The sequence below is a fragment of the Quercus lobata genome, chromosome 7 (genome assembly GCF_001633185.2).
Source record: "Quercus lobata isolate SW786 chromosome 7, ValleyOak3.0 Primary Assembly, whole genome shotgun sequence".
NCBI lineage: Eukaryota > Viridiplantae > Streptophyta > Magnoliopsida > Fagales > Fagaceae > Quercus > Quercus lobata.
Genome location: NC_044910.1, coordinates 8,809,545 through 8,860,657, shown reverse-complemented (window position 1 = coordinate 8,860,657; position 51,113 = coordinate 8,809,545). Strand labels below are relative to the sequence as shown.

The following is a 51,113-nucleotide window of genomic DNA, read 5'->3' as shown; positions in this document are numbered from 1 at the left end:
GAAAAATTGAAATGGTTTGGATAAATAGTTTCAGGAATAATTATTATTTTAATCAATAATCAATCAGTGTTAACTGGCCCACTTTTTGGTTTCTTTACAGGTTGAAATGATAGATTAATTGTCAATAGGCCTTTTTTTTTAATGTCAAAATTCCCATTCGCCCCAATTTGACATTTGATACTTATGTATTTATCTGATTACATTTATGCTTTGTTACTCATTGATTTGTGATGCAACCTAAGATAAAAAATAATAAATAGACCAATCACACAAAATAATGACTTTTATATCTATATATATATATATATATATAATTTGATAGTTACAATGGGAGAGGGGATTAGAACGCCAATGTTTCATTTAGAAATACCAATTGAGTTAAGAAAATTGCATCAATCAAGAATTATGATGAATGAAAAGTTTTGTCCTTTAAAAAAAATAAATAAATAGAAAGCTCTGAGCACACACTGCATGTGCTAAGAGACTAATATAATTGAAGCTAATTCCTCAAATATCGTTATGCATAGTAAGCATTATATATGTGGCATAAAGATAATTTTTTACAAAATATTTCTTCATGAGCCTGACCCTGAGCCTGAGACTGTAGTATGCACATCGGACATCGGCTAGTTGTAGTCTACTTCAAAGATTGCTATGACCAACATATAAAAATGACCATTTACAGCCTTTACAAACAAAAGGGCTGATTTGGCAAAAATGGATGTCTCTCTCAAATCCGTATACATTGAAAGCACCTCAGAATAATGCTGCACCCAAATCTAATACTACATAAATATTAAGCACGAATCATTTTATTTGTATCATTGTGTGTCAACAATTTGAAACAGATTCAGGTCATTATCCCAATCAAGTGCTTAAGGTTGGAAATCTAAAAGCACCTATAGAGGCCCAGTTCTAAGAGCATTGTCTAAATCAGCAATTAGATCATTCACATCCTCAATCCCCACTGATATACGAACAAGATCTTCAGTTAAACCTCTGGCCTCGCGCAATGCGGCTGGTATGCTTGCATGTGACATAAAGCAGGGCATGCTTATGAGGGACTTCACACTCCCTATGAATGATAAAAAGATAAAAACAATTACAAAAACTAAGAAATTTTCTGAAAATCTATACCAGACTTCATGACTTGTCAAACAACATTAGTCTTATCAAAAATACTAATTTAAAATTGATTTCCACCAAAGAGAATGTTGACACAAAAGATTCACTACCAGAGATCTTAGAAAGGATGTAAATCATAATTTGATCATATCAGAATTTACACAACATGACACAACACTACTACGCATCAAAATGTGCATAAATTGGCTTTTTAAGTCAGTTTTATAGGGAATCATCTCTACTCTTTTAGCTGTAAACTTCAAGATAAAAAGAAATTAGTGTTCAACTAGAAAGGCGAAGAAGCAAATGATTTTTTTTTTTTAACTCACAGTGAGGCATCGACAAACTCCTTGACTTTGAATTTATTAAGTTTTTTACTGCTACAGATAACAGTATGCAACAAAATTTCAAATTTAAAAGGAGATAGATGTTAATGAACTTTTGTAATATGACTGTCTCATGAAAGAGAACATACTAGACATAAGACAAGTGCAATGCAAAGCACATAGGACTCTACACCAACCAACAGTTGAGAGAGAGGTTACATGGATAGATTTCAAGCATAATATAATAATCAAGATGGATAGAACATTTTTATGTGTCAATTTTCTTAGCCATGTGATAACTTGGACAAAGTCATCACTGAGATTTTTTTAAAAATTGCATGAACTTTAGGTGGGAGAAAATTACCAAAACTAACAGTTATGCTGAAGTACTTAGTAGTCTCCACAACATGCTTTGCGAGTGCCATTGAGCCCGTCAAAAAGCTAAGCAAAGACCCCGCTCCTTTTGCCTGCAAGAGTTAAACCGATAAATATCTGTAGAAGTGGTGGGTATTGCCATTGCAGTATCAATCTCGGAAAACTATCCTATGACAGTACCTGAGAATAATGTAAGTCATGGCCAGGATGATCAGGAAGACCAGCATAGTTAACTTTCTTCACTCGTGGATGGGACACAAGAAACTCAGCAATCTTCCGGGCATTCTCCTGCCAAAGATTTGAAACATCCGTTTTCAATAGGAGATTCCCCAAGCATATTTAATCATTGTAATAGAACAAGAGGCAGAAGAATAACAAAACAGAATTGAAATATATTATATGCTTTTCGAGAATGATTCCAGATTAAACATCATATCATGGTCAAGAAGCAAAGGAGTCAGTTGGACCCCTGTCTACTCTTTATAATCAAGAAGTCTCAACAAAGCTATCTCTATTGCCATCTATAAGATAAAATTTACTACTTCTAGGCTCTGAAAGAAGGTTTGAAAAAACACCTGCTGCTTCTCAACTCGTAAGGCCATTGTCTTTATTCCTCGTAAACAGATCCAACAGTCAAATGGAGCTAAACCAGAGCCTTCTGCATTTTGTAGGAAATACAAATCTTTTGCCAAGCTGGATAATATGAGAACAGTGGTGAGGTTATATAAAGAAACGCAATAACATGAACCTAAGGTGAACAGCCTCTCTAGAACAAGGTAGTATCTTGTGTAATGGATAGATGCAACATTACTCTCATATGCATATGGGGTGCACACGTGTGAATCCCACATACATGTGAGAGAGTAGTGTTGTATACACCTGTTGCATGAGATAATTTTGCCTATAGGACGCAAGTTTGCTTACATACAAAACATGGTTCCTAACAACTTAAGTAGCAAGCACAATGATTGTTAATAATTCTAGGAGTGTAATACTATAATAAAAAATGCAATTGGGATCAAGCCCTGCTGGGAGAAAAGCGTATATTTTACCACTAAACCCCAATTTGCTTGTAAATTAAAAAGTCTAATCCCCACATATTACATGACAGTTTGTACATTGCCAATTATCTATATATAATATTTAAAAGTTGAAGTGTTAGTATTAATTATTGTTACACTTTTGTTAAGCCACATCAACTAGCATTTTGGTCAATTTTGGTTCACTTCAGTCCATTTGACCAAGTTTGATCCATTTCAGTCCACTTTGATCCATTCAGTCCATTCTGATCCACTTCGGTCCATCCCAGTCCATTTCAGTCCACTTCAGTCCATTTGTTTCAATAATTCGGTCCAATGTGGTCCATTCGATCCACTTAGGTCCACTTCAGTTCACTTCAATCCATTCAGTCCACTTCGATTCATTTCGATCCACTTCAGTTTATTTCAATCCATTTTGATGCACTTATGAATGAGAAAAGACATGTTTAAGTTGAGATTATATTCTAAATCAGAATTTATTAAAAAATATAGATCTCAAACTTGTTGCCATTTAAATCATCAATGCACACACATATGAACATGCATAAATAGGACCACATATAGGCAATTGATAACTTACACTAACAACCAAGGCAGGGTAAAATTTCAACCAGACAATTTTGAGGAAAACAATTACAAGAAAAAGAAATAAGTTATCAATCAATGTATAGCCACTATTTTAATTTTATCCCAAACTTAAGTCTCAAGGACTAATTAAACAAGAATTATGCAATAGCCATAGATTTAGACACAATAACTCCAACCAGAGGAACAAGAAAAAGCCATGATAGACAATATTATTCATATAAAACTCAAAATTAAAATTAAAAAAAAAAATAGCAAAGAATTCTTAAGTATTTTTTATCATGGAGTTGAGTACTTGCTGACCAGGTGGAACCTGCATCAAACCACCATTTTGAAGACCTTCTACTAGCTTGAACAACCAAACTATCTTTTCAAGGTTTTCAATCCTTTCAATACATGAAAACATGTCATTTTGGTCAGCAACAAGGTTATCAATAACTTCCAATTGGGTCCATAATTTTCCAAAGACTACATGGTTTTTTTTTTTGGAGAAGGCGAAATGAAATGAAAGTTAAAATAGTACAGTCGAAACAAATTACAAAGATGTATGCTATATGTGGAATCTGAAAGCAATGGGCACGAGGTATTTTCAGGGAAAAAAAGAAAGAGGTATTACCTTTCCCCTCTTACAGCAAGCACGCCCGCCAGGACATCACTATGTCCAGCAATAAATTTTGTAGCTGAGTGCATAACAATGTCTAAAAGAGAGAAGGAACGGTTAAAACACAAGATTTTAAGTCAGAATTTTAGAATTGGTAAAACCCAACTTTACATCTCAAGCAGAATGTTCATAACCTGCTCCAAGTGTCAACGGTTGTGACAATACAGGGGACATTATACTATTATCCACCAACAGAAGAGCACCATGTGCATGAGCCATCTCTGCTATTTTCTGAAATGGGATCAACACAAAAAGAATTTTTTCCATTAGAAAGTAGAGCCATCCAATATGATTTTTATCCACACACACACACACCCAAAAAAAAAAAAAAAAAACCCTAACAGATAATACGATACTGAAAGTTCTTACCACATAAACACGAGGAAATCCAATCATACCAATCAGGGACAAAGATTGACACTTTTTACGGTCACCCAAAAAAGAGGTGTTGTAACTTGTAACAGATTATCTCGCTATTTAATAATTACAGGCACATTTCTTCACATTATCAGCAACAATGTTCAATGTCAAATGCAATACCAGAGCCTAGTATAGTAAACATTAATAAAATCTAATGACCATTCAGCCAGTAACAACTGATAATAAATAGTGGGCTGTGTTAATGGGCACCATAAGGTGCCCATTAACAGCAGTTTTTTGTCATTTTTTTGCAGGTGGGGTTAGCTTTGTAGACCCAAAAAAAAGATATTAATATAGGTTGTGGGGTTAATTTTATGACTTTTTCTTTTATTTATTTAATTTTTTTATTAAGTGTGGTCCACATTAGTCTAACATTAACAAGCATTGCACGGTGCTTATTAACATTTGCCATAAATGATTTTGAGGGAAAACTTGGTCTCACAGTAAGGAATTAACTTTATATTTTAAACCTTTTTTGTATTAAAAAATGAACATAAGCTGATAAAAGGCAAATTTATAGAGAAAAAGAAAAAAGTATCACTGATGTTTTGTCCTTGGCCATTAAAATATTTCACACATTATATATATTTATTCTTGTAATTAAAATCATTTAGGAACCCATGCCTTGATTTCCCTCAGCCATTTCCACATCTGTCAAATGATGAAGACACAATCCAATCATCAAACTTTAAATTCCTAAAAGCATCCGCATCAAAGCTCTCAAAAATTAGAAATGCTATTTTTTAGCATCTCGTTCCAAATAAGCACACTATGACGAGTGTTAGTGTTAAAATTTTTAGCATTTGAGCTACAGTGGACTGTTATCTATGACAATCCACTATAGCTCAAATCTTATAAATATAATAATATTTTTATTAAAATATCTTTTCTATCTCTCACTATTCCTTTTTTCTTCTCACTGAACTCTGTCTCACTATATTTTCTTCTCTCTTTCACTATCTTTAATTAATTAAGTGGTAAAAAATATAAAACATTTGATGTTAAATGTATTGTAAAGTGAGTTATTAAAATAAATAAAATAAATTTTTGAGATGCTAAATATGAAATTTTTTGAGATCCTTGATGAGAATGCTCTAATAGGCATTAGTGATGTTATTGGCACTTCAAACAGTCAGGGTTAGTCAATTAGAAGATAGAGCAAAATCATGAAGTAGACTACTAAATTCACAACTGATATTCCAGTTTTATGAGCTTTTGAATGCAAAACATTTATCATTAAAATGAAATGATCATTAACAAACTAGCTTATGATAACTCCTTAGAATAAGAAAAGTCACCACATAATGACTACAAGTAGCTTTTGATCAACAGTATGAATGTGACTGCTAAGCTATGTTTATTTGCTAGGAAAATGGAGGACAGGAAAATAAAATAGCTCAGTGAATTTCTGTTAATTTTTTCTAATATTACTCAGAACAAAGAGTTCAACTCATTGAGTTTAAAAGGTTTTGTTGGCTCAGTTGGAGTGCAGTTTTTATATTTTGCTCTCAAAAATGCAAATAAGCGGAGAACTTAAGCCTCATATCATATGGGTCTAAAATTCAAAACACATACTTCTGAATCAAAATATGCTGGGGTTTGATAGGGGCTTCAAACAAGCTTGCTGCTTATATGACATATAAGTTTTTGTTTTTGAAGTTAATATTAAACTAGCCATGAACCCGCGCATTGCGCATGATGATTATTTTATAGTGGTTTTATTATTTTTTTTTTTACAATTTAAACTAATTTAATAAAGAGTAATGTATTTCGTAATTATATTTTTATTTATTATACGAACAATTATAAATGTAATATAAGAACAATCATAAATCATAAATATAAATTTTGTCGTACCAAAATAATAATAAAAAATACAATTTTTCTCAAAAATTCAAAAGGCAAGTTAATGAAAATATTCATTTATTAATAAAAGTTATTTATAACATTTTGTGAGTCATTAGAAAGAATATAAAATTTGGAAATTATTCTTTTAGTTTTAAAAAACTTTCTCAAACCTTTTTTTGCCTACAATCTAAAACACCGAAAAATGTAACTAAGAAAATTAATGAAACTTAACAATGATTAATTGGAACAATTAGGAAAACAATTTGTTGTAATTTCATCCACCCTAAACATATTATCAATTAAACAATTATTAGCAAAATCTAAGAATTAAATTTCTATACATGCATTGTTATAAAATAATGATAATAATAATAATTAAAATAAAATTGCAAAAGCTAAAATTCGTCACCCATTCGATTATTTTCGTTTGGTTAACATTTGTTTTTCTCTAAATAAATGGCATTATAGTGTACTTCTAATACAACTTTTAAAAGTACTTTGTCCATCACAAGGGATTAAAAAATAAACAAAAATTAATAAAGTCTCATAGTTTAACATCTAAATTGAGCACTATAAAAAATCATGCTATGTAATAGAAGAAATATCAATTTACCAAAAATACTAAATTATCCGAATCATGCTATGTAATAAAATAATACTATATTTTTATATGCTATATTTAATTCTTTATAACGCAGTAGGATAATATTTAACAATCAAAGAGAACCAAAAAAAAAAAAAAAATTGAAAAAACAAAACTAAATTGCATTAACCCAAAGTAGAGTTTTAAAAAATACAAAAAAATTATCAACCTAAAGCAGATATGCAAGAAAAATAAAAATCCACCAAAATTTTGAGAGAGAGAGAAACAACCTTTTTGTTGCAAGGGAAAACTATGTAAAGAATGGAAGAAATAGCAACAAATTTATAGTAAAAGGGTGTGAATAAAAAAAAACAAAATAAAAGAAGATGAAGGGAAAGAGGAAGAATGATATTAATTTAGAGGGTAATGGGAAGATGAAAAGATAAAGAAGGGAGAAAGGTTGGAGAAGTAGTGAGGAAAGATGAAAAGGTAAAGGAGAAAGAAAAGTTGGAGAAATGTAAATATTAAAAATAAATAAATGTTAAAAACAATTATAGGAAAATTAGAAAAAAAAAATAATAATAATGGCGTGGATGCTAATATGACTCAACTGAAGCATAGTAATAATATATAGATGAAAAAATTGATTTACAGGACCAACTTGGTAAACAATTAAAAGAAAAAAAAAATAGAATGGAGGAAACAGCATACTAGTGTTATCACAAGATTCACAACCAGTCAAGCGGCATCAAATTTGTAACAAAGGCCCCATCCAAAGACAATATCTACCCATGACAATGTCCCTCAGTGCCTTGACCTTCTCAAGCAGCATTACCAGAAAAGGACTTACTCCAACATGAGATATAAGCTATTATACATAGAATCTTGGCAGATTAATAGCCATATAATATAATTCTCTTCATTGCTTATGATATTGTCTCATAAATAAATTACCAAAAATAGTAGTAAATAACCTAATTTCTTAATTTTAGAACCAAGAGATCATACCCTAATATCAGATATTTTCTGTAGAGGGTTGGTTGGACTCTCCAGCCACACAAGCTTTGTCTGGGATCGGATGGCAGACGCAACTTCTTCCAAATCACTTGTATTCACTTTCCTGCACATTGTAAGCATTATAATGTTAAATACCAATTGGAGTTAATTAATATGAAGGAAAGAGAAGGTAATACTAACGTCACCACTATTCCTCTTTCTGGAAATACTTTTGTCAGCAACTGATAAGAACCTCCATACAGGTCATTTCCGGCAACAATTTCCAGACCTAAAATGGCACTTTTAGCAATTAATAAAGTGAACATTTTTAGATAACTTCAACAATTTGCAATCAGCAACCGACAGAAAATTCAAATCAAGAGTTTTTTTTTTCTTTTTTTATTGAGTTAATGCATAAAAGAGTCTCACAAACAAACAAAAAAAATTTCTGCATGCAATAAGGGTTTTACAACCCCAATGGACTCCAATCCAGCTTAAATGACTGCATATTCCTTTGAGAATCCAATAAATGCATATGATAACTACATGAAACTTAAATACTAGAAATTAAGGATATAGAGAAGCACCAGGTCCAACAAGATGAGAAACAGCAACCAAAGCAGCTGTTCCACTAGTGAAGCAAAATGCTCTATCTGCTTTATCAAGCTTGGCTAGGAGGCTGAGAAGGCAGAGTGAGTTTAAGGATTATCAAAAATAAAACAGAAAAAGAACAAAATAAATTGAGAAAAAACTGATTTAACTGCATCAGCACATGCAAAACAAGCAAAAGACTCACTGTTCTAGAGTATCCCGCGTAGGATTTTCCCTTCTTGTATAATCATAAGGGCCATTTCCCATTGCACAAGGCTGCATAACAGAGTGTTAAAGACACAGTTTAAGTCGGAACAATAAATTTAGAACATAGGGGGAACAAGTTATTTAATATAAAAAAATAAAATATATATATATATATATATTAAAAAAAAAAAAGCACACTTCTCATGTGACATATAGAGTACAGACATCCAGATTCCAATTAAATTCAAAATAAAAATTTATGCTTAATTCCCTTTTACAGTTACAATCCTTGTTTGCTTGTGTGTGTGTGTGTGTGTGCGTGAGTGTGTTGTGGTTGTGGTTACTGCCTGCCAACACTAGTGAACTTGGTGATTATCACACCAGTCTTTGTTCAGTCCATCTGACAAAAGTAAACAGATGTTTTAGTGATTTTAACTTCCAACTCTCTACTCTCTAGTATAAAGGGAGAGAAAAAGAGATCTATAAAATTTGAAAAAAGAAAAAGAAAAGTTAAACAACAATTGAATTATGTCCAATTAATAAAATCCTTAATTTTCTAAAATTAAAAGGTGATGACAAAGAAGCTTATGTCCAATTCCTACTTCTTAGAACCTTATATACATCAACCTTTCCTTCCCCCCTCTTAACAAAGAAGCTCTAACTAAAAGAAGAAAAGAAACTACATGAGAAGAAAAAAAGACCTCCTCCAAGAATCAAAATGGACAATAAATACACACATCACAGATTAGAGAGGTTGCAAATGCAAGGTAATTAGTTAATCCACTTAATGAAATCAACAGTTTCCTCTTTAACTAATTGAAATACATACCAGCTACCTTTTGATTCCTTCAAAGTTCCAACCCTTCAATAAAGCACTCATTTTCCCTAACAACTACCCAAAAAAAATAAAAATAAATGCAACGGCTTGAATAATGCCCATATTAGAAACATTCATTGTCCTTCATAATAACCCCAAGCCCATATTAATCCAGGTTAAATGTTCTCTATTCCCCAAGAAATATTAGGCTGACATACAAATTAGTTTATATCAATTCTTAATGTCTCAATTAAATCAACTAACCTTTAGAGCATTAGCATCCGGACTTCTAAAAAATTTTCATTTTACCATCTTAAAAACTATTTTATTTATTATACCATACTTAGAATTCACATCCACTTTCTTGGAACTATTCTATTTTACCATCTTAAAAGCTACTTTATCAATTATAACATACCATTTTATAACACACTTAACATCCCAACTTTTATTTATCTCATCTATTCATTAAAATATTAACTTCACCAACTCTTTCTCTCTCTCTTCTTCTTCATAAAAAATAATTAAAAATATCCACCTACCACCATAAAATACAATATAAACATTTTACAAATTGCTACAGTGCCATCATAAAAATAGGATGGCATTGTAGCACAATTGCAAATTTTTTTGCAATTGCAAGACTTTGCAAGACCGGATAATGGGGAGTTTTAGGGCTCTGATACTAGATATTACCAACAAATGGCATTTACAAGACCCAATATAAATGTTATACACTCAACATTCTAACTCTTATTTCAACATACAACACATTAAAATGATATAAATTATACAATAACATAATATAAAACATCTCTCTTCTCGAGCATTCACATCCACTTTCTTGGAACTATTCTATTTTACCATTTTAAATGCATTTTATCAATTATACCATACTATTTTATAATACACCCAACATCCCAACTTTTATTTATCTCATCTATTCATTAAAATATTAATTTCACCATCTCTCTCTCTCTCCATAAAAAATAATTAAAAATACCCACCCACCAGCATAAAATACAATATAAACCTTTTACAAGTTGTTACAATGTCATCATAAAAATAGGATGGCACTATAGCACAATTGCAATTTTTTTTGCAATTACAAGACTTTGCAAGGCTGGATAATGGGGGGTTTTGGAGCTTTGATGCTAAATATTACTAACATATAGCATTTACAAGAGTCAATGTGAATGCTCACACTCATATATGTCTAAGGGGAAAAAAAATTATTATACAATCTTGCTACCGTACCATCTTAGATATAGGATGGTAATGTAGCTTGATTGTAAAATTTTTTACAATTACAATTCCGGGTAATGCCCACTTTTAATGCTTTGATGCTAAATTTGGGGGTTTCACTACCCCCAATGCTAATGCTCTAAGATCAAATCCCACCTACACACACAAATAAAAATTAAAAGAAGAACAAAGTTTCTCTCCAAACTAGTTTGGAGAGAAATCCTACAAACTCCTTATATATCTTTATATTGAATGTGAACTTTAAAAATCTAACAGTTGGATTACATATTCTTATTATATCATTTATGTTTGCAAAATTTCAAGAAGATCAAAGATCAATTGCTATGTGATCAAACAAATGTTAAAATTTCAAGTTTTTGTGATTTAAAATTGTGTATAAAAAATAAGTTTATTAATCGAATAGTAAATAACATCTAATTTGAACGAAATTTGATGTGCATGTTAATAACATAAAGAACATGAAATTCAACGGTTAGATTTTCAAAATTCACACCCAAAAAAGAGATATATAAGAAGTTTGAAAATTTTCTCTCCAAATTTTTTTCTTAAAAGAAAGTCATTAGTATTTTAATTAGTAAAAGATAATCATCATGAAATGAAAGTCAGAAGATCAAATCTTTCAGGAGCAAATCCATTCATTTTAAAATAAATGCATAAGATTTTAAAACTCTAGAAGATCCTAATACCCTTTCTTAAGTTTTTTGGAGGATAAATTGATCTGGGTAAGCTTCATATTCAAAAAGCTCCCTTACCCAGATCCAGAATGATCTGAGTCAGCTTCAAACTCCAAAAATCCAACTGCTCAGGACCTGACATTTCACCCAAAATATTGTGTATGTGGCTGGACCCTTGAAATGGGTTTGCAAATTTTATTGTTCATAACCCAATGGGCAATGGCCTTCAAAAACATAGTTAAGCAGAGGAATTAGAAAGAGCAAGGGCGGCTTCACATTTTGAACACCTAACCCTAAGGGCTTGTTTGGTAAGGGACTCCAACCAAACATGCATTAGAACCTTGGCATATCATATTTTCTTAAAATTATAGAATATATAGTCCCATACACAAATACAATCTTAATACATGCCTATTAATAAGTAATAATACCACCGCGCGTGCATCTTTAATACGATGGTTACTTCATAAGTATAAGTGTTTTTTTTAAAAAAGTAATAATAACTACCATAATTTTTAATTTTTAATTTAGACAAAAAAATAATAGAGAGGAAAAATTTATATTATGTTAAACTTTCTCATACATGCATAAGTTACAGACTATTATAACATATAAGAAAAATCTTTAATTAAAATCTATGTCATTAACAAGCCAAAAAAGAAATTGAATCAATAACGTTTCTTATACTTTTCAAGCCAACACATTTCTACATATACATATAAGTGTGTGTAAAGGGGGCTTAGAATCATTTTCTATTTTGCGAAACTGCAGCTTAATATTTTACCACTCAATAACTTTTGATATGAGTAATAGTTTAAAAATTCCATAATTAAATTATATATTCTCTATACTCTTAACACAAACACCAAATTTCATTTCAATCAAATATAATTTATTTATTTTATTTATAAACTTATATTTTGTATATAATTTTGAAGTTCAAAAAACTTGAGATTTGCACATTTTATAGTTGAAATAATTATTGTTTTTTGATCTTCTTGCAATTGTGTGTGCATGTAGGGTACATATAAAGAGATATTATTAACTTTTTTAGAGAAACAAACACACGCACAAGGGAGAGAATGCAACCTAACAATGGATTTGTCTAAAAATGCATTCAATAAAAAGGTTATTAAATTATGTGACTTGATCCAATATTATAGTACAGTCCTACAGACAAAAACATCACTTCTGAACTGAGATGTCGTATTACCTGCTTAAAGGTAGCCGTTTGGTAAAGTGGTGTACTTGTTGCGTTGTAAGGATCAAACTCGTTCTCAAAATGTACTACCATAGTTGAAATACTTGGGTCCTTTACTTCCATTTCTGCAACCAAAACCCGACAGTTACCAACCACAAAATTGATGAAAAACCAAATATTCCTATAGAATCAACGAAACCAAAACCATATGTATATCTTGATATCATCAATGTGACAACCACACATACTATTTAAGCACTCTTCAACACCATTAACCAAATCGGAGTTGCTGCCCATTTCTCTGTCAAGCTAGCAATTCAACTTAATGAATCCAAAACTTATTCAGAAGCTCCTAGCCGTTAACCCCTAAACACAACAATCAAAACTCTGGTTAATGGCCCACAATATCAAGGAAAACAACTTGAAAAGAAAACAGCAACAACAACTTTTAAGACATTTTCTCTATTGTGTAGTTTTTTCAACAAAAACACACACACACACCCGCTTAAAATAAAAATACAAAGTATTCTCCACTTGCAGCCGCTCAAGCAAATTTCTTAAAAAATAAGACCAACCAAAACAAGGCTTCGATATTGTTAACTGTTCATTCATGAATCAATTATGAGAAATGGGTTCCATGCATGCAGCCATATAGTTTTGAGTCTATCATGCAGCCAAATGATAAAATACTGTAAGAATAGAGAATTGGTCACTTGCTTGCCTTTCAGATTGGCAGATGCTGGAAGAAGGAAATCGAGAGTTCTTTCTCAAGTCTTACGTTTGATGGTAAAGCACCACATATATATAATAAAATTTCAACAAGTGGATTTTATCAGCAGGTGCAGTTAGTGCATTAGATATATTCGACTAAGTGGACACATGCATATCTTACCATGCATGTGATTATTATGTATAATAGTTAGCTCTAAATAATGCATAATAATTGGCCTGGATAAGGTGTTGGATGGGACCATGAAAATTACTTTTTTTGAAAAAAATTACACTTTTAAACCCTATATATAGTTCATGAAGGTTTGAACTTAAACCCTATAAGTTTAGAAGTTCTAAATTAAAAACCTTATAACTTATTGGAGATTTCAAATTAAATCTTATAGTTTTGTAGAGTTACATATTGAACCCAGAACTTTTATAATTTATTTAATTTCTTGACATTATTCAAGTGGATCCTGCATATGATCATTGTAAAACAGTGCCTGTGACAATATTTGTGGGTGTGTATGTGCATAAAACAATTTACAGATGAGATTTGTAATTATTTCATTTATAGTGCTCTTAAAAACACTAACTTGGAAAGGATTCTTCTTTAAAAATCAAGACAATGAAAGTGCCAAATATTGTCATTTTCAATACAAAATGCATACTGTGCGGATCACATGGCTTGGGGCCTTTGGGCAGATCAACTCTCTTCTCAGCCTCATCCCTTGTACAATCTGAAATTCACCACATTAACAGCTCGTCCTTTTTGAGTGGGCTGTAATTATGGTAAATAGGTACAAGTAAATGAATGATGGTCACAGGACACCTACAAATTAAATGTTTTCTTTTTTTAGAACCACCTACAAATTAGATGTAAATGAAAACACTGTTCCGAGTAGTTGGACATTTGGACCTCCAAAATGAAGAATGAATACCCGCACGGTAGACTTTATTACTTTTTTTTTTAAACAAGATAGAATTTTTACTCTAATCTAATTTAAGTGTATATGTGTGTGAAACTTTCTCTTGAAGACTTGAATCCCGACTCTTACCCCCCACACCCTACAAGCATTTATACTTGTGTTTCACACCATGTGTGTGAAACTCCCTCCTTGATAACTTTATTATTACTTACTAGTAAAACATCACTGTTATATTTATTTTTTATTTTTTTTTTAAAAAGGGAAGATTAACTAATGCCCTAAGAACATTGGTTTAGGAGCTATTTTTAAAAACATTTTATATAGGAAAATGATAAAATAATAAATGTTGTTCATAGTTTTTTATATTTATCATAAAGGACAAAATTTAGGTACAGTATTTTAAGTTCTCTACTTAAAATTTTGATATTTGTCTAATTTAACCTCCCAAACAAACGGCGTTAAAACTAAAAATTCTTTTCTTTTCTTTTTTCCTTCTTCCTTCTTTTTCCTGTACTACAACTGCAAGAGAACCAAGGCTTCAAATCTCCAGTTGCCTCTGATTGATGAAGCTAAAATGAAGATAATAAAGGAAATTCCAAATTCCAATCCAAACCTCAAAAGCTAAAATGCAGAACCAAACAGGAAAGATCAAAAAATCAAAAAATAAAAGCCAAATCTACTGGGTTTCAAACCAAAAAAGGTACCCTTCTCCCCATTTTCTCAGTAACCAAACAGGAAAGTTCAAAAAATAAAAGCCAGATCTACTGGGTTTCAAACCAAAAAACAGAACCTTCTCAGCTATTCTTGAAACTTCCACATTCCTAACATCAACAAAGCCATCGTCACAGCCTCTTTCCTTCTTTTGTCCAGAGAGAGAGAGAGAGAGAGAGAGAAAGAATCATAGATCAGAAAAGAAGAAAGAAAACAGATACACACACACCGAGAGAGAAAGAAAGAATCATAGATCAGAAAAAGAAGAAAGGAAACAAATACACCCACACCGAGAGAGAGAAAGAATCATAGATCAGAAAAGAAGAAAGTAAACGAATACACCCACACCGAAAGTGAAAGAGAGGGAGATATGAGATTTTCTTTTCTTTTCTTTTTTTTTCTTTTTTTGGGTTTCGGGTTTCGAAGAGAAGCGTCATGGGTGGTTTGGAAGAGAAAGGTTTTGGGTTTGGAAGAGAAGCCATTCAGTACAGGAAAAAGAAGGAAGAAGGGAAAAAAATTGGTTTTAACGCCGTTTGCTTGAGAGGTTAAATTGGACAGATGTCAAAATTTTAAGTAGGGAACCTAAGGTATCGTACCTAAGTTTTGCCCTATCATAAAAGTAGTATCAAAACTTTCCTATTATGATTTATTAACAATTGCCCTAAGGATGTAGGTTCCAGTTAGCTCAACTGGTAAAATCTTTGATGGTTGTAAAATAAATTGTGCTACTAAAATTTTTCATAAATTTAATATGAATAAGAATGAAATGTAAATCTAGAAAATTTAAACCACTAATAAATTAGTGTTCTCTAGGTAACAAATAGAATACCATACATCACCGATTTTATTTTCTAAGTATGACTAACACATAAAACTCAAAAGACATGAAGAAAAATTTTGGGACATTAAAATTTAATGAGGCATTTTAGTTATTTCACAATGAAATATTCTAGAAATTATAAGATTTTGTTAGGATTTAACTAAGAAAGTAACAATATGAACTATATACTTGTCTTCAAAATATAAAAGAGGAAATTATTCAACTTTAAAATTGGAGGGGATGAAACTACCCCAAACATAAAGGGAGAAAGTAATTTTTTCCATAATTCTTTTTCATTAGTAAAACTATGTGTTTTTTACTTTAAACAATGTGTTAAAAAAAATGTCAGCCCAAGAAAACTGTTCGTAAAATTATGAATTTTGGCTTAACAAATTGGCTAAAAAAAAAGGCTGGAACACAATAAATGTCACGATATTTTCTCAATACCTTTATTTTAGCTATGGTGGGCCTTGATATGATATTTTATAATTTTATTTTAAAGTAATGCTACATCCACAACATTTTCACAACAAATTTTAGGTGATAAATTGTTATTGGTTTTTAATTGGGACAACCACTTTAAACTATATATTAAAAAAAATAATAAACAAAAAACCAACAAAAGAAAATTGTGCATGAAACAGTGAATTTTTGCTCACCAAATTTGACTAAACCAAAAAAGAAGTCTAAGAACATAACAAATTGTCACAATGTTCTCACAATACCTTTATTTTCAGTCGTGGTAAGTTTCATAACAAATTCTAGTTGGCAAGTTGTTACTGATTTGAAAATGGACCCACAATTGACGTCACTTTTTTATCCATCAATAATAGCTTACTTATGATTTGTTGTGAAATTAATGTGAAAATGTTATGGACTTAGTATTTTTTTTTTTTTTTTGGTCTATAAGAAACTGAGATCTCAACAATTGTGAAAATATTATGATAACAACAAGTTTAACAATATTTTCACAAAAAATTTATTTTCAGTTGTGATTGGTCATAATCTCATATTTTATTATTTTATTTTGACCTATAAGAAGTTGACACCTCAATAATTGTGAAAATATTATAAAATTTATTGTGTCAGTATAACATATATATGCCAACTGATATAAATATTAAAAAAAAAAAACACACACACACACAAAGAAAACGTATGACTGGGAAAAAAAATTACTGTAGCTACTGTGCCACTTGAACAGACCAAAGTGGCTAAAAAAAAACAGTGAGCTTTGCTCACCAATTGACTAAACGAAGTTTACTGTAGATAGAGGCATTGCCTCTTTTAATATAGTTAGTAGAAGTAGATAGTAGAAATATGATAAGCGCAATGATTATTAAAGTTGAAAGTGTATAAGATCATAGGAATTATTAAGAGGAAGACTGCTGATCAGCATAGAGATGTAAAACAATAAGTTAATGATGATAGTCATTCACTATACACACTCTAGCACATTACTCATGAAATCGTGTTTTTAAAACAGTACTTCACACAATTTTATAATTTTAACTGAAAATATTTATAGAAAAAAAAAAACACAATTTTAAAACGCAGTATGTACAGAATGTGCTATGCAATAAGAAGTGTATAATAAGAATTTTTTTGAAACAATAATTGGACTGGCCTAGCTCCCACACAACCCATATGCGCAGCTTTATGGAGTGGCTAATACACATGTTCTAACACTGAAACCTCCGTATCTTTTACTAACATTTTGCAGATGAACAGCAGATTAGCCACGCCTTTGTTATTGCGAATATCAGCATCGATCGATGCGCGGGACCCCATATTATGGTGTCATAATGAAGGGACTTAGGGACAAAAGGCAGACTGTTTTGTCAGTGTCGGCCAATAGGAGCTTTTTCCACTTATCCCTCATGCATGCGTCTTCGAATAATACAACACTATATTTGGCAAAACAGAGGGACCCTGAAGATAAAGAAAGGAAAGATAAAGGTAGTATTATATTCTCTATAAATATATGAACACAGCTTGATCCTCAGGTAAAATTCCTTGGGGGAAAATATGAAAATTTGTCTCTAATTTACAAACGATATAGCAAAATGTCTATGTCTGAAAACTATTTAACAAAATGCTCCTATTTTTTAAACTCGATTTTTTTTTAAAAATTGAATTTTGTGTAAAGTTCGATTTCTTAAAAAACGAATTATATGTATATTTTTAAGTAGAACTCGAAATTTATCAATATCAAGTTCCACTTAAATTTTCAAAAAAATCTAAGTAGCAAAATGTGCATAGAACTCGACATTGCTAATGTTGAGTTACAAATGTAACTTGATTTTATTAAAATTGAGTTTCAAAAATAGGGACATTTTCAAACCATAGATATTTTACTGTATAGTTTGTAAATTAGGGGAAAATGCCCATTATTTCAAATTCCTTTTATGTAATATATTAAAGGATAATTATTGGTTTATATTGTACTATAAACGTAAGATTGTAAACAAAATAAATATGTACAATATTGTACATTTTTTGCAAATATGTACACATTTTTTTAATCTGTAATGTAAATCTTATATTGATAATACAATGCAAACTAATAATTTTCCTACATTAAAATTTTCAATTGAATTCAAACACTTGATTAATTTGAATTTATTTTTTCTAGGAATATCTAACATTGTTTGTGTCTTATAGGACAATGCATCCAAGTTGTGATTGGTACACAATAAGTAAGTGTATAACTAGGGTGTAAAGAAGGAAATGGATTATGATGTGATCCCATGTGCAACTCTCTCTTCTCTTTTATTTCCTTTCAATTTTGGAGGAAAGAAAAATGGTAGGTCCAAGGATAAATTATTCTCTCCATTTTCTTTTTACTCCCTTAATTTCTATCAACCAAACAAATTATTTTCCTTATCCTCCCTCATATTTCTCTTCATTATTTTTCTATATTTTATCTTCCCTCCAAGTCTCCAACCATACATATGGTAAATGTAGTGGTAAGAAACAAGAAAGAAAAATCATTTTCACTAGTCATGGTGACTAAAATCCTATAAAGATTTAGGATAATTTTATATAGGAGTTCATAATTATATCCCTCCATTTTAAAATAAGTGAATTGAATTTTTTCCGTGTTATCAAATTTAAACACACCTTAACTATCACAATTTGCATGTGTATTTAAATTAATGATTATTATGTGATAAAATTCAGTTCATTTATTTTAAAATGAATAGATCAAATTTAACAAAATTACCCTAAGGACTTTAGAAGATTCTAATCTATACTCCGATGTGAAACTTAAATGGTCAATAGTTTAAAGTTTGCTTATTACAAAGTAATTTGACCATTGTAGAGCACACATAAATATGAACTAACCAATTAATTAAATCAACTAAACATATCTAAACAAAGTAAAAATTAATTTACTAGTGCCAAGAGCTTTGTAACTCAATTGCAACATCTAGGTATTTTTAATAGAGATGTTTAGAGTTCAAATATTCAATACCATATGAAATTTTCATGCTCCAAGTCTTCTGATTCCTTCCAACTACTTATCTTGACTGTGCAAATCTCATTGATAATTATATGTACAATGGAGTGTTTGGATAATTAATGATAGATAAATTATAGCCAAAGATGGAGATTGAAGCAAAAGTAGGGAAATTTTTAAACAATATTGAGTAACATTTATGCTTAGAGAGTAAATTGAATATTTTTGAAAAGTTTTCATATCACTTGACATTAACAAAAATCTCACAATTTTTTTTTTTTTTTTTTTTTTTAAGGAAGCAAATCTCACTAGTAGATTTTGTATTTTACCCTCTTTTTTTGGCAAAGGAGGAAATAAATTCATTAATTAACAAAAAGTGCTACCCTTCCCACCCTTTCCTCTCCTTATTCTCTCTCTTTTTTTTTTTTTTTAACTTTTCTTACTATATATTTGTTAATTATTTAATCTTACCATTAGTGTAGGTGTGAAGGATATAAAATATATAAGTTACAATACAATAAATTAGATATGCCAACAAAACCTATTAATACAAAAGGGAAAAAAATCCTTATTATTATTAAATGATGGTGTTTTTATTTATTTTATTTTTTTTACGGGATGGTGCTAATAACTTTTATATATTATAAACTTGATAAATAGTTAGATATATCTATTTTATAATACTGATATAAATATATATATATATATATATATTATGAATCAATGATAACCCAAAATGATACACCAGTATATTTAATACTTAAATTTTTTTTTTTTTTTTCTAATAGACAAACCGAATAGTCACCAGACCAAAATTGACATCTTTACCAGTAATGTGCCAATTAACACTTTCATGACAGAAGAGAGAATCAGGGCTTATAAAATGGCATATATATTACAAGAAACTGACCTCAAATGAAACAATGCAAACAATTTTAATCGCTCCTGGCATCAATATCATCTGAATTTCACTTGTCTGCCTAAGAGAACAGGCATGCACAACTACACAGGCCTTGCAGAAGAGGACGATGCGTCCTACTCCTAGGTCAACATTTAAGGATTCGATTAAATCCATGAACAGCTCATGAAATTAAAGAAAAACCATTTTTTAGGCCCACAGAGGAATTTGAGATTTTAAGACTAGAGGAAATAGCAGTCATGGATAAATCTCAAAATTCACTCTCAAAGATGGCTTTGACCAGCACATAAAATAGCATTTACAAGTTTACAACTTAGAACCGTATAAACTAAGGTGCTCTTGATTTGGTCCAGAATGCATTTTTCTCTTAACTATGAATACATATCAAAAGAACCTCAAAAGCAACCCCCTAGGCCAGTGGTGCAACGTCCCCAGGTGCGATGGACAGCCTCCACAGGATTTTTACAAAGCCAATTTTGGTGCAGCTCTCTTTGATAGCAGTAACATGGCAGGTATAGGAGTGGTGATTAGAGACTATAATGGAAATGTTATTGGTGCTGTGAGTCAGAAAATAGCTTTGCCACAATCCATAGAACATGCAGAGGCACTTGCAGCATCTCGGGCTGTGGCTTTTGCAAAGGAACTCAGCTTATTCGAAGTAATATTTGAGGGAGATTGTTTACGGATAATAAAAGCTATTAACACCAAGGAGCCTTGTCATACCCTGTTTGGCCATATCATTGAGGAAATATGGAGTTTGAGTTCCTCTTTAAGGACGTATAGCTTCCAACATGTAAGAAGAGAGGGCAACAATTTGGCACACGCCTTAGCTAGACAAGCAGTTGTATTTGCAGATACTGATGTATGGGTAGAAGGACTACCCTTGGATTTGGATGATGTATTCAATCTTGATTTAGTTTAATAAAATTCACTTGATTCTCAAAAAAAAAAATATATATATATATATATATATATTCTTAGGACCAATCCAGACTAAGAATAATAATGCACCCAAAACTATTATAAATTTTAAGCACGAATCATATGATTCGTATGTTAACAACTGGAAACAGATTCAGGTCGTCATCGCAGCCAAGTGCTTAAAGGTTGGATATCCAAAAGCAGCTATAGAGGCCCAGTTCTAAGAGCATTGTCTAAATCAGCAATTAGATCATTCACATCCTCAATCCCCACTGATATTCGAACAAGATCTTCGGTTAAACCTCTGGCCTCACGCACTTCAGCTGGTATGCTTGCATGCGACATAAAGCAGGGCATGCTTATGAGGGACTTCACACTTCCTATGAATGAAACATAGATACAATTACAGAGGTTAAGAAATTTTCGGAAAATCAAATCCAAACATCATAATTGGTCAGGCGAAATTAGTTTTATGGAAATAGTAAATCCCATGTTGATTTTTACCCTAGAATTATTTTTTTATATAAGTATATTTTTAACCCAGATAATGTCACAAGAGATTCACAACCAAAGATCATAGAAAAATCTAATTCAGAATCTGATTAGGACCAAAGTCCGTAGTACCTAATCATAGATATTGCATGAGAAACAATACATATCACACGTTAATCCATATCTTACCAGCTACAAGATACAAAACGACACAAGTACAATACCACTAGTACTGCACAAAAACATGCGTAAATTGGCTGTTAAAGTCGGTTTCATGGGAAATCACTACTGCTCATTTAGCTGTATACTTCAAGATAAAAAGAAATTATTGTTCCAACTACATAGTTAAAGAACCAAATGATTTTTTTTCCCAAAGTGAGATGTCCACGATCTCCTTAAATCTAAATTTATAAAGTTTTGTCAATGCTAAAGATTAATGTAATAAAATTTCAAATTTAAAAGGAAATAAATGTTAACCTTTTTTTATTTTTTGGAATAGCAAGTTTAACCAACTTTCAAATATAATTCTGTCTCATGCAAGATAACATACAAAACAAGTGCAATGCAAAGCACATAGTACTGACGCACCAAGTGACAGTTTAGGAGAGGGGGAGAGAGAGAGGATAAATGGGTAGATTTTTAATTGGTGCCTGAGTTAGTTATTTTCCAAAAATCAGTATGGAGAGAAAAATCTGGATTTTTGTTGCATAATATATACTCAAGATGGATGGATGGAACACTTCAATTTTTCCATCAATTTTCTTAACCATGTGATACCCTGGAGAAACCGATGTTAAACCAAAAATTTTCATTTTTATTATCTGTTAAGGCTTGCAGGAACTTCAGGTGGGAGAGTGATTACCAAAGCTAACAGTTATGCTGAAGTATTTGGTAGTCTCCACAATATGCTTTGAGAGTGCCAGTGAGCCCGTCAAAAAGCTAAGCACAGACCCTGCACCCTTTGCCTGGAAGAGGTAAACATATAAATAGTTTCAGGAGTGGGTATTGGTATTGCAGTATTAATCTCAGAGATCTATCAGTACCTGAGAATAATGTAAGTCATGTCCAGGATGATCAGGAAGACCAGCATAGTAAACTTCCTTCACTCGTGGATGGGATGCAAGGAACTCAGCAATTTTCTGTGCATTATCCTGCCAAAGAAGCAAAAACATCAAATTTCAATAGGAAAATCCGCTAGCATATTTCTATCGTTGCAACAGAAAAACACTGCAGAAGAATAAAGGCAGTATCAGTATGTAATACAAAAATGATAATGATGAAATTCCAGATTTGAAATCATATTATATTCTAGAAGCAGAGGAATTGATAAAGACCCCAACCAAATCTTTTCAACAAGAAGTCTCAAATCAATAATGCTAACTCTGTATCCATCAAAAATACAAAATTTTCTAATTATAGGTTCAATTCCAATGCTGCAACAAGAATGGATAGAAATAACAATTATATTTCCAGGAATACTGATTAGGATAGCAATTCCAATTCCTTCTGTATTTTTATTTTTTGTAGCATACATGCCCTAAGCATTTGAGTTAATAAAATTATGCTGAAATCCAATAAATACCACATGAGAAACAAAATTTCATATACCATTGGATAAAATATTTAGAAAGGAAAGTACAAAAGGTGCTTAAATAAGGTTTGAAATAGCACCTGTTGCTTCTCAACTCGTAAGGCCAATGTTTTTATCCCCCGTAAACAGATCCAACAGTCAAATGGAGCTAACCCAGAGCCTTCTGCATTTTGTATGAAATACAATTCTTTTGCCAAGCTGAAAAATATGAGAACAGTGGCGAAGTTGTAAAAGCAAATGTGATAAGAATGAATTCCAAATTACCTAAACTAGAACAAACATGCAAAAATCAGAAGAGAAAAATGACTGCAAAAAAATAACAAAATACCACACATAATACCCAGGTTTAAAACAAGGTTTATCTCACAGTAGAGCTTGTAGCAAGAGAAAGAGAGGAGTCAAAGCTTGAGTGGAAACTTTCAAGTTGAACCTAGGGTCCACAGCCTCTCAAGAATGCATTTTTTACGTCCACAATACATGCACAGTTCTTAACAAGTTAAATAGCACATAAGCCTAATGATTTAATAATTTTAGGTGTGTAACTGTAATAAGCTTTTGAGGTCGAAGCTCTGCAGTGGGCAATGCATATAGTTTACCACCAAAAGCCCAATTTGCTAGTATATTAAGATGTCAAAGGACCAGATTTGAATCTAATCCTCTTAATCCACATATTGCATTACAGTTTGTCCATTGCCAAACAGATTGCATATTGTCAATTAAATCATCATAAATATACATAGATGAGCCAAGAGTCTTATAGCTCATTTGGCACCTCTTGGTGTTTCCAACAGAGACATCCAGGGTTCAAATCCTCCCTCCCCTATTGTAACTGTTGAAGTATCAAAAAAAAAAAAAAAGAAGATGCAACTCACATGCATAGGACCACAAATAGGGAAGCCAGAACTCACTCTTAACAACCAAGTCAGCATAAAACATCAACCAGAAAATATTGAGGAAGAAATTATAAGAAAAGAGCAATAAGTCATTAAATGAATCAATGTAACCCACTATATTAATTCTATTCCAAAATCAATCTCACGATCTAAACAGCATTAGCACAATAAGCAAAGACATACAAAACAACTCCTACCAGCAAAAAGGTGTGCTCAATGTTAGACAATACTATTCATAGATAAACAATTAGCAATGTTTTCTTGAGCTATTTTTTATCATGGAGTTGAGTACTCACTGACTGAGTGGACCTTGCATCAGACTACCATCATGAAGAGCTTCAAAAAATTTTGAAGAACTATCTTTTTAAGGTGTTCAGTTCATTAAGTGCATGAAAGCGTGCTATTTTAATCAACATCAAGTTCATCACTCACTTCCAAATGGATTCATTACTTTCCAACAAACCAAATTATTTTTTCCTTTTTTGGGATAAGGCAACAAATTGAAATGAAAATTAAATAGTGCAGATAAAACAACTTACAAAGATGCATGCTATATGTTCAATCTGAAAGCACAGAGCAAGAGGTATTACCTTTCCCCATTCACGGCAAGCACACCTGCCATGAGATCACTATGTCCAGCAATAAATTTTGTAGCTGAATGCATAACAATATCTAAAAGGGAGAAGGGCCAGTTAAAAAATAGAAGATTAGAAGGAGAAATCTAACAATTGTAAAAATCCCAACTTTACATCTATAGTGGATGGCTAATAACCTGCTCCAAGTGTCAATGGTTGTGATAATACAGGGGACATTATACTATTATCCACCATCAGAAGAGCTCCATGTGCATGAGCCATCTCTGCTATTTTCTGAAATGGATCAGCACAAAAGAATTTTTCCATTAGAAAGTATTGACTTTCTATATAATTTTATCAGCCCAAAGAAAGAAGGATACTATTCTGAAAATTTTATCATATAAACATGAAGAAACCAATCATAACAACTAGGCACAAAGATTCACAGCTACAAAGAAATGTAAAAGTTTATCCAATTATTTTAAATAGCTACAGATACATCTCTTTACATTATCAGCAATGATGTTCTATGTCAAATGCAATACCACTGTCAAGTAAAGTCAACCTAAGATGTGTAATGACTAATTAGGCAATAAAAACTGATAATAATAAAAATTGAGGAACCACTCTGCAATATGTAAAGGCTTACTGAAAATATGTCCTTGGCCAATGAAATATCTCACACATAAGAGAATATTGTGAACACTCAGTCATTACTTGACATGGATCCTCAACAGACTAATTGGGGTCGACCACATGTACTTTTTTTTTTTTTTTGCCATTCTATCCTATCCAAAATCATGCTCTCTGTCAACAACATGGCTTTTTTTTACCATCTGCTAGTGTTATATTAGACTTCCTCTACCTCCTTTTGTTCAATTGACTTGAATCAAATCACTCTTCCTCACTAGTGCATTTATCGCTCTCCTCTGCACATCCAAGCCATCTCAAGTAACTCTCCATTGTCTTTTCCTCAATAGAAGCCACTCCTATCTTTAAACAAATTTCTTCATTTCGTATCTTATGGAAGGAAAAAATCATTTTTCTTTAATATATATATATATATATATATATATAAAAGTGAAAACCATTTATTCCTCTATGCCTATAACAGCAATTATCACTATTATCACCTTACATCAGCTCCAAGAACGCAAATGTCTAATTCCATAGGGCTTTTTTATGCACAAGAATATCAACCTCAAAATTAAAAAGAGTCAAAATAAGTTGTGAAGGATAGATGGTACCTTGACCAAAAGCTCCTCTAATATCCCCATTTTAAGTTTCAATTATAAACTCAAAACACCTATATCCAAGAAAGATGGAAATATAGAATGAGCTTTTTTATTAGAAAAGAAGGTTGAGTCTAGGATCAACTAATTAATCAAGAAACCAACCCCACTTCTAAAATAGGCAAGTATCTGTTATATCCTTGTAAGTGGCAAGTATCTGTTATATCCTTGTAAGTGTTAAAGCAGCCCTTCAAAGAAAATAATTTTGGTGGCTTCGCAAAGAGAGTTTTCTTTAGAAGGAAATTTGATGCAAATTGATAGATTGATGAAGTCCACAGATATATGAGATACGAGGACTACACCAAGCTGAAAGACTAGTCAGTAGGCCAAAGAGCATTTTTGGTGTAAAACAGGGAATCAAATAAATTTCTAGCCCAGTTACTGGTATACCAATAGACCCATTCAACTCTCTTCATTAAAATGGTTTCAATGGCCTCCAAGCCTTGGTGTCGCAGACTATTTACTCTTATTACCTGGTGATTTAGTTTATACCCAATTTTTTCCAAGAACCATCTGGATGGCTAGCATGAATCCATGGTTCTCTTTGATGTTACATGAAGTTCTAGCTAGGCAAGGCTTTACTGAATAAAAAGTCTAGTAATATTGAGCTTTAAAGGGCTTGTATGTTATTTCCCCGTCAAAAGCCTAGTAAATCTAATGAGTGCTGAGGATTCTCATTCACAATTATAAGCCTATCATATCATCCTTTGAAAGATCAAAAGCTACATTTCTTATCCAACAAAATAAAATGACACAGAGATGCAGCCAACAATGAGACAAAGAAGCATCCAATGTTCACAATCTGCAACATTCTTTACCTTTCAAGCCCTGAATCTGAATTCTTAGATTCTAGCCTCTCAAACTCAAAATATCTTATACATGAAATATAGAACAAAGCAAAAAACATGGAATAACCAACTATGAGATCAAATCTTAGATTCAATCATCCAAAAAATCAACTGAATAACTATTTATTAGAACAATGTGGTAAACATTTTTTTTTTTGATAAGTAGAACAATGTGGTAAACTTACCAGAGTCAATGTTTTTATCTTGTTTCTTCAGATCTTATAAAATCTAAATCCAGAAATACGGAATCCCTTAAGAGCTTAAAGAAACACAAACCAGGAAAAATGGAAGCACCATGCATCCTTAGTCTTATCACAACCAGTCAAGACTCAAGTGGTAGAAACTTTGTGGCAAAGACCCTATTTAAAGGAGGTGGTATTATGTGCAATGGTTACATGCAACATCCTCTCTCACATGGGAGTGGTTCCCACACTTGTGGGGTCCACTCCAATGTGAGAGGGATGCGGCATACAACCATTACAAAAATAATAAACCCATTTAAAGTCAATGTCCCTTGGTACCTTGACCACCTATTCAAGCACTGTTAGCAGGAACACACATAAGCTATTACACAGAATCTTGGCAGATTAATAGTCGTACAATTTTATTGTCTTCATTGGCTACAATCTTGTCCCAGTATTAAATAAACCAAAAATAGTAGTCAATAACCTACTTTCAGAATTTTAGATCCAAGAAATCATACTCTTATATCAGATATTTGCTGTCGAGGGTTGGTCGGAGTCTCCAGCCACACAAGCTTTGTCCAGGGCCCAATGGCAGATGCAACCTCATCCAAATCACTTGTATTCACTCGCCTGCACATTGTAAGCAGTGAGTTATAATGTTCAATATCAGTTGTAGCTGAACTAATATAAAGAAAAGAGGAAGGAATACTAACTTCACCACTATTCCTTTTTTAGGAATGACTTTTGACAGCAAACGATCAGTACCACCATACAGGTCATCTCCAGCAACAATTTCCTCACCTAAAAAAACACTGTTAGCAATAAATATAATAAATAAATAAATAGATTAAAAATAATAATAAAATCAGGCAGCCAACAATTTGACAATCAGCAAGTATTTTACAAACCCAATGGACATCAATCCAGCTAATTTGACAGCACTGAACGTAAATTTGAGAATCTAATACATGCATACCAAGAAAATTAAATACTAAATATTAATAACAGTGGGAAGCACCAGTTCCAACAAGATGAGATACAGCAGCCAAAGCAGCCATTCCACTAGTAAAGCAAAATGCTCGATCTGCTTTATCAAGCTTTGCTAGAAGGCTGAGAATACAGAGATGTGAAGCTTATCAGAAATAAAATAGAAAAGGCACAAATAAATTGAGAGAGCTGATTCAACTGCATTTGTACACCAAACAAAAAATCTCACCTTTCTAGAGCATCCCGTGTAGGATTTCCACTTCTGGTATAGTCATAGGGGCCATTTTCTGTTGCAGAAGGCTGCATAACAGAGTATTAAAGACTATTTGAGTCAGAAAAATAGTTGAGGCAATCCAGATATTATAAAAGGTAGATAAATGCATAGGTGTGATGACCAATAAGCACATTTTCTCATATGACATATAGACATCCAAAGTAAAGATGGGTTCAAAATCTCATGTTTTATAATTAATACAAATTTACAGGTAGAATCCTTGTGTGTGAGGGTGCATGTGTCAAGCACAATAATAGGTGCATGCCTGCCAAAAAGGTGGCACAAACTACAAGATGATTGTAATTTACAGCCAACAGTGAATTAGTAATTATCACAACAGTCTTTGTTCAGTCCATCTGAAAAAGTACACATATTTTTGTGATCTAAACATCCAACACTCTGATATAAAAGGGTGGAAAATGAGACCTTTAAAATGCGAAGGAAAAAAAAAGGTTTGGGCAACAATTGAATTATGTCCAATTAGAAAAATCCTTAAGCTTTAAAACACTGACAACTTTGATTGGGCATGAATTTGGAAAAGTAGAATCAAAAAAGAAAACGAAAAGGAATCAACAAAGAAGTAATGAAAAATGTAACATAGATTTAAAAGGGAGAGTTACAATACGTACTTAGAACATCATATAAATCAATTTACTTATAAAAAATAAAATAAAAATAAAAATCATATAAACCAACCTTCCTCACCCTCTAAAAAATTCAAGCATGCTAGGAGAAGAAAAGAAATTAGATGAGAAGGACGAGAAAAACTCCTTAAGATGAACAACAAATACAATTTCAAGGGTACAAGCTAGTTAGACTAGATGACACAAAATGGAGAGTGTGCAAGGTCGCCCATCACCTTACTTAAACCATTTGATGAAATCACCAGTTCCCCTTTCACTAATTAAGCAGATATCTCATATCTCCAACCTTTTGCTTCCGTAAGCACCCACTGTGCCTTAAAGCAAAAACATTGCTCAATAGCTTGAAATAAAGAAATGTTAATGACATCAATAGTCCTTCATACAACCCTGCCCACCCCCCTGCCCCAACCCAACTTTTCTCCCAAAAGGGTTCAAATCCAAAATATTTTTAATAAATATAATTAAAGATATCACATTATCAAAAAAGGTTAAGTAATCACAGTTTGGCCCCGCATTTAACTTCTTAAATGAGTCAAACTCATAACTGTCTCTCTTGAATAATATAAACAAACAAATTCACAAAAATTAGCAAGAATTTCTCAAGTATTACCTGCTTAAAGGTAGCTGTTTGGTATAGTGGGGTACTCATTGCTTCATAAGGATCAAACTTATTCTCAAAATTCAGTACCATTGTTGAAATACTTGGCTCCTTCACCTCCATTTCTGCAACCAACAAACCAAATTAACCATAAATACGATGAAAACCCATATCTTTATTGCCACAATATGACAACCACACATACCATTTAAGCACTCTGCAACACCATCAACCAAGGCAGATGTGCTGACATCCATTTCTCTGTCTACTGAGCAATTCAATTTAAATGAGTTCCCAACTAACAACTGGTTTCCCTTAAAATTGGTATTCTTTTTGAACCCAAAGCTTGGCAAGAAGTTCCTTGCAGTTAAATCCTGAGCAACCACCAATCAGAATTAGAATCAAAACAAAAAAGACCTTCCTGAAAATTAAAGAAAACAACATGAAGGGATGGAAAAAATTAATAATAATACCAACCTTTTCTTCTCTATTTTTTAATTTTTCAAAAAAAATAATTCTAAATAATTTTACAGTTAAAGTTTTCCCCATTTCCACAACCAAAATAATAAAACCTCCAAACATTTTTGCTGTTTTCTTTTCCAACATTTTCTCTACAACCAAAGGGAACAATCACCCAGAATAGTGATTACCAAGAACTCAACAAATTTATAGAACTTAAAGTTCAAGTTGCAATAATTTCTAATAAATAAAAAAAGCACCGTCAATGAGCAAAATAATTTTTTCGTCTCCAACTAAGCATGGATTTTATAGTGTAACAATCTCCCACCCACCCCCCACTCCCTCCGCCAAAAAAAAATTTAAGTGTTTATGGATCTGCTTTCCCACACATTCTCAACGACCAAAGAGAACATCCATTCTTCCATCAAAGACAAATAACAATCAACAATCAGAATTATAAAGCATGAAACCCTAACCCTCCATTCATCCACCTAAAAAGAAAAATACAAATAAAATCAAAGTCTGACTGGTATTTCTCAGACCTCTTTATTTCCACATATTAAATTTCCCAAACCAAGACAACCTCAGTATAAAAATGGAAAGAAAAAATAGCCTTTTTCTTTTCTACATTTTTTAGGGAACCAGACACAGAGTAATGCTGCACAAATAAATTTTTAGAGAACCAATTGAACATGAATGATGTTTTAGTGTATACCCCAACTCTCGAAAATGTCAAAAATTTCTCTGCTTTCCCACAATTTCTCAGCAACCAAACTGAACATTCACTCTTCTAATCAAAGACAAACAACAATCAATCATCATAATCAAAACGCATAAGAGTAAGACTTAGGTGTAGTATATTAGGATCCCAATTAAGTTCAAACGCTTAACTGCATTGGATTTAATTTTTCTTAGAAAAGATAACACTTTTTGTGCTTCAATGGTTAATGCAACCACGCATTTAAATTTAATTCGGAAAGTTAATGTACTGCACCCAAATAGCTGTATTTAAGTTTCAGCCAACGCATAAAACTCAAACAGAGAGTAACACACAAAACAATCCGCTTTTCCTCAACATTTCTCAATTTCCTCATATTAAATTTTCTCAACCACACCAATACCATGATAAAATGGAAAACTTTCTTGTGATTTTCTAGTCTTTTCCTGCATTTTCTAGGGAACCAATCAGAGAGTAACACACAAAAAAAAGTTCTAAAATAGTTCAGTCAAAAATCAAAACAATCTTAATAATTGAACAAAAACCCTAAATCTTTGCTTATCCATCTGAATAGCAAGAAAAAAAAAAAAAAAAAATTCAAAACAAGTTCTGACTACTATTCCTCAGGCCTCTTAGTTTCCTCATGTTAAATTTTCTCAAACACGACAATCTCAGCACAAAATTGAAACTTTTTTCCTGCATTTTCTGGGGAACCAAACAGAGAGAAACACACAAAACAAGTTTTAAAATAGTACAGTCAACAATCAAATCAATCATAATTATGGAACAAAAATCCTAAACCTCTGCTTATCCATCAAAACCGCCGGAAAAAAAAAAAAAATCAAATCAAATTCTGACTACCATTCCTCGGTCCTCTTAGTTTCCTCATGTTAAATTTTCTCAAAAACGACAATCTCAGCACAAAATGGAAACTTTTTTCCGGCATTTTCTCGGGAAGCAAACAGAGAATAAGACACAAAACAAGTTCTAATATAGTACAGTCAACAATCAAAACAATTATAATTATGGAACAAAAACTCTAACCCTCTGCTTATCCATCTAAATAGCAATAAAAATAAATCAATAAATGAATAAAAGAAGGAACAATGAAATCAAATTCTGGCCACTATTCCTCAGTCCTCTTAGTTTACTCATACTAAATTTTCGGGCATTTTCTCGCTAACCAAACATAGAGTAATGCAGAAAAAGAATGAGTGGGGAGGAGAAGTTTACGTGATCGTTGAAATCAGTGGAGCGGAAAAGGCATGGGGTGAGCGAGAATGAAGAGGTGGAAGCCATGAAAATTGAAGAGGAGTTATGGAGGGTTTTTATTTCTAATAAGTTATGGGGTTTGGGCTTTGGTGTTTGGGTTTTGCTAAAGTAAGAGAAATGCTAATTATGTGTTTGAACTTCGAAGTTGGTGGGGTACTGGTTGGTGATGAATGTACAGAGTCGCCATTTTAAGGTGAGTAATGCTCACACAGGAAAGTGCACAATTTTAGAGGATTCTGGCCTTTTGTCCCTTCTGGGAAAAATATTTGGCATAATGCCTGTTTCGAAACTATATAGGAGCGTGCTTCTGTTTAAATACTCGATCATTGTAAAGCCAAGTTACTTAAATAACTCGATTATTAGGAAGCCGAGTTGTGGGCAGGTTCCTACCACCCTAGTGAGCCATTCTGGCTTTTGGGCAATAAAAAATTTCCGCGTTACTGTTTGTAACTCGGGAACGAAGAAAACGAGTACTTAAAACCCGAATAACTGATAATCGAGTTATTAATTTTACTCAGTCTTGTTATAATCGAGTTTTTTACTATTCTGACGCCATTTCACATCAGTTGTTTGCACGTGAAGCTGAACCCGATTAAGTGGAAATCGAGTTATTAATCGTACTCGGCTCTTTTATAATCGAGTTCTTCTGCTATATCTACTTCTCAAGCAATTCTCCTCATCATTTTCAGATATTCTCCTCATTGTAAGAATTTTCGGCCAGAAGTTGGTGTTATCTCTCCATCATCTCAGGTAAGAAACTCATTCTCTTCTTTGAAATACATTGAGAATTTTATTGTGTTGGTAAACATAGTTGTAGATATTATAAAAGTTTATCAATCATAATGTATGTTTTTTGTTAGAGTATAATTTTCATTTAATAAGTTGTATTACTTATACTTTGGTATTTTCTTGAATGAGTGTTACGTGTATTTTCTTGAATGGTATTTTAGAGGTATATTAGTTGTTTGGTGTTGTTTGATGTTACAAGAAATGTACAATAAGCTATAGAAATGGTGATAAATGTTGTGTGTACATTGGGTTATATTGCGTGTTATGTGTGTAATGCTTATGGTCAAATTTGAGTGTTAGTATTTAATTTTTAGCATGTAATAGTACACAAATTTATGAATGTCTTTGTCATGTACTAGAGGCGGAGCAAGGGGGGGGGGAGCGAGAGGGGGCAAGTGCCCCCCCTGACTCGTCCAAAAATATTCCATATGTACTACTATTAGGAAATATTTAGAATGCTTTACCCTCCTTGATGTAGAAAATAAACACAAATCAGGAAAAAAAGCTTCCTAGCCCTGCAGAAATAGAGGGAAAATGACAAGCTTACCTAAGTCAATGACACCATGTAAGGAAAAAAAATAGGAAACAAGGAAAAAGTTTCATGACACAAGCAAAAATAATTGGAAGAATTTCCGTTAGGCACAATAACACACACCAAGAGCTTTAACTTGTTAGCTGTTAGCTTTTAATTATCCTGCACTTAAGCTTAGCATAATAATAATACATTGTAGTGTTTTTCTTATGACATTTCAATCGATAGTCTTATATTGTACACAATTTTTGTTTTTGTTTTTTGGTCCTCAATTTCTTGACATTTCAGTTTTAAATTGTGGGTTTATGCTATGAACTAAAATTTTAATTATTTTGAAAAATAAAAAGAAAGTCGAACTTTTCATATAGTTTCAAAAACAATCAAGAAAAGATAGTGAGATGTGGATTCAACTTTGCAAGTAAATTGCTATATTTTAAATATTTTTCAAATTAATTTATTTCCACAATTTATTTTATAGCATTAACTTAAATGTCTAAATATAGTTGGCGTATAATTAGTTTTTGTTTGACACTTATAGTTGTTTTTATAATTTTTTTTAATATATATATATATAAATATATATATATTTTTTTAATATTGACTTCTAAGCTTGCCCCCCTTGAATTGAAATCCTACCTCCGCCACTGTCATGTACCATCTTATGCAGCATTACATTATTTACCAACAGTTGATGCACACTGTTAACTTGATCATTTGATTGTTTTTCTATGATTGATGTTGCATGTTTATTTTCCGTTTCATAACAAGTTGTAAGGAAACTGACAATTTTAATGCTCCTGGTTTATACTTCCTAAGGTTTGATTACTTCTTCCTTTCATCTGCCTATACTTTCGTTCGTTGTTGTGAAAAAATTATATTGTTTAATTGTATAATTTTTTTGTTTTCCTAGCACTGACGTTGCATGTTTATTTTCTATTTCATAGGAAGTTGCAAGGAAACTTAGAATTTTACTGCTCCTGGTTTATGCTATGCAAAACGAATTCCAACCATTCCTAAGGTTTGATTACTCCTTTCGTTCATCTGACTATGCTTTCCTTCCTCTTGGTGAAGAATGTTTATTCTTTAATTATATAATTATTTTCTTTCCTATGATTTATTTTGCATGTTTATTTTATATTTCAGAACAAGTTGCGAGGAAACTAGGGAATTGTTTGAATTGAAATTAAGAGTTCTGATAATGCATTAATATTTCCATGATGTATTTCAAAAAACTTGTTTATATTGCACACACAGGACTGTCTCTCCATGCTTTAGAAATCAAATTTCAAAACAGATTTGGTTCTACATCTTTTTCTTCCCCTGATTGCGTAATAGTATATTTTGTTTTATGTGTGTACATTTTCGGTAACTTATATGATAAAGGGTCTTTAAACAGCTTATTGTCTTAACAAAGGTCGTCATCAATGTTTTTACACTTTATGTCCTTATTTGATGTGCTTTTTTCCCCCACAGGAGATTGTTATAAAATTGGAAAACTCTGTTGCCAATTAACTGAGGCTTTTTAACTACTTATTTCCTTACCAAAGGCCAGCTCTTTGTTATTGGTCAATTATTCCTATGCCTCATGTGACAAGTAGTTAGTTGTGATTTTCCATAGTACCTGCTTATTTTATTAACAAAGGTCAATTTTTTCCCTCTGTTTATGTTGTGATTGCAGTGTGGTTAGTATTTAACCCTGATAATGTATAACAAATTTCTTATTCTCTTGAAAAAGGTTAGCTACTTTTTTACTGATAGTATTGTTATTATTACTGGTAAATTATATGACTTCTTGTTAATATGATTTTCGTTAGAGCTTTTAACATATTTGTTTTTTATGGTATTCACAAACTACCAGAACTTTTTTATGGTATTCACAAACTACCAGAACTTTGTATTTTCCCAGTTAATAAATTTTCAAGTAACTAACAAATATGGTGAGTGGTTAGCGGTAATGTTGTGTTACTAGTTCGATAATTATGGAACAAGTATATTATTTGAGATAGTTATGGACGAAGCACGAGCTACAAGGTCAAAAAGGCGTTTGATTTTTTTTTTAAAAAAAAGAAAAAAGAAAAAGAAAAAGAGGTATCCGAACTCAAGTAGAGATGTGTTGTAGAAGTGAAGTGGACCCTGGCAACCTATTTGATGTTTGTATTTCGTATGGTCCTGGTACCTTTTCCCTTCCATGTAAAACCATTAATGGAAATCTATTTGAGGTACGTAGAGAAGTATGGTTCTAGTATCTATACCTTTGAATGGTGCTACTAAGAGATTGAAATCGGGAAAAACAGTGGGAATTATGAACAAACAGTTAGTGAAAGCTTCTATTATTATTTTGGTAATGTGGAAAATACGCTGGTTTTGTCTCAATTGAATGATGAAATCCTCCAAAGATGTGACAAAGAAGTTATAGTTGACAGCTTATTAGATGTTCCTGTGGATGTGATGGTAGAAGAGGTGGCAACTTATTTTATTCCAAATAGTGTGAATCTTATCTTTGGGAGCACTTCAGATGAATCCAATGCTATATCAGGTTAGGCTTTTGTTATACTAATAATGTACAATGGCTGTTTGGAATCTATCTTTGCACTACTAATAATGGTAAATTCAGCAGATGATCTTCGCAATGAGCACTTTATCTATTTAATTGTAGAGGTAAACAAGTTGGTTCCAATAGCTACCAATTATACAAAATACATTCTGACCAAAACATGATTTTGTTGTAGATTCTTTACATTTAAATAAAGCCTGCTAAAAAAGTTATTCATGCTCTTTTTCAAAATTACTTCCTCTCATTAGTTGGTAATGTGTATATATATATATATATATATATATAACCAAAGCTTTTGAAGCTTCCACAATTTTCCACGTAAGCACAATTTTTAAATATAATATAAAAACAAATTATAAAAAAATAAAAACTGATGCGCGGGAAATTCAGCCACTAAGTAGTAATATATAAATATCTTAAAACCTAAACCTAAAACTGAACGTAAGGACTAAATGGTTGAGAAACATTGTTAAAATTCACAGTTTTATGCGCCTTCTCTTGCTTTCCTGATGTATTTGGTTTATGGAACATTTGCAAAGCAGGATCCAGGTCACAAAATGCTAACAAAATTGATTGGGGAGAGAAGTTCAAAGGTATATATTTTATGAATTGGTAAGTTAAACAATGTTTGTCAACCACTTGTTGTAAACATATTTTTGTAACATAAAATATATTTATCATTTGTATAATTCTATGTGAAATTCAAGTTGCATTTCCTCTTTTATCTACTATTACTTTACTGCTCCATGAACAATGTTACAAATTCAAGTTGCATTTTCTCAGTTTTAAGGGTAATTGATATCTTTGAAATCTAATCTCTTTTTAAGTTTTGTTATGGGGGTGTAGTAAGTGGCTAACCATTATTGATTCCTTCACCGGTGAAATAAGTATATTTCGAATTTCAACTCTTTTTCACTTTTGTTATGGATGTGTAGTAAGTGGGATTTTTTAAAACGTGTAGTTTTTCTTATTTTGATAAACTTTTAAATAAGGATAGGGTCACAGAATTCCCCACCTTAATCTTTTAAATTTCCCTAAATATAAGGATATGGATGGAGAAGTGGAAACACAAAACAAATCAATGACCGGACATAGGAAATGTAGGTATTAATTATTAAAATAAATCTATATAACGTTCATCCAAAAGTATAAATGTGTATGAGTACGGCAAATTTAATCTATCAAATACAACTATAAACTAGGCTTTCAGCACGCGCGTGCTTAGAGTCTCTTCAATTTTTTGGGTAAGGGTTAATTTACAGCATTTATTGTAATTTTGGATTACTACATTTTCCAATCACAAAAAAAAAAAAAAATTAAAACAAATAAAAAAAACGTATGGGTGTGATGAGTATGATGTGCAGTGAATCACAACGCCGTACTTTTTTTTTTGTTTGGAAAATGTAGTAATCACAAATTATAATCAATGCTTTAAATTAATCCTTATACATAAAATTAGAACAACCTCTGTGCACGTGCGTGCTCAGAGGCTAGTATGTGTTTAATCTACTTTTATGATCTCTTTTTATTTTTTTGGTGTAGCCATTGCATAACTAATCGATAATGCATATAATGAGGTAGGTTCCTTTCTGTTATCATTTCAATGATTGTAGTTTTTCTTCAAATATGCATATGTTATCAGTGAGGTTACCTTATCAACATTCCAGTTGAAGGAAAAAAAGAAAGAAAAGGATCATTCAATATAAAAGTCATCACACATTGTGAATATGGTCATATTATCATAAAATTAAAACCATGTTTCTGGACCTTGAAGAGTACATATAATAATATACAAATACTTGAGAATCACATTAAAAAACTTTCATATAATCTATGGAAGCTACAAATTAACCCTAAAGCTCCTACGCTACAATCCCTACTTCCCCTGTCTGTTATGTATTGCCAAAGGCAATCATCAAGAGTCAGAGGGTGGCGGAGGTGGAAAAGCACTGTTGTACTCTGAAAAATCTGCTCTCAATGCAGCAACTTCAGCAATAAGCCCATCTAAAACCTGTCCATGAGCTGCTTGAGTCGTCATAAAGGTCTCCATCATAGCACGAAGAGATAGGGGAGGCGGAACAGTGGGGTCTGCAGCTGTGCTGTGAGCATGTACCCCATCGTCACCAATGTCAGCAACGGTACCTGTAGGATCAACAGGACTCTGCTCAGGATGATCGTCTCCAGTGGTAGACTGTACTCGTGGCCTTTTTGATGACCTAACACTCGGTCCAACATTCCTCTTTTGTGCAGTCTGCTGTTTGGGAAAGGTGGCTCCTATAAGGGTTGTGATGTGGATCAACTCTAGGGAAGGAAAGTTTTCTAACCCTACATAGCGTAGAACCCTATAGATGAAAACTGGGAAGAATAAACCATGCTTCTTACTCTTACTCCTATGCGCCCCAACAAGCGTTTGATAGAAAAGGGAAGGAAAACAAATGGAGGCATCAGTGACAAGGGCATACAAAAAGAAACACCTCTCTATAGGAATAGTATGGACATGGGAGATGGGGAAGATGTTGTGACAAGCTATCCTAAATAAGATATAATTAAGCTCGTTAAGTCACTCGAGTTAATTCTTGGGTCAAATCCCAATGTCATTGATCTTCCGCAAAGAAGAGTCATAACATCAGATATAGGAGGACGCTTCGAGTATGGATAAGTAGGTGTTCTAACACGAGGTACATTAAGAGCATTGGATATATCATTCTTAGTTATGAAAAAGTATCGACCTCGAATCCAAGTACCCAAATTATCATCAGAATGAATTTCGAGATTGGAAAAAACTCTCTAATCAGTGCAACTGGAGGGGGTCGTAAATCTTTACATAGAGACAACCAGTTCCAACACTATAGATTCCTATGGATAGCAAGTGGTAATTCATCAAGTTTGATTTCTCATTCCGGCTAAATTTTCCTATACTGAATTACATTTTCAAACCTTTGCTCCTTTGTAACCGTTTCAAACGTTGTTTGATCAAACACAATTGCAGGCTTAGATGAGGAGGCAAACACTCTTTTGGCTTTGGTTTTAATGTTTTTAGACTTCTTAGGAGCCATAACTAGGATCTACAGGTGGGAATGAAAGCACAACAGAAAACCAATATTTAGAACTGTGTTAAAGACACATAAACACAATGTACATATGCATGACAAAAAGACTGCATGAGATTGATGCACAATAAGCATCAATGAATGAATGCATTGAAATGAAAATTTTTCTGTATGTACATGAACATTGACCCATACAGTCAAGTTATTTGAAAAATATGCAAACCCACAGTGTACATTGTGCAGCGGATGTAAAACCAGTCACTACCATCCATCAAACTTACCATGGTGGTCAATTTTAGGCAATTATACCCAATTCAACAAAACCCTAAATTCCACGAAGAACAAGATTGGCGAATGAACCAACATGCATACCAAGATGTGAAAATTTTGAATATAAACGATAGAAAACATGTCGCCAACATGCATACACAGCAACCCATGAACCAGTTCAGATCAAATGAAGCAATTCATCAAAATCCCCAAATTCCCAATATGAAGACATGAACTCTAATTTTTCATTTCTCACAAATCATGCGTTCTTTGCAATTAAAAGGTAGAAAACGTGTGTACAACATCCATACAAAAAACCCATTACATATTTCACGTCAAAACACCCACACCCATGAAAATCCCCAAATTCCATATTAACACATGAACCCTAAATTGAATGGGCTTGTAGAAATCAGCTATGTTTATGTAATTAAAGGCTACAAATCGTATGAACAACATGCATATGTAAAAACCCATAAGCCATTTCAGACCACAACACCCAAAATCATGAAAATCCCCACACTTGCATAGTTCGAAATTTCAGCTTTCACAGGGAGATTAATGCAAGATTTGAAATTAATTTGAATGGAAAGCAAGGGTAAAAGAGTCTTACTACAGTTTAGGATCGATGTTTGGAACCCGAGAAGTCGCTTTCAAGCCTGAGGAATCGAGAGCAATCGACTGCTGCTACCGTGGGGAGTCCAGTGCAGCAATCCAACAATAGCTATGTTTTTTGTTTTTTATGAAACAACAGTTAACTTTGAACTGTGCAAATAAGGAACCATATAACTCGATCCTTCCATTATCGAGTACTAGATTACTCGCTAAATATAAAATCAAGTTCCATAATTTGGATCGATTGTGCACCAATCGAGTAAGAATCGATTTTTACAGACAACTTTGCCTGGACTTATGCATTTCGATGGGTCGCAGCTCAGATTTAACTGATCCCTCTTCAATACTCGCTTTCTCGGAGAGTGAGTACTTGATTGTTACTTGCTTTCACGGAGAGCGAGCACTTGGTGGTTATATTATTTCAGAAACCAGTTTCTACTCGATAATCTACTTATCGAGTTACTTAATGTAACTCGCTGCCTGTAAAATCGAGTTTCATAATATGACCAATCGAAACCAATTGGATAACAATCGGTTTTTTCAGACAATCATGGCTGGACTCATGAATTCCTCGATTGGTCGCGTAGCAATCGAATAAAAATCGATTCTTACAGACAAGTTTTGCTGGACTTATGCATTTTCGATGGGTCGTAGCCAGTTCGACTGATCAGTAATTCTTCAGAAATACTCGATTGTGCTGACGTCAAGTTACATATAAAACTTGCTTTATAGGAGATCGAGTACTATCTTGTTTGATTCAGAATCGACTACATAGTACTCGACGTTGCCAGTACCGAGTTATTAATGTTACTCGATGCCAGAAAAATCGAGTTTTGGTGGAAAAACCTTCCACTACATATTACAACTCGACCTACATGTTTTTTCCTGTTGTCAGATGTAGCTTAGTTTTTATACACCAGCTATGTTCTGTTTATTACAATGTTCATGAAGCAACAAGTGCATTGCATGCAACACACTTGTTGCTTTTGAGATTGCCCCTCCTATAAATATGAATGCAACAAAGTTGTAGAAGTTGGAAATCATACTAAACAGCTTAGTGAAACCCCACTGCAATAACGGAAATTTACATGTAACTGAATTGTTCGCTTGACCGGCTTAGTGAAACCCCCCATCCACTACATAACATTAATGCCACTAACAAAGTGCATGACTACATAAGTACAAAACTTTAGTATCAACTTCTAAGTAAAAAATGACCAATATAATTTGTCTTCTCATCATGGGCCAGTTCAATTGGTGTCGTTCAGTTGCTTCCAATTAAAGAGGTAGGGATCATCCTGGCTGCGCAACGTATGTCCGTTATCACCCATCCACCTTGGTTGCCGTACCTACTGTAAATAGTTTAAAAATGTTATGTACACTGGACTTATATAAGTTATTAACACACAACATAGCCACAACAGGAAAAATTTTCATGACTTACGACGAATAGTGTAACAAAACAATTGAACAACCTCATTTGCTTATACATGCATGAACACCAATGTTTGCTTCATGACTAGTCCAAATACTTACTATGGCAATAGAGAACAAAGACACTACTACTGAGTTCTTAATAGTGACAATTTATATGACAAAAGTTGTAGGAGATATATGACCTTTACCTATGATGCAGCTCCACCGCTAGTTGACTCCGCATTTCGAGTAGGACATGTTCTACGGTTGTGCCCCTCTTGGTGACACAACCCACATCTTGACTTGGGTCCATTTTCGATCCATAGGGAGGTCGGCAACTCCCTATCATTCTCGTCCATCTCATTGCAGATTCGTGTGGACTTTGGCCGAACTTTGTTCCGGATCAGTAGTAAATTGGGCATCACTACTCTAGTTTCTTCTGAATCCGGCCATGTTAATCTGTCTTTCAATGGTTGGAATACCGGTTCGTAGCTATGGTACCTATGAGTCACGCTATAGCAAGGATCAATAAACTGCTGCGCATCATGCTTATACTTAGCACAAATTGCTATTACGTGTGAACACGGCATCTTGTATGCTTCCCATTTTCCACATGTGCATGTCATACCCCGAAGATCAACCCTGTGCGTGTGTTGTTCGCCCCCATTACTTAGAGGATTACCCGGTGTGTCAACTTGATATAACCGCGCTTGTGTGCACATCCGTGTCACCATATGGTCCTTTGCCTTTGCTTGGTTTTTTTCGAACTTGTCCATGGCATACTTGCACCATTCTTGACCCGCTTCCAATTGCTCTAGAGTGAGATTATGACAAGCGTCAAAGTAGGAGTTCACTTTGAAAAAGGTGTACCTCACCATTGCCGTGATTAGCAAGCTGCGTGCACCTTTCAGTACTCCATTAAAACACTCCGATAGGTTGGTTGTCATTGCTCCGTATCGACGCCCTCCGTCGTGTGCAAGTGTCCACTTTTCTTTGTTTTCATTTTCCAAGTACCTGTATGCAGCCGGTTTGACATTGCGAATTAAATCCAGTGTGGCCTGAAACTTTCTAACTTGATTCGCACTTGCTGCCCTCCATAACATGTTCTTCAACTCCGAAATTTTCCATTTTGTGTTAACATTGCTAGCTACATGGTAGAGGCAATACCGGTGATGGGCCTGGGGAGGCTATAACCAAGTCATCCTTGTGTCATCAAAGCAGGCTTTTATCCCCGAATGTCGGTTAGAGATGATGCAAAGATTTGTCCGATCCGTAACAAATCATTTCAGGCATGCCAAGAACCATCCCCATGTCTCCTTGCTCTCACTCTCAACAACGGCAAACACGAGTGGATAAACCTAGTTGTTAGCATCCGTTACCATTGCTATCAACAACTTCCCCTTGTACTTGCCATAAAGGTGCATTGCATCGATGCTTATCACCGGCCTACAATACTTGAACCCTTCTATACACAGACCAAAAGCCCAAAAGGCACAGTTAAATGTGCAAGTTCCCGACACACTACGGTGGTCGCACTTCAACTGTGTCACTGTGGTTGGATCTACATCTTTTAATGCTGCTAGGAACCGAGTCAATTCTGCGTATGACTCATAGAAATCACCGTAGATGGCTGCAATGGCTTTCTGTTTTGCATCCCAAACCTTATAGTGAGATGCCCAATGGCCGTGCTTCGCATGAAGAAGACTACGCAAGGTTGCTTCTGTTCTTGAAATGTCTTCCCATACGTATGACTCAAGTGTAATGGCAATGAACTTCGAATCCATCATCCTTCCATCATGATCCACTTGGAGTGACGAGCAAGTGTGGGGACCCTTACATGATGTGATCATCCACAGCTTGTGCCTTTTGCTGTAGATATCTCAAACTAACCACAGACATGCATCATGTACACACATTACAACCAGTCTCTTAGGGTCTGACTTCATATACTTAAATTTTTTATTGAGCCCAATGGAGAACATGGTTAGCGCGTGCTGAACCGCAGCTTTATTCTTGAATAGCATCCCCTTGCTCGGTTCGTCCCCTGGTCGCCAACTCAACAGATCTGTTTCCAGGGAAGGTGATGGGTCATTAATGTCATCCCATGTGTTTAACGTGAACCATTCGGGGTTAGGGTTCGGATTGTTTTCTGGTTGTAGTTCATCTAACAATTCTGGATTCTCTACCGGTCTATCGTTATCAATGAACTCCTCATACACATCTCGAGTGTCATCCATTTCGGTTGCCTCGTCCAAGTAGGTTTGGATATCTTCATTTTGGTGAGTATACCCTTCATCCTCACGGGTATGGATAGACCCTAACACTTCGGCGTCTTCAGTATTGTCCATAGCAACCCCATTCCATGGTTGACAGTTGTAGGGCAAAGATGTCCCGGGTGTAATTGAAGGGTACACAACGGTTACAGGAATTGATTCTTGCTCTCCAACTCTACTAGCATATTGCGAACTCCCGTCAACATTGAACCCAACAATGTAGACAGTTACATACAAGTCAGAATCTATGAATTGCCCTACCCGCTTTATCACTCCCCACATTATATTTGCATCATTGTGGCATTGTAACGGAATTGAATTGTAGAACACTTGGGCACCTACTAGTTGCTGCGGAGCCCGAAATACAATGGAGTTGTCATGGGTAACCTTGTCTAACCCTATAGTTGACATTATCTTCCGTTTAAGTTTTCTTGTGTGTATCCCACGTTTCACTTCAATAAGCATCTGCTTTTGGTTCGGACCTCGGTATGATAGCCCGTGCAAATCATTAATATATGCCGCCCTGTCGTAGTAAACATAGAAGTAATGTGGACTCATAATGGACCTGAACCACAAATAGTAATAATTGTATCATGCTGCGTAATACTGTGAAACCATAGGCTAACTATACATGCCCTATGTTTGGGTGTTCATGTAGGTAAACAAACCTAAGCAAATTGTGCTAAAGATGCTAAAAAATACTATTCAATAATTATATCGTCTACTCCATCAGACTTCATTTCGATAACGAAAATGTTTGCACAATGTGGTTGGGTTTCATGTTGGATATTGTTCAACAAATGAGAACTCAAAAGCATTGCAAATAAGCGAGATAATTCCTACCATGCAATATGTACCACATTATTATGTTCATATACCTCCCATTGAAGACCCACAACATTCAAATAATTTGTGTTCTCAAAAATTGTCCACAACATTATTATGTTCAGATGCCCCCATTCAAGACCCACAACATTGAAAGAATTCGTGTTGCTCTAAATTGTTATCAAGTATTATTTACCTATCAGGTGAGATGTTGACAGAATGGAGAAGAAAAATGTTCGCACAATGTCATCAAGGGGTTTCATGTAGGATATTGTTCAACAAATGAGAATCCAAAAGCATTGCAAATAAGGGAGATAATTCCTAGCATGCAACATGTACCACATTATTATGTTCAGATACTTAGCATTGAAGACCCAGAACATTGAAATAATTTGTGTTCTCAAAAATTGTACCACATAATTATGTTCATATACCCACATTCAACACCCACAACATTGAAATAATTCGTGTTGCTCTAAAGTGTTATCAAGTATTATTTACCTATCAACTGAGATGTTAACAGACCAGAGAAGAAGTGCACTTGAGAGAATTAGTGTGCTTCATGCAGAGGGTTAATTGAACTTGAAGCTGGTACTAGTTCTGACACAACAGTTGCAATCTCAGACCAGTCCACGTCCAGAATTCAGAAAGACAGTGTCAAATAGCGTTCTGGTCAGTGGTCCCAGAAAGTTGGGCGGGAGGGGGGGATGTTATTCTTGAACAGTACTCGGCTCTGAAGAAATCGAGTTATATATAACTCGATTATACAGAAGCCGAGTACTATTAAAACCTCATATGTCATCTACAGTACTCGGCCCTGCACAAATCAAGTTATATATAACTCGATTCTTTAGACACCGAGTACTATTAAAACCTCGTACAACTGCCAGTAGAACACACAGTGATTCTAAAATGGAGTTTAATACAACTCGGCCCTGATGAGACCGAGTATTATTTACTTCACCTAACTAGTTGTTAGGACAGTTGTTCATACTCGCCATTCATAAAAGCGAGTTCTATTGTGTTACTCGATTTGTTGGTAATCGAGTACTGTAGATATTACACTTTATATTAAATGACAGCTTCCTCTCTTTCTAGTTGGGGGTATTGGTAGAGGAAAACATTTAGACAGGGAGAAGAGAAGACTCCTTTGCTTCTAGAGGTAACATGCCCACCTTTTTTTTATAGTTGTCATTAAATAATTTACTACTGTACAGACCAAATGCTGATTATGCAACTGTTTCTCAGATCTTTGAACAAGAAACGTCAACGTTGCTGCAGTCCACTGGCACCTGTTGGTAAAGCAACATGGTACATGTTTATCTAATACCTCAGTTTCGAAACTTGGTAAGTTCTAACCCCAGCACAACTAATACGGTTTTAACATACAGTGTTGTTGTATGAACTCTTTTAGGGTGGTAGATACTATGTTGTTTTCGTTGGTCGTGCTCCTAGCATATACGACAATTGGGCAAAAGCAAGTTGACAAGTTCATAGATTCGCGAACGTCGAACACAAGTCATACAAAGATTGACGGGAAGCAGAATCTGCATACATAGAGTTCATGCAACGTAATGGTAGGAACATGCAGTATGGTGCTTCCCAATCGTGGACATCTCCTACCATGTCGCCATCAAGCCCAGGGGGCCATCTCAAAGTGAAGGAACCAACTATTGCGATGGAGACGTTAGGAACAGATTGTTAAGGTATCAGTTAAACATTGCCATTGAGGAGTGTGACCACGTAAGGAGGATTGCAACCTTGAGTACTAACATGCTAAGTGAAGTGGTAGCCCATGTTATGGGGGATGAGGAAGTTCATGATTCGACACGACAAGGAAGCACAAAATGAACGTGAAACAATGGCTCTTGCTTGTGGCATTTATGAATCTAGTAATACTAATAACATGTGTTTTTATGCCCCCTATGCCTCAAGTTTGCAGTACAGATGGGCTAAAGTGTTGTTAAATAGCTTTTTTGTTTCCTTTTGAACGTTAATTTGGAATCTGTCTTAGCCTGTTAGCCTGTAATTGCTTGTATTGTTGTTAAGATTGGCTAGGTTGTTTTGGTAACTGTACTTGGCTTTGGATAGCCAATAAGTATTTTCTCTATATATTTTTTGCGTAGGTCAAAAAATACACTTGTTATGAAGAAGTTGCGAATATAATGAGCAATAGGTTGGTTGTCGTAACGCTAATGTAATATACCCCATGTCGGTTATGATTTTGCAGCATGACATTGAGCCATCTTGGAACATAAAATCCAGAAATGCACACCACCTAGCAATGAAACATGTATGGGCATTTGCCAAACTGTTTCATTATGTAATATGCAGTTATACGACCTTAACATATAGAAATGTACATTTCCAAATAAATTTAAAGATACTTGGGAAGAAATAGACCATTTCATTCCTTACTTCGACAGAATTGATCATTTGACTCAGCGTCTACTCCAAGTATGTTGTATTTAGTAGCTTTAATCCCTCTTTAAGTGCCTAATGAAGGAACTCAATTAATTTTCTTTCTTGTTGAAAATAGTATAACAAAGTAATGAAAAAGGAATGTACTATTTGCTAAGTTGCTAATAAAATTATATAAGAAATTCTAAAATCTAAAACGAAAAGGAAAAAGGGGGAAAAAATTACTCAAACAATAAGGTATATATATAGCCATGAATATCAATCCACCTGAATTGTGATTCTCACTTATTTGAATGCAAAAACATTGCTCCAATATCAAAAGACCTTATCCGTGCAAATCTTCTACAAAATACACAAAACCAATAGACAAAATCAACATGCCACAATTTGCTGATAAAATTATATAAGAAATTGTAAAATCTAAAAGAAAAATAAAAAAAGAAAAGGAAGTAAACAAAAAAACTTAACATTTAAAAAGAACATGAGAGGGAGAGAGGGATGCGTGGCATATAAATGGGATAGACCAACAATTGTAAGAAATCCTTGCCATTAAATTTCCACCTACACACCACCAAATTGAAACAAATAAATAAATCACAACCTATGAAAACCACAACACATAAAACGAAAATGTCAATAACATAATACAGAAGGATAGATTAGAGTACCCACCTTTTTTTGTTTTTTTTTTTTTTTCAGCGATGGCCTTCTTTGTAGGTTTCTCTACCAATTTTTTATTTTTTTTGGTTTGATACGAGACATCTCGGGCTCTTAACGTAGCAAATAATATATATATATTTATATATATATATATATATATTTTTTTTTTTAATTTGAATTTGCAGATGAGACGTGAGGATAAGGATAGACAGAGTCAAATAATATTGTAACTGGTAGACTCTAACTATTTCATGATAATGAGGAGTTAAATTTTATTTTCTCTTTTTTATATGAGGAGAGTTTAAACTTGTACGTAGGTAAAAGAGTGGATGATTTTTTGAAGGTTTTTTTTTTTTTTTTTTTTTTGTAATTGTTTTTTTTTTTTAATTGTTGTTCAAAAGATAATTGTTGTGATAATTGGATTGAGATAAGAATTGTGCTAACATTGACTCTTTTTTTTTAAATAAAGGTAATTGATTTTTATTTTTTTTTCAATAACGGCAGATGTGTGTGTTCTTTTTTGGTTTTTTTATTATAATTTTTTTTATCAGTTACCGTGGCAGATGTATTCACAAACAAACGTGTTTGTTTTAATGAAATTTTTTTTTATAAGTGAATAAAGTAATTTGAATACCATCAGGAGAGTAATCCTATTTTGTAGGCAATATTTTAGTGCAAGTTAGACATGTATTTTCACCTGACTATCCTTCATTCAATAGTCACAACTTAAATATAGACATTAAGGACATTTTTGAACTTAAAAATGGGGAATCCAAACAAGGGAAACCCCTTAAATAATAGCATACATAATCTTAAAAAAACCTCGGGTTGAGTACAAAATGAAAAAAACTCAACCAAATACTAAATTTTATAATATTTTATTTTTTGAGATTGCCTCTGACGTTCAGGGAAAGAGCTAAACAACTAATGAAAATTATGAAATACCCTTAATTTAATAAACTTATCTTTATCTCTAATTCATAAGAAATGGTTTAAACTCTTAACTTGATAAAAATTGAAAACAAACAATCTAATGAAAAAAGTGAAATTGAATAAAAAAACTTATGTACCACGTTTATATTTTGAAAAATAAATAAATAAATAAAAACTATCTCGGCCGGTTCTCTGTTTTTCAAATTCAAAACATAATAATAAAAAAAAAAAATACACTTAACACATTTGAATTCCACTCCCACATTGTCATATATTATTCCTTTTTTTTATTTTTTGTCATTTGATAGTGCAATATAGATAAAAATAACATATTAACAACTTGTTTGTTTATGACCTGAACAACCTGCTTAATTAATTCCAGTGTACTTAACTCGAATAACCTGTTATGTTGCCCATATATGTACATTTAGAATTCAACCATAAATCAAGTAAAAAAAATCAAAATAACAACAAAAGCAAATACTTCGGCAATTCCTCCAAATTTAAACTAGTAGTCCAAAATGTTCCACACTCCATACTATAAAATTCAATACCATGTCAAAGTTCCATAATAAATAACCAAGTAATAAATTAGATGCCATTTTCAGTTCCATATCAAAAACTAAAACACATAACAGATTACGATAATAAAAAACCAAAATGATTACATGGCATATCAAATTATCCTTCACGGCAAAATCCAAGTGCCATATCAAAAAGCAGAAGACATCACAGATTAAGAGACTGGATTAGAAGAGGGTTCCATTGAAGAGTTGTCTTCCTTGTGCTCATCGTTATTGATATCCATGCTCATTTTATCTTCACTGAGCTCTTCCAACTGTGGTTGTGCAAGGTCTACATCAAATAAATTGAATGAAACATTAAAAACTTATCTATGAATTATAAATCAGAAATTTAAAATCTGTGGGTAATCAAGCAATTGAAGCAATGAATCAATTAAACAAATAAGTCATTTGCATAGTAGTAAGAACAAAAATTACTGGTAACTTTTTTGTAGTGTCTACTGTGTACCAAGTCTGCCAACAAAATCTAAAAACGATTCTATTTTGAATATGCATGAATATAATTTGTATTACATTGGTCAACCATGCCATCATGCATAATTTTTCATCAGATTATTCCATTTAAATTCTCACCAAGATTGTGCACATTCTATATGTTCTATTTTGATAACTCAAATCCTCTGTCCATATAGCAACTTTAATGCCATTTCAACTTTTCTCTACACCTTTTCATGATTAATATTTAAAGTAAACGTTTTTGTATTTTATGGGAGATCCAGAACCCTTTTTACATATATATATATATATATATATATATTTTTTTTTTTAAATCGTAAAATTATAACTCATTTAGCCAACATATAAATAAAAAATGCATTAACTATATCCATATCTGCCCCTATAGAAACAGGAATGCTCAATGGCACTTCAAATTTCTTTTGACATAACTCCGAATGGCGCTTCAAATTATACTGAACATAAGCTTCGGCAACAATATATTCCTTTCCACACTGCTTACATTTGCATGAAGGCTGTTCTGCGTCTTTTGTCGGAAGCATCTCAAAGTAACGCCAAACAGTTGAAGTCCTCCTCCTCTTGTAGACTTTGAGCTCAGTCTTAGCCTTCTTTGGCTCGGGAAGGTCAGCCACTTCATCAGATTGGGCATCTAAGTCATTGTGTTTTCCTTTTTTCTTCATGTCAGTAGGAATCATCTCATGACTTTCCATCTAGACCAATTTAAAGAGAAATTATTGATAAGAAATTTAGTAATTCTAAGAAAAATTAAGGAATGACAAATGAATTTAAAATCAACAAAAGGAACAAACAAATCTACTATTACTACTAAACAGTCAACATTAAAGTGAGTATGGATCTGAAATTATTTTATCTTAAGATGTCAGAAACAGGAAAAACTTGAGAGGAAATCAGGAGTTGTTAAAAGTCTTATAAGTGTAAGCCCAAGCTCACTCGAAAATGAGCACTCTAATTAATAAGTCACTAGTCACAGACCCGTGCGTTGCGCGTGATAATTTTTTATGGTGATCTCATTATTATTATTATTATTTTGTAATTTGAACTAATTTAATGAAAAGTAATGCATTTCATAATCATATTTATCACAAAATAATTTTTTATTATTGTAGAATTGTTTTATTTAAAATCTGAAACCTTAATTCTACCATAGTTGGTTGACTAATTTTTACATCTCTAAGTCAATTAAACACGTTTTGCATGCTACATGTAAATCTTCGTTTCCATAAGGGTTGAAATAATGTGTGTAATATTTTTTTTTTCTATGGAAGTTAAAAAGAATAAAATTCACCTTGTCTTGATGTTTACTAAAAATTAAATTTGGAGATTCTCTTTCAATAATTGTGAAAATTCCAAGCAATAATTCAGAAGGTAATACATGTTACATGTTACATGTTCATGCTTTGATTGTGTAATTGTATGATTGATTTGGATTGTAATTTATAAGTTGAATATGGTGGTGTATATCCAAAAGGGCCTAACTATGTTATTTAGGATATTGAATATAGTGTTATGTGTGATTTATAGAGTAGCAACGGTTGTAGTAATTAAAAATTTGTTTTTCATTGTCTTTTAAGTTAATAAAAACCTTACATCTACTTTTTTTTTTCAAAAAACCTTTACATATTTTTTTTAACGTGAATCTTTACATATACCTTAATAAGCAAACCCTATACATTTCATTTTCTTAGATGCATAAAAAA

General features: G+C 33.0%; 3 protein-coding genes across 4 annotated transcripts; 1 reads left to right on the top strand and 2 right to left on the bottom strand.

Moving 5' to 3' along the window:
* Positions 1 to 783: 783 nt before the first annotated feature.
* Positions 784 to 13,513, bottom strand: LOC115952458 (cystathionine beta-lyase, chloroplastic-like). Of its 2 annotated transcripts, none has more exons than XM_031069636.1 (13): positions 13,433 to 13,513; positions 12,964 to 13,081; positions 12,728 to 12,840; positions 8,756 to 8,826; positions 8,547 to 8,638; positions 8,161 to 8,248; positions 7,972 to 8,083; positions 4,247 to 4,343; positions 4,068 to 4,149; positions 2,402 to 2,519; positions 2,007 to 2,114; positions 1,816 to 1,918; positions 784 to 1,075 (listed from the first exon to the last, which is right to left on the bottom strand). In XM_031069636.1, exons 2-13 carry the CDS (start codon positions 13,010 to 13,012, stop codon positions 900 to 902), a joined length of 1,209 nt encoding a protein of 402 aa, XP_030925496.1. In that variant the 5' UTR covers positions 13,013 to 13,081; positions 13,433 to 13,513; the 3' UTR covers positions 784 to 899. The 2 variants fall into 2 exon arrangements, with proteins under 2 accessions (XP_030925496.1, XP_030925497.1); XM_031069637.1 differs by having other exon boundaries at positions 13,437 to 13,494.
* Positions 13,514 to 20,641: 7,128 nt separating this feature from the next.
* Positions 20,642 to 21,190, top strand: LOC115951515. The gene has a single exon (XM_031068698.1). It carries the CDS (start codon positions 20,642 to 20,644, stop codon positions 21,188 to 21,190), a length of 549 nt encoding a protein of 182 aa, XP_030924558.1.
* A 72-nt stretch (positions 21,191 to 21,262) lies between these two features.
* LOC115953492 (cystathionine beta-lyase, chloroplastic-like) lies at positions 21,263 to 32,278 on the bottom strand. The gene is made up of 13 exons (XM_031071173.1): positions 31,979 to 32,278; positions 29,774 to 29,942; positions 29,581 to 29,693; positions 28,282 to 28,352; positions 28,084 to 28,175; positions 27,779 to 27,866; positions 27,584 to 27,695; positions 24,938 to 25,034; positions 24,756 to 24,837; positions 23,353 to 23,470; positions 22,725 to 22,832; positions 22,544 to 22,646; positions 21,263 to 21,569 (listed from the first exon to the last, which is right to left on the bottom strand). The coding sequence occupies exons 1-13, from the start codon at positions 32,042 to 32,044 to the stop codon at positions 21,394 to 21,396; spliced, it is 1,395 nt and encodes a 464-aa protein (XP_030927033.1). The 5' UTR covers positions 32,045 to 32,278; the 3' UTR covers positions 21,263 to 21,393.
* Between the last annotated feature and the right edge of the window lie 18,835 nt (positions 32,279 to 51,113).

Excerpts from the sequence above, each read along its gene's own strand:
- LOC115952458 (XM_031069636.1), bottom strand. The coding sequence starts at position 13,012 with ATGGGCAGCAACTCCGATTTGGTTAATGGTGTTGAAGAGTGCTTAAAT. Across the intron at positions 4,344-7,971 it reads AGAAAATATCTGATATTAGG|AAAATAGCAGAGATGGCTCA; the intron begins GTATGATCTCTT and ends ATCCCATTTCAG. Across the intron at positions 1,919-2,006 it reads ATGACTTACATTATTCTCAG|GCAAAAGGAGCGGGGTCTTT; the intron begins GTACTGTCATAG and ends TAACTCTTGCAG.
- LOC115951515 (XM_031068698.1), top strand. The coding sequence starts at position 20,642 with ATGAATACATATCAAAAGAACCTCAAAAGCAACCCCCTAGGCCAGTGG.
- LOC115953492 (XM_031071173.1), bottom strand. The coding sequence starts at position 32,044 with ATGGCTTCCACCTCTTCATTCTCGCTCACCCCATGCCTTTTCCGCTCC. Across the intron at positions 23,471-24,755 it reads CTTGCCGTGAATGGGGAAAG|CTTGGCAAAAGAATTGTATT; the intron begins GTAATACCTCTT and ends CATATTTTTCAG. Across the intron at positions 21,570-22,543 it reads CAGCATAACTGTTAGCTTTG|GAAGTGTGAAGTCCCTCATA; the intron begins GTAATCACTCTC and ends TTTCATTCATAG.